The following is a 68,985-nucleotide window of genomic DNA, read 5'->3' as shown; positions in this document are numbered from 1 at the left end:
TCAGCAATAAATCAACCATATCGTACTGTACAAAGATCCACCACAGGGTTTCTCCCTGGCTGGCCATCTGTTGTGGAGGACATGGTTGGTTATTTCTGTTTCCCAGACAGACTGCTGGACTCCCTGTTCCACTCCACACATTAGGAGGAGGTCTATCTGGCCATTGTTCTCAGGGACCCAGGCCGTCCCTCCCCAGAGAGCGTCGGCTGAGCTCGGCTGTCCCAGCTCATTAGAGATCTCCACGTCTCTCTGCACTCAGCCGGCTAACCCCACCGCCCGGCCTTCTGCAGACAGGACAAGGCTCTCCAAAGGACCCTTCAACCAAGTTGGAAGCAGTTAAGTACCACTTGATAGTTCACAGAGAATTTCATAAGAGAGTTTGAGCGTTGGAAAGGTTATAGCTTATCAGCGACTGGCCAGTTTCACAACAGGTGTGTGAGTCAGTGATCAAGGTGTGACAAAGTTCTAGACTGTTCTCGCTGTGGATGTTGACAAAGGGGTTTTGGTCCTCGAAGAGTTGTCTGTTCCCAAAGTCTGGAACCAGATCCACTTGAATGCACACCTGTTTCATTTTAAAGTCTGCCTACTAAGAGGGCACGCAAAATGCAAATACTTGGCATGGACAGCCCACACACTGTCAACGGCAATTTGGGAGAGCAGATAACCTTCAGGAATGCATGAGTCATCTCTTGTTCACATGCTGGGATGGAGGGATTTCACACTGTGGTGGCAGTGTCTCAGTGAGGTCTGACTCCCCTTCAGGCCCTGTCAGAGCACTGTACCCAGCCTGCATATACAACCAATACTAACACACACACACACACACAGGAGCCCAGTTAAATTCTTCAAGTAAAATGAGACCAGTGCTTCGGACTGTCTCTCTTCCCAGGACAGTTAGAGAGCTCAACGTTAAGGTTTTAGAGGCTCCCTCACACATTGAGATTCACTCCACGTTTGTCTGTCTGACTCTCTCCTTCCCTCTCTCTCTCCCTCACCCAACCTCCTGCAGGAGGCAGGAGGCAGGAGGCAGGACACAGGAGGCAGGAGAAAGGAGACAGGAGACAGGAGACAGGAGACAGGAGACAGGAGACAGGAGACAGGAGGCAGGAGGCAGGAAGCAGGAGGCAGGAGACAGGAGGCAGGAGACAGGAGGCAGGGGACAGGAGGCAGGAGGCTGGAGGCTGGAGGCTGGAGGCTGGAGGCAGGAGGCTGGAGGCAGGAGGCAGGAGGCAGGAGGCAGGAGGCAGGAGGCAGGAGGCAGGAGGCAGGAAGCAGGAGACAGGAGACAGGAGGCAGGAGACAGGAGGCAGGGGACAGGAGGCAGGAGGCTGGAGGCTGGAGGCTGGAGGCTGGAGGCAGGAGGCTGGAGGCAGGAGGCAGGAGGCAGGAGGCAGGAGGCAGGAGGCAGGAGGCAGGAGGCAGGAGGCAGGAGGCAGGAGGCAGGAGACAGGAGGCAGGAGAAAGGAGACAGGAGACAGGAGACAGGAGGCAGGAGACAGGAGGCAGGAGGCAGGAAGCAGGAGACAGGAGGCAGGAGACAGGAGACAGGAGGCTGGAGGCTGGAGGCTGGAGGCTGGAGGCTGGAGGCTGGAGGCAGGAGGCTGGAGGCAGGAGGCAGGAGGCAGGAGGCAGGAGGCAGGAGGCAGGAGGCAGGATCAGGAGGCAGGAGGCAGGAGGCAGGAGGCAGGAGGCAGGAGGCAGGAGGCAGGAGGCAGGAGGCAGGAGGCAGGAGGCTGGAGGCAGGCTCTGGGATCTCTTACCAAACCTGTGTCCAAAACCTACCTCTGTTCCTCCTCATGTCCCTCACAAATTCTGTCTGTTCAGTCTTCTCAGAATGTGTTTGTGATCAGGGATCTCTTTGTATTTCCGTGTCGTTCAGCTACCCTCGCTGGTTAGGATAGAGAGACACTGAGATGGTTTACTGATTTCATGTTCATTCACTCTGAACAAAATTATGTTTCCCCACAATGTTTAAGCCATTAAATGGTATTGTTTTATATAAGATTCGATAAATGTTGACAACTACAAGAAAGAACAGTCTTTATGTAAGTGTACCTTGAGCCACCAGAAGGAGGTACTAACTAACTGTTTCAGCATTTAAGGACTGGTACGTGTCTTGATTGGATGCTGTTTAGTTTAGATACGGAACTGCTGTTCCAGAGTAGCCAATCGAATAGAGGCACTATTCTGTCTACCTTTTGATGCATGATCAATTATTTAATGTTTGTTGAAAAGGTCATCTATTATTAACCAAAGCTTCTTGTGACTAATGACTATTGGCAAAGTTGATGCAATTTTCTGTACTCTCAAAAACTGTGTTGTAATCGTTTTATTAGAAGATGTGCTTTCAAGTATTTTACGTATTATTTTTGCGTAAACATACAAATGTAGGTTTGTACATTATTGTGTTTATGGTGTCTTTTAATTGATGTTTTGACTATTTTATTATCTTTTGTGTAGTCATGACGACACAATAAAGACTAGACGAGGTGACTGCGAGATGTTATCCACCGTCCTCTCTAGATAAAAAGACCCTTTTCTCTCACTCTGTCTCTCTCTGACCCCCTGTCTCTACCCCTAGCTCTACCCCTTGCTGTCTCACACCCTCTTTTCTGCTCCTTCCCCCCCTCCTATGTTATATCTCTCTCCTTTTCCTCTTGTCTGCCACTCTCACTCCACTCTTTCTTTTCCTCTCTCTCTCTCTCTCTCTCTCTCTCTCTCTCTCTCTCTCTCTCTCTCTCTCTCTCTCTCTCTCTCTCTCTCTCTCTCTCTCTCTCTCTCTCTCTCTCACTTCCTCCCTCTCTTCTCTCTCTCTCTCTCTCTCTCTCTCTCTCTCTCTCTCTCTCTCTCTCTCTCTCACTTCCTCCCTCTCTCTCTCTCTCTCTCTCTCTCTCTCTCTCTCTCTCTCTCTCTCTCTCTCTCACTTCCTCCCTCTCTCTCTCTCTCTCTCTCTCTCTCTCTCTCTTTCTCTCTCTCTCTCTCTCTCTCTCTCTCTCTCTCTCTCTGTGTTATTTGCTTGACACAGAAACACACAGCACATAATCTGTTCAAACTCAAATGTTCAAACAGAGCACTGTAATGGCCATGACACCCTCCCGTTCTCTTTACCGGAGGAGAGGAAGAGTGAGCATCCCTTTCTCGTCCTCCTCGTCCACACCCACGTCCTCCCAGCCACAGTGGTACAACAGCAACATTCCTGTCCTATCTCCACCTGCTCTGCCATCCCGGAGCTCAAAACAAAACCCTTTCAATAACTACAACCAGGTTTCTTCAACACAGAATAACTAATGCAAATGTGTCATTACAAAAGTCAAACCAACTGATATCGACTTATAATAATTATTCCAAAGCAAAGTCAATCAAAACTAAATAAAAGAGGGTGAACCATGTTGTATTTGTTGGGCTGTTGTGTTATGATTGATTTGATGAAGGTTATTCATTTTGTGTTTTGCCTTTTTTGTTTGGATGTTCTGTAAAACTGTACAAGAGCTGTCGAGGAAAACTGTGCTGCAAGCTGTGAGATCACCTTAGACCTAGAACTTCTGAGTAACCAAAGGTGCTGCAATTCTTATTCTTATTTTTATATATTATTTTAAATTTAAACTGTTTTATTCTTAGATTGTTTAGTTCTTAGGAATAGTTTAATAGTAATTTAAGATTCGAATATGTTTAGTGTTTGCACCTCCCTGCCACAGTAAATTCTGTGTTTGTAAAACATACATGGCAAATAAACTGAATTCTGATTCTGATTCTGCAAGTGGGGGAGGTCACTCATGCTAACACTTAGCTAACAACACCCATGCTAACACTTAGCTAACAACACTCATGCTAACACTTAGCTAACAACACCCATGCTAACACTTAGCTAACACATCTCTCTCAGTGGGCAACTCGCTTACACGTAGCACGCTAAAGCTAATGGAACTTTTAAGTGGCGACTCCTACCTCCCGTAGTCACAACTACAGGAAGTGTTGGGAATCTAAGTGTTTTTCTTTGGATTTTTAGGGTAATACTTTCTTTGACCCGGAGCCAAATGTCCACACTGGAACAACAAAGATAGAGTTAAGGCTGTAGCTATCAGGATGCCCCTCAATGGTCTTCAAACCAACACGTTCTGTTCCCACAAACTTTCTTTCTGATAGTGGGAAAGAGAATCAGTTGCTGGAACAAGTGGATCTCCATGCATCTAAAACTACAGAGAGCCCACGAACAGTCATGGCAGTCATGGCAACCAGGATATGGCGGGGGATGGGAACTGTAGTTGTCTGAATGCTGACAAGGGCTTCTAGTGGTGAGAGGTCTGACTAATCAAACCTCAAATCTGGGACGGAGTTCATACTGATGAGTGTGCGAGGGTTAAAATATCAACATTCCTGGTCAGTGATCGAATAAAAAAGGAGCCTGGAAGGAAAAAGATTTCAACTGGCCACTTGCCAACAACCTTTCATTTTTAGTTCCAGATATCAAACTTGATTATAAAGACTCGTTGAATGACGTGATTGAGCTTTCATTGCTAAATTGCTGGGAACGCGCATCTTGTTTTTTAAACTGAACATGCTTTAGGTCATGGTGTAATTAATCTGAAAAAGACACCTTGTGTATCATGCCTGTGAAAACATAGAGGGACCGTTTATCTGGGGCTAAATGTATCCTTGGGGATCATTGAAATCTGCCTGCGCTTGCTGTGTCCTGTATAAAAGCTGCCATGCTATGTCTTTCCTTACGCAGATGTGGGCAGGGAGAGGAGGAGGGGGCTCATGATAGCTCACAGAAAGATCCTCATATTGACAGTTGAATGATCCTCATATTGACAGTTGAATGATCCTCATATTGACAGTTGAATAATCCTCATATTGACAGTTGAATGATCCTCATATTGACAGTTGAATGATCCTCATATTGACAGTTGAATGATCCTCATATTGACAGTTGAATGATCCTCATATTGACAGTTGAATGATCCTCATATTGACAGTAAAGGGGAAATGTTTGCTGATTTTGCAACTAAGCACCACTGAAGCGGAGAGAAATGCTGCTGGTGAAGTACACCATACCATGACTGAGGAATTGTCCTGCTTCTCTCTCGTTTATCTGGAGAAAGTTGAGGATATATCTCCTCTTGAGACCTTTTGTGGCAGTAATCCTCCACAGAGTGACCTGCTGTGCTTGATAAGCCCCTATTGCCCTCAGCCCTCTTTCCCAGTGATGAGGCAGACACTGGAAGCTCCACATGTCTTCTAGCAACTAACATCTGATATCTCAGTTTGTGTACACTACAGAGACAGAGGCACATACCAGGTGCAAACAACTGTAGACATATTAGTTACTCAAATCCGTGAGCCACAGATGTTTAGGATGGATCAGTGTTTGGTAGGTGGTGTGCATGTGACCGACAGTCCTACAGCAGCCTCACAGGTCAGTGTTGGGGTTGGGGTTGGGTCTTACTGCCGTCCCTGAGCCGGAGTCCTGCTGGAGTGTTGGAGCATTCATCACCGTGGCAACTCGCCTCTCGCAACTCTTGGTTAAATGAACATAAACACAGGCTAATGTGGTCGTTTGTTTCAAATCCTGCTAAGAGACAGTTATCACAATGAATATACAGTCTCATGGTTTCAACACGGTTGAAGTGTTTTCAGAGGATGACAAACACAAAGATAAACACAAATTGTTTCTATACATTTGAGAGGAAATGCAGTATGAGGGGCATGGGAATTTCACTTCACACTTCTGTGAACATGGCAAGTTGTCAGCGTTTGTTTTGCTTGACATGTCTTAGAACAACGGAAGACGCTTCTGCTGGGTACAGGAAATGTCTGAAATTTCGTTTGCAGTCATCAAGGCGGGCTCTCTTGATGGAACCCCGTTTCCTCAGCGTTAGCTGTGGCCGGCTTCACCCATGAGGAGAAGCTATTTTTAACAACAATAGCTAAAGCGGCAAAGCTGCGGGAGACAATAACAGCGGAAAGGAAGTGCACACCTTGGAACCGAACAGATATTTAGGTTTAAGGTTCTGGAAACGAAGGCTGGGGCCGGAGAGTGTGTTTCCACAGTGTCCCTCTGGTGTGCTCAGCACACAACGTCAGCATTTAGTGGATTATCTGTGATTAACTACATACTAGCATCTCTGTTTTCACACTGTTAGGTTAATTTAAAAAACAAAACATACAAAGATAAACTTAGGAAAATTGCAGGGGAAATAATACATGGGATTAGATTTACATTACTGTCACAACACTTCGTAAACCGAATTGTGATTTACCCACAGTAAATCTCACAGTGCCAGGACAACCCTACGAAACATCAAGTGAAAGCGTCCCTCTGCTCCAATAGGAGCCTGACGCTGCAGTGTGCCAAGATAACAAAGACACGCCCCCCCCCCCCCCCCCCAGAATTCCCTGTGTCATTGACCGGACCTGCCTATGAAAGAATGCAGAGGGGTCCGTAAGGTCCCCCTTCTCTCATTGTTGATCTAAAGGCACCCCCCCCCCCACACACACACACCCCCCTCTCACACACACACACCCCCCTCTCACACACACACACCCCCCTCTCACACACACACACCCCCCCCCCCACACACACACACCCCTCCCCACCCAAGAGTCATAAATGGAGGCAGTCCTTTGTGAGGGGGGAGAGAAGCAGATTTACTGCGACCGTCCCCTCCCCAAAGAGCCGTCACCCTGTCTCCACACAGTCCAATCAGGAGCTCTCTTTCACCCGGGGTAATATCCCACCATACTTCACACTGCCACACACACCCAAACTCGCTCTCGGACCCCGGACCTTCCGCAGAGGCTTTTACCTTGTAAAGTCCCTCATGGCGCCAGCTTTTGCACTGTGAGAGCGCGAGAAGGCTTTGTGATCGGCCAATGTTCTTTTTACGTCACAAACAGGATGTGGCTTATTGATTGGACGTCTACCTGTTTGGGGAATGCTATTGCAATGTTATAAAGCCACTGTTAGTGTCGCATAATTCCCAGTAAAATACCTCACAGAGACAACTAAGAGCTGCCGTACCCATGGTTTTAGACGGTGGTACTCGAAGCTTCACGGTGGATTTGTCTCAGGTGACAGGTTCTCTCTCCCTCTCCTTTTGCAGGCTGGATTCAGATTCAGACGTGTGAACGTTAGAATGATGAATCCCTCCATGCCTGGCTCTCCCATGACCGTCACAATGTGACCTGACCCGCAACAAACCCAGTCTATAAAACCTTGATGTAAACAGATCTTGCACGTGTGCACTGGAACCTGAGATCAGCTTTCATTCGCGCATAACGTGCCAAGCGAACCGTGCGGTTAACAGAGGATTTCACACAAAAGGATTTGTGTGAATAAGATTCATGTCGATTACAATTCAAAGCCCCTTTCGGATTTCCACTGAGGTCCCACTTCCTTCTGGAGACGTGGAGATACTGTACACCATTATGGACGCCACGAATGAACTTAGCAGATGGAGTGGTAATGACTATCAGCCCAGGCCTCTCAACAGCGTGCATCAGCAGCTGTCACTGCATTGCATTGCACTGACCAGCATGGTTGGATGTTGAGTGACAACAGCTGGTTAAAAGACCCTAATGGTGCTACAGAGCTGTGCCTGCTGTGTGGTCATGGCAGACCTCGCCCGCCCCCCTCTCTCTCTGGTGGCTTGCGGGATTGGGATCTCTCTCCCCCTGAGCTTAGGGTTGGATCCCGGGGAGGCCTTGTTGTGAGGGCAGAGTCCCAAAGAGAACCGCACTCTTTGTCTTTTTAAATCAGCTTCAATGTTCTTGTAACTCAAGATGGCGTCTTCATGAGAAGCATGACACAAGCAGCAGGGACATCGGAGTTGGTGGGTCTGCTCAACTTGACTGCTTTGCATTGGTTCAGCTCAGAGATGTGCAGTCTAGCAAGTCTAGCATAGAAACTGCATGAAATCTGCATCTAGATAGACAAACTAAATGACCATGTGGGCATTTGAATGACATGACCAATGACAACTGATTTAGCAGAAACAATGCAGCAATGTACAGAATAGAAGAGCTCAACTGGCACAATATGTTTGGATGTGGTGTGTGACAGAGTGCCCTGGCTGAACAAGACAAGAGTTTATACAAATAGTATCAGGCACGGTTGGCCTTCCTGTGAATAAAACAACATTGTCTTTGAGAGAAACTTACAGCATTGGCCACTTAGACATACCATTTTAATCTGGATTTCCATGATGATTCTATATCTGAAAAACACTGTTTTTCTAAACTTCAAATCAAAGGCTTTTCCTCCTTCGTTCATACAAAGGTTAGAACTAATCTCAGAAGAAAAGCTTGCTCACCTGTGGGGGCCACCTGCGCCCCTCTTCAATATTCACCTTACTCAGGTTTCCTCATCCCCATTGACCTGAGACAATGCCAGGCTAGGCAGCCTGACCTCCTCTGAGGACTCACGTTACCCAGCCACCCAGGGGCAATAGTGGACATGAAAGGCATAACTGTCCCCTCCATAGGTGTGGAGTCTGGCCCGCTGCGGTAATGAGAGGTCACACCTAGTGTGTCCACAGGCCCGGATCGGCATCTTGGTGTTTTATTTTCACTTCTACCTCTCGCGTCATTCTTTCTGTTATCTCACGCATTTCCCAGAGAGCAGCTAACGGGAGATACTTCTTTTAAATGTAGCAAACAGACTTTTTTTCTGACATGCACTGAAACCCACATTGAATTTCATCCTGATATTTGCCAAGCAGAAATGTTTATTATAACCTAGAAGATTCCATTGTCACTTTCATCTCTCAATCTAAAGCCAAGTACTCTTTTGGTGCAGGTACAAACCTAAAAGCATCAGGTCCAGATGTAGCACAGGAATCTCTGGGTCAAAAAAAACTAAAAAAGTAACGTAGACCTTTTAATGAGGTTAATGTCATGTAAACCTATTATGTGATTGTGAGCATTTGAGAGTTTAGCAGGAGGCAGCACATGGCTTGTTACACTGGGGCCCTTCAGAGCAGGGTCCGTCACCTCTGGTGAGAACAAGGTGCTACTCAGAAATACTCTTTTAGCATAATCCTCTTTTAGACAACAGCAGTCTAAATTTGTATTTAATCTTTTACAGTTGTAATAAAATCAATTCTCCAGAAATGCTTTATCCTGAATTGTAGGCTGAGAAATGTTAAATGTACACGTAAATCCTGTACAGCCGAGAATCTGTCCACTTGATGAGATAAGTGGATTACGTTGGTGAGAGTGTTGTCCCAAGGACCTTGCCTGTGGTCTTGTGATCTCCATAACTGAATCCCTTCGTTTTTGACACATGTTTGCACCCGGCTGGCACAGTGAACAGACATACCCAACACCACCCCTCTGTGGAAATTAACTATTTATATCTCTCTCCTTTTCCTCTTGTCTGCCACTCTCACTCCACTCTTTCTTTTCCTTGCTCTCTCTCTCTCTCTCTCTCTCTCTCTCTCTCTCACTTCCTCCCTCTCTCTCTCTCTCTCTCTCTCTCTCTCTCTCACTTCCTCCCTCTCTCTCTCTCTCTCTCTCTCTCTCTCTCAAAGTTTTGCTGTAATGTGGCAGATTTGAATTTGAGTTCTTGACAATGACCACATTGTATTGTATTTTGCCATTGAAATAAGGCACAGGTCAGTTCAAGCTTGAAAAAAGCCTTCAAATAATGATAAAAACTTTGCATCATGGTTCACTCCCAGAGGCCCGTTCACACCCAAATAACAGAGGGGCTAATGTGTATCCATCCATGTTCCATGCACTCTGTATTATCTTTGGAAAAGTAGTCCTGAGGGCTGAAGGACACTATCAAACATCTTTTCCCACAGGATATGCCGACAGACTGTGTTAACCCCTTTGTCCAGCAATGAGACAGACTATTGCTCACATTTTGACTCAGCAATCTCCTAACACTAGCTTTATTCACAGCCTTGCCCTGTAGTTCAAAAGGCAGGGCAGTAGGCATCCCGCCCTTTACAAAACGCTATCCTGATTATCATCTGTCCCACAGTGACTCATTCAATTGTTTTGTGTTTTTTTGACATGTTTTGGAGCAGAACAGGACTTATTTTGCACAAGGACTATGTTCCTCTGACAAAGAGGATCTGCCAAGGTGATTGAAAGTTTCCTTGTGGAAAGGATGACATTTCCCCACACAAATACAACACTGTCTGCCAGTAGGCTATAAAGTGGCATCCCAATCCTGTTGAGATTAATAATTGACAAACCGCTAACTGCACATTATTGCCAGGTGATAGTAATGAGTACATTCGTTAATATTTTAGAGGCTATTTATGTCTGGATCAGCAACTAGATGAATGGACTCGCCATGTATGATGTCCAGTGGTGAACACGCAATCATACCAGCCTGTCTGTCATATTCATAAGACCTGAGTAACATGAACATTATTAGACTTCAGGTGTTAGTCGACATTCCAGTACAGAGTTCCTCTATGGATAGAACAGTTCCATTCCTTGTGGCTTAGGAAATACAAAGAGATGAGAGCAGTATTCAGTCACAGCAGTGCAGGGGCAGTCCTGCCCATCTCTTTGTCTGCATGGATTTGTGAGGTTCATCCGTCCAGCTGATTAGCTTCACAGTTGACCTGCTGTCCATCTGGCTTCAACCAGTACTGATTGCTTAGCTTCAAAGGCTACTGCATTTGTCTTTTGTTAAACAACCTATAGCTACTTTTACATATCTGTCAAGAGTTATAAGGTAGACTATTGAGCTGTTATACAGGTCGGTGCACCGAATTTGTCAAAAATTAGACAATCAAATCACCTCAAATAAAGTCAGAAGGCAACAGCTTTAAAGAAGGTATGGGATATAGTTGAGAGCCTTGTAGTCAGTGATAGGGGCAAGCCATAGGGGCAGGCAGGTTTGGTGTCTGGTGCGCTCAGTTCAGCCCGTGCTGTGACGTAAAGGCTAGAGTTTGGAGAGGGTAAGAGGAGGGACTGCACTGCACGAACTTCTAATCCGTTACCCCGGGAAAACAACGGCAGTATTTAGCTGACAATCCCGAGCCAACTGGAACACCGGGGCTACCGGCACAACTTGGACCACGGGAATAACGATTAGGTCTATAACGCGATGAGGTTCTCTAGGGGACATTTATCAGTTTCTCTGGCGCTTCTGCACTTGCTAGAATGGAGTTGCATATTAGCTTTCAACCTGGATACCAATAACATTCTGAGGAAAGACGGAGAAGCAGGCAGTTTATTTGGATTTTCTCTTGCCATGCATCGGCAACTTAATCCCGACAAAAGAATGTAAGTAGTTTTTTTGCATTGTGTTGGTTCAGTAGCATGCTGAAAGACTAAGTGTCTGGCTAGACTTGCATCCGTTTGACGTCCCTTCTCATTCTGTACCGGGTTCACCAACACTTGACGCGCGGGAGCAGGTTCATTCACCAAATTCCAGGAGCCGGATTAATTTGTTGGAGTGGATAAGGACTTTTGCGCACTTTCCATTCTGCGATGAGATTTAAGCATATTGAGACAATATTCTGTATAGACAGTGACAATATAACAATGCCAGCATTTGAATGTGAATTGTCTGGAAGTTAATATGCTGCACTACATTGTGATATGCTCAAATAATGATTTAATTCAAGCACGATGTCAATGCATTTTACCTGATAACCCCCATACTAAATGTAATGTTTACATGGCCATGCTTGCGGTAGAGGGACATCGGCAACTCGTGATACTCGGTTGCGGCACAATGACGGATTGATATTCACTAGTGCGTGGGGGCCAGCCATTGTGCTGGGAATGCCCTTTGACAGGAAACTTGCTATAAGCTAACAATGCCGACACTGAGGTAACGAGCGCTGTCTTTCGGGACATCATGCATGTTAATTGAATTTGTTTGAAAAGAAAGTGATTCAATCCCCCCTGCGAGGGGTTAGACAGCGGGGCACCGTATACTATATGGACTGGAAAGAAAGCGAACTTTCTAACAGTAACACGAAGTCAGTAAACAAAGGAGATACTGTCATGCAAATGGAAGGAAAGCTTTTAAGGTATGTTATTGGACAGTTTAGCTCGTCACTGTATCAGTGAAATCACGCTGTATCCGGAGGCCACGCGGATGCAGTCGTCATGGATTTCAGGGCTCCAAGTCCCATCATCAAAACTGGTGTCTGACTACCAATTTACTACAAAGAATCACACTGAAGGAGTGTGACATGAGCAGAGGTGAATCACTGATTTATAGAGAGAGAGGGGGGGGGGGGGCAGAGAGAAAGAGAGGGAGACAGAGAGAGAGAGAGACAGATAGACAGAGAGAGTGAGGGAGAGACAGAGAGGGAGAGAGAAGTTAGGGCAGACAGATTGCACACATGCAGGCGTCTCCCTCTCACCCACCTGTCACACACAGTGAGCACAAACAATAAGGTGGTTCAAATTCTAAACAGTCAAGGACTCGCAATACAGAACAAATAAAATCGCTTAAGTACTGTATGTAAAACAGTAACCTCTCACATCTTTACCATGGAATGTTCAACATGCATAAACACTCCCAATGGCAATGACAAACTGGCAGTAATGGATAAGTTGTGGAGGAATCGGGGCCTCACAGGTGTGTTTCAGCCACCTGAGAGTGTGAATGGGGGGTGGGGGCAGGAGGAGGGGGGGCAGGAGGAGGGAGGGCAGGAGGAGGGGGGGCAGGATGAGGGGGGGCAGGAGGAGAGAGGGTGGGGGCAGGAGGAGGGGGGGCAGGAGGAGGGAGGGCAGGAGGAGGGGGGGCAGGAGGAGAGAGGGTGGGGGCAGGAGGAGGGGGGGCAGGAGGAGGGAGGGTGGGGGCAGGATGAGAGAGGGTGGGGGCAGGAGGAGGGGGGGCAGGAGGAGGGACGGTGGGGGCAGGAGGAGGGGGGGCAGGAGGAGGGGGGGCAGGAGTAGGGAGGGTGGGGGCAGGAGGAGGGGGGTGGGGGCAGGAGGAGGGAGGGTGGGAGCAAGAGGAGGGGGGGTGGGGGCAGGCGGAGAGGGGGCAGGAGGAGAGAGGGTGGGGGCAGGAGGGGGGGGGTGGGGGCAAGAGGAGGGGGGGTGGGGGCAGGAGGAGGGGGGGGTGAGGTGGGGGTGCTGCGTGTCGAAGCCTGTCAGATCCACAGTGCCTGCCATGGGGGGAGTTCCAACAGGCTAGCTCTTAGGCTAATTGCTAGGCGACCACGGGGCACTTGCGGCGTCAACCATGGGGAGGCCAAACTGCTGCCCATGAGCTAATAACAATCTAGATTTAGATTCCTTAGATCCCCTAGATTACTCTTCTCCAGGAATCTTATCTGGGTGTTTGTGGCCTCCATCCCTTGTTCTGCTCCCGCATGTAATGGGGTCATGAATGTAGACACTTTCGTGTACTGTATTGAATAGCAGTAGGCTGTGGCATGTTTATAGTTCAGCTGAAATGAGTTGATGACATGGGGGCTGGAGTAGAACTTTGAAAGCTGGCAGACAGCGTGATGTTTGAGGGGTAAACAGGAGCATGGAATGTCTCAGAGCAATGGCACTGGGCTGCCTTCCAGTCAAGCTGAAAGACTTAAAGATTCACTGCAGTGGCAAAAAAGAGGGGGGTAGGGGGGAGACATATAGAGAAAGAGTGAATGATATATAGAGAGAGAGCGAGAGAGAGCGAGAGAGAGAAAAAGAGAAAGAGAGAATGAGAGAGGAAGGGGGCGAGACTGATTTACTAAAAGTCATCCGCCCACCTGGCTCACACACAAACAAAGAAATAACCTATTGAATAACTTATTATTTTGAGGTAATTGACACCACTGCAGCAGGAAAACACAGTTGTTCCACCTGGCTAGGATCTCCCAGGGATCCTGTCATGTGACCCTGCTAAAACCAGTGGACCAAGTGGAGGTTCAGTTAAACACAGATAGTTAATGTGCAGCCCTGACTAACATGAAACTACTCAGCAGTTTAACAGTGAGTTGTAGTGTGACGCACAGGAAACCCAAATATCAACTTGTCAACCTACAGCCGACCTCTGCACTTCCCCAAAGTATCTGTCATGTTCCTTTAGCACTCTTTTATCCAAAGCTACAGAAGGGGAATTCGAACCTGCAACCCCCGGTGACTGATGGCAGTCAAATGCTCTGCACGAAGCTACCTTTCCCCATTGACCTGTCCGTCCCTCTGTCTACTGATCTGTCTACTTCATCAGTTGATAAGGGACGGTGAGGGCTCCCCTGGACTGGAGCTCCTGTACGTGACAGAACTCAGATCTGATCGTCTGATCTGATAGTCTGATCTAATGAGCGGCCCTGCTGCTAATAGTTGCAGGAATTGGTGCTCTATTAAGGGCTGATTTTTACTCACTCCTTTTTAAAGCTCAACCTTCTTGACTTGTGTTATACCTTCCGTGTTGTCACGGTTACAAGTAGACCCTGTGGTTCGTGTTGCCACGGTTACAGGTAGACCCTGTGGTTCGTGTTGCCACGGTTACAGGTAGACCTTGTGGTTCGTGTAGCCACGGCTACAGGTAGTCCCTGTGGTTCGTGTTGCCACGGTTCCAGGTAGATCCTGTGGTTCGTGTAGCCACGGCTACAGGTAGACCCTGTGGTTTGTGTAGCCACGGCTACAGGTAGACCCTGTGGTTCGTGTTGCCACGGCTACAGGTAGACCCTGTGGTTCGTGTTGCCACGGCTACAGGTAGACCCTGTGGTTCATGTAGCCACGGCTACAGGTAGACCTTGACAGTGCCGTGCCTCAGGGCTTTGCTGCATTTCTGTCTGTAAAAAAAGAAATAATCATCAAATCTGCGTTGTTGAGAGACTTTTTATCTAATGAGAATGAAGTGAACAATGGCTGTGTAACTGTATCCTTCAGGCTCCCTGATGGCTGTTTGAGAGATCAACCTCATTCTGAGCGAGAGCTGCTGCTACTATGAGGCACACAGACCCTCCTTCCTTCCTTCTATTCATATGGATTCCTGTGGAGCGGAGGGGGTGAAGCAGAGATTCACCTCTTCCATTCGCAATATTTAATGCACCCTCTCGAAAACAATGAATTAGATACTTCCTCTGTGAATAGCTCTGGGGGAGGGGTCGATGATGTGGTCAGGATATATTCCCTCTGAAACCAGAGAGAAAAGCCCTTCTGACCGACCACACTAGGCCATCTGTGAACATGTAACATGATAGAATCTGGAATCCAGAATCAACATGCCTTTCTTTCTCCAATCAGCCCCAACACAGTCTCTCTCTTAACAGGCGATAGCAGCTCGGCCGTACGTAACACATCTCACAAGCCTGGCTGTTGACTCGCGCTACAGTAGCCCCGGAGCAGGATCTAACGTCCACGCGCGGCTGCTTCCCGCGTTGGCGCTGCCTGCTGTGTACCCAGCCAACCTCTGTCAGACGCCAAGTGGTGTGAGAGGGGACACGGACACCGTTGGACCAGCTGCCGGGGGGGGGGGGGGGGCTGTTTGGGCTCTGAGTGCACAGCTGGGAGGGAAACACAGCACATCTGGGAACAAAGGCCTGTGGGGTCATGCCCTCACTCCACTTGGACGCTGTTCATTTACAGATCGACTCTTAACCACAGACCAACTGCTGTACAGTCAGCCCTGGTTCTTGTCATCGGAAACCCTGATTCTCAGAAGGAGCTTGGAAATGAAGAGCCGTGCCAGGTTTTGATTGTTCGGTTGTTTCACGACTGGCCGAGTCGATCTGGAGGGGAGAAGTCAGAGGATTGGGTCTTTTTCCTTCCCTCGTGATTGAACATCTTGTTTTTGTGTGTCCTCCAGAACTTGGATGCAAAGCCCAGAGTTTTGCGTGTAAATGTCAATGTTACCCTTCAGCTACTTGCCAAATTCTACAACCATCACTGAGACACCACAATGTGAAGTCAGGAGATACCGGCCCCTTTATCTCTGTGTTACAAGCTCTGCACATATGTGCTGTTTCCCTTTGCAAGCCCTCCCTTGTGCTTCTGGGCTGCTGGCATTCACAAGTGCAAAGCACAAACGAGTGGAAGTGGAATCAACCAAAGTCCGCCGTTCTTTTAGTTGCGCTCGAATTGGGGCGCGACAGATGTGCTCCGAAAGTAACGTGAAAATCTTTGTATTGACTGTGCTGCTGTTTGCATGTCAGTGGATGTTGATTGAGGGGAGGAGACTGGAGCAGGGAAGCTGCCCTCTGACTTCAGACCTCCTCTAGGGAGCTCTCGCATGCTAAATGAAAGGCCGGGACACTAACCAAGCAATCGATAGCTGGTTTTACAGAGCAGACTACAGAGGGATCATGCAGGGCAGAGGAAGTGGTAACAAGGACCCTTCCTGTTTGAGGAAATGCTGTTTACTTTAGCACCGAACGGTCCTTGTGTTACATACAATGTGTGAGGCAAATGCAACTGCCAGCATGTTACTGTCTCTGGTCTACTGTCTCTGGTCTACTGTCTCTGGTCTACTGGATCTGGTCTACTGTCTCTGGTCTACTGGATCTGGTGTACTGTCTCTGGTCTACTGGATCTGGTGTACTGGATCTGGTCTTCTACTGTCTCTGGTCTACTGGATCTGGTCTACTGTCTCTGGTGTACTGTCTCTGGTGTACTGGATCTAGTCTACTGTCTCTGGTCTTCTGGATCTAGTCTACTGTCGCTGGTGTACTGGATCTGGTCTACTGTCTCTGGTCTACTGGATCTGGTCTATTGGATCTGGTCTACTGGATCTGGTCTACTGGATCTGGTCTACCGTCTCTGGTCTACTGGATCTGGTCTACTGGATCTGGTCTACTGTCTCTGGTCTACTGGATCTGGTCTACTGGATCTGGTCTACTGGATCTGGTCTACTGGATCTGGTCACAGAGCACAAACCACACTACCACTCAGGACTAAAAGGGGCTAAGACTGTGACTGGGGAAATGTAGGTTAAGGACCTTATGGCAGTTGTAGTGTTGTTTTACAGCAACATGTCTTCTCTCACAGTGGTAGTCCATTGGTGAGCTGCCTGTTTGTTGGCCTGCTTATACAATAGATTATACTATATACTAAAGACTAACGCGAGGCATTTTTCTTTCATTTACTCAAGTGGCACTAAGCACGTCCGACTCGTAAAAGCCTTTCCAGTATATCACTCGGAATGCTTCATCGAAATAACAGTCATAAGCAACATGAAATATGGTGGCATACATTAAACCAGAGTGGTGGTGAACATCGGTCAGCCCTGGAAGACGTTGGTGCAGCTCTCGTTAGGACCCTTCATCAGGATGAGGAGGGGGGGGGGTTTGAATACGCTGTGGTCAGTGAGATAATGTTGTACGGAACAATCCCATTATTGAGCGCGCTCCACATGAGCCTGTGCGCTCCTGTGCTCCCCCCAGACAGAGCACAGTGGCCCACTGTCCCGCCAGAGAGACGAGCCACCGCAAGAGCTCCCCAGCCTCTGATCACTATCGCCTGGCTTCGGAGGGCTTCTCTGCCGCTGCCAGATCAAAAGACCAAACCCAGTCTGTAATTACAGGAAGTCTTCCAAGGCCCCGCAAACGCTCTGCCCTCCTCTGCTGGGCGTCTGCGCGCTGGCTTCTCTTTCACGGCTCACTGTCGTGCGTGCAGTGAGATAGCGTGTGTAGGCCTCAGTGTGCGCTAGAGGAAGCGTCTTTGTGGCTGATACGTTCTGGCTAGGAGCATATGGCATGAATACATATCGTTATGCTTTCCTCTCTTGGCATCTTAGCATGATGCGTCCTATAAATCTTCATATAAGTATGAATTATTGAGTATGACAGCTGCAGTGTTGAGTATCCAGGCATATCAAACATCTGCTGATGTCACTCATGTTTTAAAAGACGTTTTGCAGTGAGTGATCTGCCCTGCCACACTACATCGTGCTCTGTCTATGAGATCTGGCATTCCAACGCATGTGTTTTGTTTCTAGATTATTGATTGGTGCTCCCCGAGCTAAAGGTCTAGCCTACCAGAAGTCTAACAGAACAGGAGGCCTGTACAGCTGCGACATCACCGACCAATCCGACGACTGCGAGCGCATTGACTTCGACAACGAAGGTGAGACCCTTTTTTCATACCAACACGTTATCTCAGTGGTCACGGCGCGACGTGTGACAGCAGTGTGACCTCTCCCGTGTGGCCGTGTCCCCACAGAGGACAGTGTGACGGAGAACAAGGAGGACCAGTGGATGGGAGTGACTGTCCAGAGCCAGGGACCTGGGGGGAAGGTCGTGGTGAGTCACAGGGGTCACCATAGTGCATTCACACTTTGTAACTTTTCTTTCGTTGACCCGCTACTTTTTTCCAAAGCGACGCTGCACAAATAGGGCCTTCTTGAAGTACTGCAGAACATTAAGGATCAGCAGTGTAGTGCTGTCAGTATAGTCCTGACAGGATCTTAGTGGTCAACAGTGTATAGTCCTGACAGTATCTTAGTGGTCAACAGTGTATAGTCCTGGCAGTCTCTTAGTGGTCAACAGTGTATAGTCCTGACAGTATCTTAGTGGTCAACAGTGTATAGTCCTGACAGTATTTTAGTGGTCAACAGTGTATAGTCCTGACAGTATTTTAGTGGTCAGCATCAAGGAATGGTCTGTATTCCCTAGCCACATCACAGTAGTCTCAGTGCTCACTCTCCTGAAAGGGTGAACATGACCGTGCCCCCCCCCCTCTCCCCTCTCCCTCTTGTCATTGCAGACGTGCGCCCATCGCTACCAGAGACGTCTGTTCGTCAACACCCCCCAGGAGTCCCGTGACATCACTGGCCGCTGCTACGTCCTGAGCCAGGACCTCACGGTCGACACCTCGTCAGACGAGGACGGAGGGAACTGGAAGTTCTGTGAGGGCCGCGCCCGAGGCCACGAGAGGTTTGGCTCCTGCCAGCAGGGGTTGGCAGCCACCTTCACCAGGGACTACCACTACCTGGTGTTCGGAGCCCCAGGGGCCTACAACTGGAAAGGTACGCGCTTGTTTGGACCAAATACTGAATCGCAGGAGCTCGTGACGGGATGGACTGATGAGGAGTCGGCTGTGAGGTGTTGATGAGGCTGCAGGCCACATGCTTAGTTCAACTAAACATCTAGTTCTTCTTATGCGTCGGCACTCCAAAGAATTATTTAGCTTTCCTGAGGCAAGGAAAATTATAGCAGCACACTCAGTTACCTTCGTGAAATGCTTATACTTATGTATTTTCTGTTGCCTGTCAAGTGCTGTTTTCATTTCTCGTTGCTGTCATATCATGTTTGGTCTTCATGTCTAGGTATAGTATGTTGTTTTGTTAGACTCCATGATTATATTCATCAATCTTCTCAAGGACCATTCCATAAACATCTCCCGCACCCTTCACTCCCCCCCCCCCGACCAGGCATCGTACGCGTAGAGCAAAAAAACAACACTTTATTGGAAATGGGATTTTATGATGACGGCCCCTTCGAAGTTGGAGATGAGAACCTGCTGGACCCTGATCTGGTGCCTGTGCCTGCTAACAGCTACTTAGGTGGGTGTTGGAGTGTGGAGCACTTGATCCCCCTCTGTCAGCTGGGCTTTGTGTGTTTAGGTGTCGTGTTCATGAGCAGCTTGTCCTCCGCGTATCCTGATCAGTTTTTATACAAGTCGCTCCCGCTGCAGGTCACCATTGAGGGAACCGCCGATGTCACGGCCGATAGTTACTTAGGTTTGTGATCCTACAGGTCCACCGTGACACTCTAACTTCTCCATGTCCATGTGGCTAACACTTCCATTTGTGTGAAGATATATATATATATTTTGCATGTCATTGCTTGCCTGAATGCTTGAAATGAAGGGGAGTTATTATATTTTAGAGTGATTGTTACACTGCTATGTTGCCTGGAACTGCAGCCAAGACTTGCCCCCACTGTTGCACTTGTGTATGTGGTTGAAGGACAATAAAGGGATTTGATTTGACATGTATGGAAACACAACTAAGACATATTTTTGTCTCAGATCCACTTTCAGTTATTCATTGAAGTCAAATTCACCATGTCATACTCAGTATTACACAGTGTGTGCACTCCGTTTTACCGGAAAAACAAACTTTCCTGTGCTCTTCCCTACTTTAGGGTTCTCCCTTGACTCTGGTCACAGCATCACTAAGGGGCGTGGCCTAACTGTGGTGGCCGGGGCCCCGAGAGCCAATCACTGTGGGGCTGTGGTCCTGCTGAGGAAGGAGAACGAGGCGTCGACACGGCTGTCCCCGGAGCACATTCTGGAAGGCCCGGGGCTGGCGTCCTCGTTTGGATATGATGTGGCTGTGGTGGACCTGAACGGAGATGGGTAGGAAGACACCGAGCGCACGACTCTCCACCTCACACTGATCTGAGCAGCTACGTGACCCACCGTCACGTTTCCATCGTTCCTGTGACCAACGGGTTGTTCCATGTGTGACACCAGGTGGCAGGATATCGTGGTGGGAGCCCCTCAGTTCTTCATGAAGGAAGGGGATGTCGGAGGGGCCGTCTATGTGTACATCAACCAGGCTGGGCGGTGGAACAACGTCACCCCGGTCCGCCTCAACGGAACCAAAGACTCCATGTTTGGACTGGCCGTGGAAAACATCGGCGACATCAATCAAGACTCCTATGAAGGTCGGCGACCAGACCAGCGTGTGCGGCTGTTCCTCTGTGTGTCTGTTCTCTGTCACTCGGTTCTCACTGCGTTTCTGTGTATATTGCTGACATAATTTTCCTGTCGCAGACATTGCTGTTGGCGCTCCGTATGATGACGGGGGGGCAGGGAAGGTTTACATCTACCATGGTTCTGCTCAAGGAATCCACACGAAGCCCTCACAGGTGGGTCCTCCGCGGGGGGATGAGCGCTGCACACGTGCAGCTCTGTCACATATCACAGGCTGAGGGAACGTTTGCTGTGGCTCTGAACTCCTGTCACGTTTCCTGGTGTGTTTCCGTTTGATGACAGATCCTCCAGGGGAAACGCCACAGCGTCAGAATGTTTGGATACTCTCTGGCCGGGAACGTGGACTTGGATCAGAACTCCTACCCGGACCTGGCTGTTGGGTCTCTCTCTGACACGGCGCTCATTTACAGGTGCAGTAGCTCACGCTAACTTGTCCTACTGTGCATTGCAACTCAGTCTTAACCTCACACAGTTACTTCAAAACATCTATTAATAAAAGAAACATGGTCATCTTAGGTCAAGGCCCGTTATTAGCATCAAGTTGGAGGTGAAAATTACTCCTAAAGAAATTGACCTCACCAAGAAGACATGTGGAAACAATATCTGGTAAGTGGGCAGAGAGATTTAACAATGGTACATATTCAGTATGTAGATACAAAGAACGCTGTGTTCCATTGCTATGCGTGACATTGTTCATCTGCTGTCTTTAGCTTGAATGTGGAGGCGTGCTTCACCTACAAATGCAACCCAGCTTCCTACAGCCCCAAACTGAGTGAGTCAAGAACTTCATGCTCTCTCTGTCCGTCATTGAAATAAATCATATTCCTTTCTTTCAAAATGTGTTTTGTTCCATTATCTGCCACACAGCAATCAGCTACGCCTTTGAGGCGGAGGCCGATCGGAGGAAGCAGGGGCTTCTCTCGAGGGTGGTGTTCCTGAACAAGTCCGGTTCAGACCAGGACCACCAGTCCACTGGAACCCTGGACCTCCGTGGACAGAACAAGAGAGCGTGCGTTAAGACCAAAGTCAAACTTCAGGTATCCCATACTCTGGCAAACATTTTCCGACATCAGAAATCAGTGGAGAAGTTCAGCTTTGAGACTTTCTTTCTTGCGTTCCTTCTGTTTGTAGGAGAACATCAGAGATAAGCTGCACTCTATTCCAATCGAGGTATCTGTGGCCATTCAGGGTGCCAAGCGCCACAAAAGACAGGACAATCTACCCCCCCTGGTGCCTATTCTGGACTCCTCTCAGTCCAACAAGGTCCTTTCTGAGGTAACCATGCTGTTCTACAACCCAATACGTCAATATAAATCACATACCTAATGTCGTGCTCGTGTAGACGTAATGTCCTCCTGTCTGATGAACAAAGTTGCACGGTAGACTTATTCATGTGCTGTTGTTGCAGGTCAACTTTTTGAAGGAGGGATGTGGGAAGGATAATATCTGCCAGAGTAACTTACAGTTGCAGTACAGATTCTGCTACAGAGAGACCAACCAAGATGTGTTCCCTCCATTGCCTGAGTGAGTGTTCAGTACCTACAGCATAACAGGGTACATCACTGACAGGGTCCTACATGGTAGTGTAGTCGGGTAATTACGCTTTCGACAAGCGGTTGACTGTTGCGTCTGTGCAGGGAGAATGGCCTGCCGGTGGTCTCTCTGAGCGACCAGAAGGACATCGCTCTGGAGGTGACCGTTCAAAACAGGCACGGGGACGACGCCCACGAGGCCAAGCTGATTGGCCGCTTCCCCAACGCCCTGTCCTACTCCGGCCTGCGAGCGCAGAAAAACACCGTAAGGGGGAGCGGCGGCGCGGTCTGCCTTCGTCTCCTTCACACTCACCCTAATTCCTCACGTCAACCTGTTTCGTGACGCTAAAATGGCCGCTTTTCCTTTCAGAGGGAAAAGCCGCTGATCTGTTTCGCCAATCAGAACGGCTCCCAAGCCGAGTGCGACTTGGGGAACCCCTTTAAAAGAGACTCGGAGGTACGTGCCCGTATTCTGAAAAGATATCGTTGTCTAGTCCTGTGTGTCTGTAAGGGTGGATGTTAAAAGGAGAAATGATTTGTTCTAGGTTACATTCTACATCATCTTAAGCACTGCAGGAATCTCCCTTAACACCACAGAGATTGAGATCGACTTGCAGCTTCAGACGTGAGTAGCTCTGCCCATTTTAGTTCAGACTGACTGGCCAGAATGAAACACCCCAAATACCCCTGCTTTTGTAGCATCTGATAACCATCTGATAACCATCTGATAACCATCTGATAACCATCTGATAACCATCTGATAACCATCTCTTATTTGTCTTTCAGGACCAGCACACAGGAAAATATGGTGACAGTAAAAGCCAAAGCAAAAGTGGTGATTGAGTTGTTACTCTCAGTGGCAGGGTAAGTTGTCTATGAACATGTTCATACCTATTTTGGGCATATATATATGTGAAATATATAGCATATATATATATATACGGGAGTCAGATGGCTGAGCGGTGAGGGAGTCGGGCTAGTAATTAGAAGGTTGCCGGATCGATTCCCCGCCGTGCCAAAATGACGTTGTGTCCTTGGGCAAGGCACTTCACCCTACTTGCCTCGGGGGGAATGTCCCTGTACTTACTGTAAGTCGCTCTGGATAAGAGCGTCTGCTAAATGACTAAATGTAAATGTAAATATATCTGATGTGAAATGATATTTACACATAGCCATGAAATGTAAATGTGAGATGATTGCTTTGCTTCACCAGGGTGGCTAAACCCTCACAAGTGTATTTCGGGGGTGAAGTGAAAGGAGAGAGTGCTATCAAGACAGAGGACGAGATAGGAAGCTTGATAGACTACGAATTCAGGGTAAGTATGATAATTGTTTGTCTGAATTCCTTGCACTGAGTGTTTTTCCGTTTATACAAGTCTGGGAGTCAGGTGGGTCTGGGAGTCAGGTGGCTGAATGCTTAGGGAATCGGTAATAATAATCGGTAGTAATCTGAAGGTTGCCAGATCGATTCCCGGCCGTGCCAAATGACGTTGTGTCCTTGGGCAAGGCACTTCACCCTACTTGCCTCAAGGGGAATGTCTCTGTACTTACTGTAAGTGGCTATGACTAAATGTAAATATGAACGGCAACCCTTCTCTGCGCCTTCAGATCATCAACCTGGGGAAGCCGCTGAAGTCGTTTGGCACGGCGTCGCTCAACATCCAGTGGCCCAAAGAGAACGTGGACGGGAAATGGCTCCTGTACCTGGTGAAGATAAGCAGCAGCGGGCTGGAGGAGATCCACTGCTCCCCCGAGAGGGAGATCAACTCTGTCAAACACATTCAGGTAGCAGATTCTTTCACATAACAAAAAACAGCAATAAGTACATTTAACATTTCTTATGATGATGACAATATGAGGATGTCATTTCAGGAGTCAAACTCATCCAGGCAAAAGCGTGATGCTGGGGGAAGAAAAACATCTGGGGGCAACATGTCTTTATTGACCGACAAAAGGAAACACAAAATATTGGTGAGTTTATCTGTAGGTTGACATTGAATTTCAGTAGCAGATAGGATGCCTGTTTCAACAAAACGCTCAACTCTCCTCCCTCAGATGTGTGGCAATGGCTATGATGCCAAATGTGTGGTGATCAAGTGCCCCCTACAGGGCTTGGACACTACTGCAGTGATCGCTTTAAGGTCTCGTCTGTGGAATTCCACATTCATTGAGGTCAGAGGAGACACTTGAACATGCATACACACATGCACAGACTTCTACACACGCAAACACACACACACAAATACCCACTCCCCCTGTGTGTGTTTGCAGTGATCAATTGTTTTTTTTTTTACAGAATTATGCATACTACAACTACCTCGACATCATCGTGAAAGCGTCACTCAGCCTGGACGCTCCTGTAAACAACATGGTACTCAAGAACGCAGAGACGCAGGTGAGGAACGTGTCCGCCACTCTGACGCCCTCCGCCTTGACGCCAGGTGGTTCGTAACACGGGGAAAGAATAGAGAGACAGGGAGCATCCGACATTCTGTGCTCCTTCCTGTCAGGTGAGAGTGACCGTGTTCCCAGAGAAGACTGTGGCCCTGTACGGAGGGGTTCCCTGGTGGATCATCGTGGTGGCGGTTCTGGCTGGCATCCTGATGTTGGCACTGCTGGTGTTCCTGCTCTGGAAGGTAGGTCCACAACGTGTACCCGTCTGGAAGAAGAAAAAAAAAAGCATCTGTAATTACATTTAATACATAATCGATGTCTACTTTCCCAATCTATGGTTAGACACAGGAGCACATTTCTCTGCAGGTGGATATCCTAATGTCCACCAGTGTTTCAGATGATGACATGATGAATTAAGAACACTTCTGTACGGTGTTGTGGTCTCTGTTGGAGCACAGCTCCTAGTTATTCACCCCCACCCTGCTCCCCCTCAGTGTGGCTTCTTCAAGAGAGCCCCCAAAGACCAGTACGATGCTGCGTATCAAAAGGCTGAGGTCCACGTGCAGCCTTCTGACAAAGAGAAACTCACTACTGAGGCTTGAGAGCCCGAGCAGCTGCCAGAGCTGGGGTAAAGCAGCCATGTCTGCATGGAGTATGGGATTAACCAAGACTAACTCACCTTTGACCTCAAAGGAAACGCTGACATGGCAAATCTGCTGCTGCTGTGGTCAACAAACTGATTTAAAGCAATGCATCCCATAATGTACACGTGCTTATCGTGACGCTGGACAGGCATGATATTTGTCTTTTTTCCACTTTTCTAATCAGTGTTTTTTGTTCTTTAAAACAATTGCTCTATCCTGTTCAAACCTGTCAAATGTTTTTGTAACACGACTGTGTGCTGTGAATGTGCCCTGTTTTTCTAGGCAAATGCTTTCCTGGCTTGGTTGTGCTGAAATGTATTCTGGAATAGTACCTACATTTGAAGCTTGCTTTCGCTCAAACATGCAATGTTTTGCTATATTTTTAAGTGAGCCAGGCTTGATTGATACCTCATTTGTAATAATGCAGTTTTGCCTTTTTCAGTGTGGATTTTTCAAACGCTCCAAACATGGCGACAGTGTTCCAAGATACAACGCTGTACGGATTCGAAAAGAGGCACGCCATTTTAAAGATGGAAAAGTCAAGTTGAATTCTTTTGAGAGGAAACCATGGATGACAACCTGGAGTGAAAATGAGAGCTATTCCTGATGAGAACCTCATGACTTTTGGGGACACACACTCCTTATTTTTGTATATATTTAGTCAGGTCTGTTCCTTTTTTTAATTTTTTTTACACACTCATAACTTCACATACCTCTGGACTACTTTTAAGACATAAATTACGCTTCTAGAGTTCTCATCAAACTCAGTGGCTGAGAAACATTTGTTGAAATACTATTCTTAAAAAAAAGAAATCCATTCATATTTTTGCTCTTTTTTTCGGCAGAGATAGCTAGATAATAAACAGGAGATGTAGGTGAGCGGGGAAGACATGTAGGAACAGCACAAGCTGGAATTGAACCCAGGCTGCTGTGTTAAGGCCATAAGCCCATATGGAGCTGTAGCTACCTGAAGAGCTACTCCGCTTGGTGAGGAAGTTAACTTACCTTCTTGTCAAGGTCAGGAACTTGAACATGTTATTCATACAGAGAATACACTGAAATACTTCTCGTCTTTCAATCATTTATTTACATAAATCTTTTATTTTGCCCAATTGATGTCTAGTTTGTCTCATTACTACAATTACAATAGGCTGTTGACTGGAATGTTTTGTATATATGAAAATAATGTAGCACACTGTATATTTATTTGTTTATCAGTACATGTTAAATAGTCAATAATCAATGTATTTGGCCAAAGATTTTTTTTCTGCTGTTTAAGTAGCAGTAGAATGACTCACTGCCGGTTGTTCTCTCTCGGTTTGCAATTTTAAGAAAGCGTTTGACTCAAACATGACCTAATCCATATGTCCATGTAAAAGATTTTCTTCTGGTAAATACTGTGATATATATTTTTGATTAAAGCAATGCCATGGCTACGGAGCAGATGATTTTATTGCTGCTTTTATTTCCGAAACATCGGATTAGAACATGCTTGACATCCCAATTGACTGTATTCTGTGTTTAACGTTTATATTCATTCAAGACTTGTCTATTAAAACTCCACTCAACAATCATAAAGAAATGTTGTTACACAGAATGCGTTGACTACTGTAATATGCATTGTAATAAAAATGTGATGGATGCTGATAGAAAATCTTTATTTTTGACTTCAGGTACAATTTTGTTTACATTTTCTAAGGCTTTTCATGTGTTTGTGGTAACTGCATCGGTCAAACTGTCGCCCTATATCGTCTAACAACACTGAGGCCAATCATTCTAAAAGGGAAAATCTGTACAAAGACTAAGGTGATGTTGATCTGAAGAAAATTTCCAACACGAATGTACATCTGGACAGATGTAACTGGTGAAAATGCAATAAAGAGTACACATTCTAAATGACTTTGTATTTCGTTATTTCCATATAAGTAACATCACCTTCTCTTAATGCATGGTCTTTGATTTGGCTATTGCAACTGATATTAATTCCAAACAACTTTTATTCAGAATGATTTTACTATAATGAATGAATGTTGAATTTACGAAAGTATCATCCATCGAAGGTGAGCCAATTGTTACAATTATGTTACAAAATAAAAAAAGATTTACAGTCTTTGAAGACGGCACTCTAACCTAGTGACAAAACTTAGAAGCAAATGTTTAAAATACACAAGAATAGTCATATTTGGGGCAAAGGGAAGGATAGGTAGATAGATGAAATTATAGTTTAAAAAAAGGAAAAAAAGGGGGTTATTCTGGCCTAGGTAAACTGTGGCTGTGTGCTACCAAGAGCTGAAGTCTCCCAAGCCAGTTTTGCCTTTGGGTTTCTTAGCGGTCACTCCGCTGGTAGATGGTCCACTGTTGTTGGCTGGAGCTGAGCGCTTGGTTGCTGCTGCAGGGTTGATGTACTTCCCCACGCCGGGCTTGAAGGTCTGGGGGGCCTGCTCTGCTTTGGGCTTCTTCAGAGAGGCGTCCGTCTGCCGACGCTCATCCTCCTGCTTCTGGAGCTCCTGCTCGCGCTCCGCCGCGATCTGGGCGTCGGCCTCTTCGTAGGGGTTGACGAACACGGTGGCGGTGATGATCTTGATCTCCGAGTGGGGCTTGTCCGTCTTGGGGTCGCTCTCCACCCTCTCGATGGCCGTGAGAGCCTCGAAGCCGCCCACGACCCTCCCGAACACCGTGTGCTTTCTGTCGAGGTAGGCGCACGACCGGAAGGTGATGAAGAACTGGGACTTGTTGGTGTTGGGCCCCGAGTTGGCCATGCTGAGCACCCCTCGACCCGTGTGGGAGAGGTTGGGCTTGAACTCATCTCTGAAGGGCCTCCCCCAATACGACTCCCCCCCCGTCCCCGTGCCAGTGGGGTCGCCACCTTGAATCATGAAGTTCCTGATGGACCGGTGGAACACCGTTCCGTCGTAGTAGCCCTTCTTGCACAGGCGGATGAAGTTCTCCCCCGCTTTAGGGACCTTGTCGCAGTGCAGCTCGAGGTTCAGGTCGCCCTTGTTGGTGTGCAGGCGGACGTAGCCTTTCTTCTTCACGTACTGGTAGCGCACGGTGTCCTCGGTGATGGCGTCAGCTTCGTGGACGGTGGCGGGGGCCATGGCTGTGGACGTGAAGGAGGCCGACACTCTGCCGGTGGAGTAGTGAGCCGCGTTCAGCTTGTCCGTCTTCTTGGCTGCGGGCTCTTTCATGGTGGACGCCAGAAGTTTGTCTCCCTTGTACTCTTTGTAGAGCTCTGCCAGTGTCTCTTGGGTCTCCAGATTGGTTGTTTTAAGGTGATAGGCAGGGTCCAGCTTGGCTTTCTCTTCATCCGGGTCGAGAACTTTCAAGTTGTTTTTGACGTGGAAAAAGTCAGACACGTTGAACTTGTCCAGGTTTGTGGGGTCTTGCAGAGTGATAAGGTCCTGGCGGGTGAAGGGCTCATCCGTTAAGAGATCTCTGTAACTCTTGGTTTTGATGTTCAGCTGCTCCACCGCCTCATTGGAGAAAACATTGCCGGTGACCTTGTTGGTAACAATATGGGAATTGTTGGTGAAGACAGTGTACAGGACTGGGCAATGATATTTCCCATCGTTGTTTTTGCTGAAATGAAGCTTGATTAAGGACTTTGCTTCCAATTTCTCGCCAGAGATAGGATTTGTACCATACTTTTTAATCCAAGGAACGATGCTCAGTAAGTCAAAGACAATTCCCTCTGGCGTGCACATTGGGTATTCAAACGGCTGAAGGGACAAGCTACAGTGGTCAAATGGTAGACGCCTGAAGTTTCCCTGCGGTATATCTGGTCTTTTCCCACCATAGAAATGGGTATACTCCGCACATGTTATGTACATCTTATCTTTCTGGTGTTGTCGCTTCCCCATTTTGCCTGATGTGTAAACAAATAAACGTAAATTGACTGAACTGGCCGTCTAGCGAGCCCAACTTGCCGTAAATCACGCTGGAGTTCAGCTGGTAGTTCCAGGTATTATTATTTTATCTTGGCTGTTTTGCTTGTTCTTCTTGTTCTTCTGCTTTTTGGTTTTTATCGACGTTAGCAAAGAAAAAAAGCTACGAGCTACTGGCTAATACGAAGCAATCACATCCGGTTAGAACATGTACATGCGTGAGAAGTCAAGCATCGTTCACCCATTCCTATCCTAGAAATGGGATTTGTAGTCCAAACGATCACGTACGCGCTCTCTTGAACCCAACAATTCTAACGTTCTCAAGTAATTTAATCAAGTATATAACCACGCCACGAATGTAAGTTTTATAATCGTTGTGTTTTTTACACGGAATTGTGATATTTACTAAAACAATAAAATAAAAACATTTGATTTTGCTTCCGGGGCCAGGAGGCGGAAAAGGCGGCACCAAACACATTTACTACAAGTGACGCATGTGAAAAACTAAGGGCCTTGGGCCAATGAGGTCAAAGATAGACTGTCAATGATCAGTGTTTTGACTCTGGCAAGACTTGGGGACACCTCTGAAATTGTTGACCCCAATAAAACAGGTTGCGTTCCTGAAAAATTAGCTGGCCAGCTAATGTTAATGACCATGGTAAGATTTCGCTTTGCATTCTTGTAGCTTGTTAACTAGCTATGGTCAGCCGGCAGCTCGTCTGTGGACTCTTATTAGTTTAATCTACAATTAAATTCTAGCTAGCCAGCTATCAACAAACCGGACAAACACAAGCCCAAGATCAGTCAAAATGAGACTTTTAAGGACACTGATGAGCAACGTCTCCATCGCAAAACACATCGATTATTACTCCAGATTCTCCCCATCACCCCTCTCAATGAAACAGTTCTTGGATTTCGGTAAGTGTAACAATGGGCACTTTAGCAAGCGACTCTGTTAGGCTAGGGGTTTTCAAATTGTTTAATCTGCGTACCCCATTTTAAATAATATAGTCCACCACGTACCCCCATCTGATATAGTCTTATTAAGAAATTCTATAATAGAATAGGCTAGCCTACATATATGTGTGGTACAATATCAGCACGCAATTGAAACATCAACGCATCCGAAGTTTATAGAAAAAAAAAAAAAACATTAAATCGCCAAATTATAATGAATACAATGCATTGTGCGCCATTACGGATTTTTTTCTCGCGTACCCCCGACGAGTTTGCGTACCCCGTTTTTAAAACCGATAGTCTATCAGGGGTGTCAAATCCTGATCCTCAGGGACCACTGTCCTGTATGTTTTAGATGTTTCCCTGCTCCAACACACCTGATTCCTCATGAATGGATCGTGACCAAGCTCAGCAGAAGCCTGAAAACGACCATTCATTTGGAGCAGGTGTGTTGGAGCAGGGAAACATCTAAAACATGCAGGACAGGGGGTCCAGAGGACCAGGGTTGGGAACTACTGGTCTAGATGGTTGTTCCTTCTGAAGAAACAGTGACTTACATTAAGCAAATTTGTGTCTGTTTCTAGGTTCTGAAAATGCATGTGAGAAAACGTCATTCGTGTTTCTCAGACAAGAGTTGCCTGTGAGGCTGGCCAACATAATGAAGGAAATTAGCTTGTTGCCTGACAATTTGTTGAGGACCCCATCGGTCAAGTTGGTCCAGAGTTGGTGAGTACACAAGCGAGCGCCCGCCTTTAACTCTCTTGAGGGATTTAAGTGTCATGTTTGTAAAAAGCGAAACAACCCCCTCTTTAGCTTTCTGTTCTTTCTTTTTTGGGGGGTTTTAGGTATCTGCAAAGTCTTGAGGAAATTATCGAGTTCAAGGACAGAAACATAAATGACGAGAAAGTCACATATGAGTAAGTTGATTAACGGGCTCTGTAAAATATCGGTGATGTTTTGATGACCACCCATTTCTGCATACGCGGCTCACTGGGTCTCAATTGCAGCTTCACTGATGCTGTGATAAGGATTCGGAACCGACACAATGACGTCATACCCACCATGGCCCAAGGGGTGGTGGAATACAAGGAAGCTTATGGAACCGACCCCATCGTGAGCCAGAACGTCCAGTATTTCCTGGATCGATTCTACATGAGCAGAATATCCATCAGGATGCTTCTTAACCAGCACAGTGAGCATAATGCCACATCTGTTAAAGCTCTCACTTATTGTCAAGGGCCAAGATGTGGCTCAGCTGTTAGCCTAGATTAAAGTAGACATGGGAGCATTGTAACTTAAACCATATGCTAACATTACAACTCCTAATGTTGTCAGTCATCTTCTATCATTTCAACGTGTGTGTGTACCTGTCTTTGTAGCCCTGCTCTTTGGAGGGAATGTAAAGGTGAACCCAGCTCATCCTAAACAGATTGGGAGCATTGACCCTCACTGCTGTGTCACTGAAGTGGTGAAGGGTGAGTGACATCAGTTCCTGCTTATCATGCACTGCTGTGTTACCTTGGCATGGCACCAATGGGTCCTTCAAATCCTTGAAAGTTTGTGAATTTGAGAAAAGAAAAAACAAAACATGGCCTTTCATAGTTTTGGGAAACGAACATATAAACATGCGTTACAGAAAGTGCTTGAATTGATATATTTTGTGCAGTAATAGAAATTGAAGTGCTGTGCTGCAAGTTTGGACAGAGACCAGAGTCTGTCATCACTGTGACCCGACACAATGAAGAAGTGTTCACACATTCAAGCCTCTCTCTCTCTCTCGCTCTCGCTCTCTGTTTTTAACCTTTGCCAAACTATGCTGTGTTGGGTTCTTGAATTTGAGGGACTTGGGTCTGTGAATTGAATTTGATGTTTCAGAGGGTGTGAGAACCTTGCTGTGATTACTGCAGTGTTACTGGCTCTAACATCGAGACCTTTCCCTCTCTTCCATAGACGCTTACCAGAACGCGAGAAACCTATGTGACCGCTATTACATGAACTCCCCAGAGTTAATGCTGGAGGAATTTAATGGTGACATTTAGATTTCATCACCCATACTTTCAGAAATAAAATATAAATTATAATATGACGAAGTGGTTGTAGATTTTCTGACGGTCTTTCTGATTTGGTTCTGCCAGTGAAAGACGATGGCAAGCCTGTGACTGTGGTGTACGTGCCCTCTCATCTCTACCACATGGTGTTCGAACTCTTCAAGGTACATGCGCTTGACATCTCTTTCACTATTACCAACGGTTGGAGGCTTTACATAAACTGTCCACTGAGGTTAGTTACCCAGTCAATTGCTGCATAGAGTAAAGGGAATAGGAAAAGATTACTCTTTCTTCTTCTGTAGAACGCCATGAGAGCCACTATGGAGATGTATGGAGATGCCATGGAGTATCCTCCTGTCCATGCTCAGGTCGCCCTGGGGTCTGAAGACCTGACCGTCAAGGTAGAGCTCCCCACCCCCCCCACCCTCAGGGTCAAAGGTCAGCTGTCTGTTGTCCTCCCCCCCACCCTCAGGGTCAAAGGTCAGCTGTCTGTTGTCCTTCCCCCCACCCTCAGGGTCAAAGGTCAGCTGTCTGTTGTCCTCCCCCCACCCTCAGGGTCAAAGGTCAGCTGTCTGTTGTCCTCCCCCAGGTCAGCGATCGAGGAGGAGGCGTCCCACTGCGGAAGATCGACCGGCTGTTCACCTACACCTACTCCACAGCTCCCCGGCCCAGCATGGAAGCTTCCAGAGCCACCCCTCTGGTAGGTCTTCCTGTCACTGCCCACACACACAAACACCACCCAGAACACCTGTCACTGCCCACACACACACACCACCCAGAACCCCTGTCACTGCCCACACACACACACCACCCAGAACCCTTGTCACTGCACATCCCACAGCCTTAAGATCTTCAGCCTCCTCGTCTTTATCTTCATGGGCTGAATGTGCTGCGGTCCTCAGGCTGGTTTTGGTTACGGCCTGCCCATCTCCCGGCTGTATGCCAGGTACTTCCAGGGAGACCTGAAGCTGTACTCACTGGAGGGCTACGGCACGGATGCCATCATCTATATCCGGGTGAGATATTCAAATAGATAAACAAGAACATTAGTAATAATTAATATATATTTGAATAGTATTACAGTACATATATTTTATTACATTGTAATTTTTTTCAAAAGTTTTTTTTGTGGTGTTACCTGATAATATTGACCAGGCATTATCCACGGAGTCCATCGAGAGGCTTCCTGTTTACAACAAGTCAGCGTGGAAGCACTACAAAACCCTCCAGGAGGCTGACGACTGGTGTGTGCCCAGCAAGGAGCCTAAAGACATGACCACCTTCAGGAGCTTATAGACCTGGAGGGCTGTTTTACACAAGTACCACATGTCATGAATGGTTTGGGCTTTCTGTTTGGATTGGATTTTGTGTGGATGATGTTATAGGCACTCAGGCGTTCTGTCAAACCTTTGCCACTCGTAGAAACAGTGTTTGAACTTTCAGCTCCAGGTTGTAGTGCCAAGCTAAATAATGTGAATAATAAACTTAGCTGAATTGAAGAATATCATTCTTTAACAGCTAGAGTATGCACTTTTTGGATATATCAAAGTATTATAATATGTATTAAAGCCAAGAAGGAATATTTGTTTCCTGGTAGTTGTATGATAGGCAAGGACTGCTTGGTTTCAACTGTTGCTAAAGAAGTTTGTTTATTCAGTACAAACGGAAAACACGACTAGAATTAATTGTTGTGGTTATAAACACTGTTGCCATGATCATACCTGGTGTATTTTATTTAGCAGAAAACAAGACAATAACGTGTTACGGGTAATGTGACACAGTTTTTGAACAATAAAGTGATTGTTACAGGTTGAAATGTTTACTTTAGACACCTGTTGAGGTGGTGTATGAATCCTGAGGCGTTGTTCAGTCTCTGTCTGGTTTATGGGATTCCTTATTTAAATAAATGAAATAAGAACATGGACCTCTGGGGATAGTTGCTGTGTTTAGCTGAGTAATACATTTCTAATCTTGTTTTTCCCTTAGGTGAGTTGTGTCAGTGTAAGTCAGTGCTACTTACATTAGAACCATAACAAGCACCACAAACACCTAATTTGTTTTTGTTTATTTACGCTGCATTGTCAGTGTACCAAGAATAGGAAGATTAAAGCCGTGCACTTTCTGATTGAACACATGGAAGAATTCTAACAAGTTTGTTCTTACCTGCAGTTTTAATCAATGAGACATTGAATCATGCAAGGATCAAGAAAAATCCTACTTAAGACAGGAAGCTTAGCATGCATCCTGACAAAAACACAAGATTAAGTCAACAGTTGAACAGGTTCATTTGTCATAGGCACATCTCATTCCCCATGAACCCAGACACCCCACCATGTGGGGAATGCATGCTGCGTAGAATAACAGTCAACATCTTGGTACCATTCAGCAGTGCATGAAAATTGTTGGTTCAATTGGACCACAGAGCAGTAAATCATCCATTCTCAAAGCACAGGCACAGTTGGAGACAAGATCAGCAGCATTCTCCTCGTCATTACTTGATTCGTTTTGCCTTTCATTTAGCAAAAATGTTCTCATCCTAGAGGCTATTCTACTTAGTAGAAAAAGTATAAAGTATTAAATGATGGACTTTAATTCCATTTTAAAAAGTTATGCAGTTAATAGGCATACTGTATGTATAAAACTGTATTTATACATGTAAAACCTTGTCACCCTTTGAAGCTTAAAAGACGATAATAGTGCTTTTATCTTAATAACTGTACAATGTTCCTGCAAGAAAATATCTGTACATGGCCACAGGTAAGTTACCCAAGCAAAGAATAGTATAAAACACGTAAAATGCAGTACTGAAGTCATTCCACTTGTGCACCTATCTTCCACCTACATACTACTTGGTAACTTAAAGACAAAAAGCATTGCTTCGGCAGCTTGATAGTGGTAAAAATATGGTCGGTTCTGGTTTTGGTCACATGCCTAATATGCCATCATAAACGTTATGTCAACTGTAGTGTCAAAAGGGTTGCTGCAATAGTGGAAAACATATTAAACTATGTAAAAGCAAGTACAGTATAATTCATATAAACAAGATTGATTTGCTGAGTTGTTATTTAGTTAGAGAAAGACAATTCAGTGGTCTGCATCACACCTTGAATCAACACAAGAACAAGCTCCACTATGTCTGTGGCTGTAGCAGACACGCCCCTCGTGAATGACGGGTTTGTGCGCACGTACTGACTTGTGGAAAGTGGATGGCATGTATGCACTGTGTGAAACAGGAGCTGGCCCGGGCTAGAGAAGCGCTGTCTGGGGCGACGCAGGGTGCAAGGCTGGGACCAGGGTCTGAGCAGAGAGAGGCTGTGGTGGGGACCAGGGTCTGTGGTGGGGACCAGGGTCTGAGCAGAGAGAGGCTGTGGTGGGACCAGGGTCTGAGCAGAGAGAGGCTGTGGTGGGACCAGGGTCTGAGCAGAGAGAGGCTGTGGTGGGACCAGGGTCTGTGGTGGGGACCAGGGTCTGAGCAGAGAGAGGCTGTGGTGGGACCAGGGTCTGAGCAGAGAGAGGCTGTGGTGGGACCAGGGTCTGTGGTGGGGACCAGGGTCTGAGCAGAGAGAGGCTGTGGTGGGGACCAGGGTCTGAGCAGAGAGAGGCTGTGGTGGGACCAGGGTCTGAGCAGAGAGAGGCTGTGGTGGGACCAGGGTCTGTGGTGGGGACCAGGGTCTGAGCAGAGAGAGGCTGTGGTGGGACCAGGGTCTGAGCAGAGAGAGGCTGTGGTGGGACCAGGGTCTGTGGTGGGGACCAGGGTCTGAGCAGAGAGAGGCTGTGGTGGGACCAGGGTCTGTGGTGGGGACCAGGGTCTGAGCAGAGAGAGGCTGTGGTGGGGACCAGGGTCTGTGGTGGGGACCAGGGTCTGAGCAGAGAGAGGCTGTGGTGGGGGACCAGGGTCTGAGCAGAGAGAGGCTGTGGTGGGGACCAGGGTCTGAGCAGAGAGAGGCTGTGGTGGGGACCAGGGTCTGAGCAGAGAGAGGCTGTGGTGGGGACCAGGGTCTGAGCAGAGAGAGGCTGTGGTGGGGGACCAGGGTCTGAGCAGAGAGAGGCTGTGGTGGGGACCAGGGTCTGAGCAGAGAGAGGCTGTGGTGGGGACCAGGGTCTGAGCAGAGAGAGGCTGTGGTGGGGACCAGGGTCTGAGCAGAGAGAGGCTGTGGTGGGGACCAGGGTCTGAGCAGAGAGAGGCTGTGGTGGGGACCAGGGTCTGAGCAGAGAGAGGCTGTGGTGGGGACCAGGGTCTGTGGTGGGGACCAGGGTCTCAGCAGACAGAGTCCGTGGTGGGGGGCAGCCGTCCACTGCGCCTCGCCTCCCTCTCTCTCTTCTCCTTCTGTTTCTCCAGCTTGTCCTGGGCCTTGCGCATGTCCTTCAACTTCTTCTTGATGGTGGAGCGATCGCTCTGACTGGACACACCCAGGGCCTGGGGGGGACAGGGGAATCACACCAGGAGGTTGGTCGTCACGCCACTCTGAATGCCCCTCCATGTCCACTTTTTCACTTGGTATTTTATCAATGACTGACATATGACATATCCCTAACAAGAGTTGTTTTAAAGTAGATTGAGTTTGTTTGAAAGCACGTCTGTAGAGACTAACTGCCAGCCTGGTTCAGATCATGCTTGGCTTATTCTACTGTAAACAACCCTTTGTGGCCATTTCGGCAGTTCACTATGAATTCCACCTTTACCTTTAACTTGTCACTGTCCAGGTGCATGAGCTGTTGGCCATCCACCCCCTTGGCAGTGAATTCAGGAGTGTATTGGTCCATGTTCATGCCCATCAGCCAGTGACAGACTTGCTGATTGGTCCAATCAGAGACCGGGCGGTTCTGCCATTGGTACTCTTTCCCTGTGGGGGCGGGCTCGTCGTCCAAGGTCTTCAGAGCATGAAGAGAAAGATGCCGTCAGACCAGATGCCGTCAGACCAGATAAACAAACAAAAACATTCCATAAGAGCAATGGGAGTTGAATGGCTATCCAAACAGGGGTCCTCTGGATCAAATATAGAAGGTTAACTTAATCAGAGCATCTTAACATCATATTGCAGGATGTAGCGATAAAACATTTGAACGTGCCATAATCCTAATAAAAGGCCCAAATAAAGAACTTCCAAAGCCATGCACACTAGTCTAGTGTTCCCTAACAGCCATTCAGGTCAAATCTAGAACATGCAGAGGTAGCATGTCCATGTATCTGTAGTTACGAGCAAACACTTAACATCCGTTCGACCTGACGAAAATACATGTATCAACACCGATACATAAACCACAAGTGGATAAAGCCAAAACATTCACCATTCATCATAGGCACCAGTGCAGCCACGGTTCCACTGACTAGACCAGCACAATGGCCTGCCGCGACAAAAGCCCTAAGTGCTCTTCACAAGACCCCACAGCCCAAGACCAGAGTGCTACACTACCCCCACGGAGGACAGCCCGTCATGCGTGCAACCACATTCTCAGCTTGACCATTCTTGACCGCATCCATTCATGGCCACCAGGGGGCTCTCTCATCAACAGAGCATGCTTGAGGACGTCCCCCCTTGGGCCCAGCATCCCACACACCCCTTAGTGACGCTGGAACAGAGAGAGCACTCACCTCGTTGGAAGAGAAGATTAAAGTGTGTGAGCGCCCAGACAGATTGGGCTCAGCCACTAACCCTGAGATGTCTGAACTGGGACTGCCAGGGCTAGAATCATCTATGACTGACAAGCTCTGGAACAGGTAGAGACATTGGACGCATTAACTACATCAACAGTCGTTCATCATGTGGGACACGTTTGGGGACCACGGGATCCACTTCCTGAATGTGATTCACGACAGTGCAGATTGTTATCTACAGTGTCAAGAGATTACGCCATGAATCCAGATTGATCTTGATTAGTCCCAATTATCACAACGGGGAGGGCATATACGGGATTTCACGTCGTGTCACTAGACATTCTTAAAATTCATGGGGACATAAAGAACTTTTCAAAACACAAGAACATCAAACACAGGACAAAGCTACTTCTACGACTCTCAGGAATTCAAAGACCACACCAAGAACTAATTCTACTAAAGAAACACTAACTCAGGATTGCCATAATGATGTGGTAATGCATTAAGATAACACTTTTTAAATGCAGGGTAAATACATGTGTATGAAGTCAATTCGATTGGATGTCAACCATAATTAATACAATATATTGTGAACATTGTTGAAATGTGAGCTCTTAACCCACTACCACACACCAACTTCACTAAAACACCAAATTAATAGTTTCTTATTAGTATGTAAAGGGAGACAGGGACCAATCAAACTAGACGTGTTAGTAATCTACAGACTGCTCTACGATTGGGGGGGGGAGAAGAAATCATACTGTACCAAATCTAAGGAGCGGCTGAACAAAGAGGACCAGGAGAGATTTGTCTGTTTGAGAGAAGGACTGTCAGTGAGGAACCCTCCGCGTGCCTCCTCGCACAACACGAGACACACAGAGACCAACACACAGTCCTGACAGCCACAGAAAACAACTGTCAACACAACTCTTGTAGCTCCTACTGTTGGTTGGTTGGCCCTGTCTGTCTGTCTGTCTGTCTGTCTGTCTGTCAGCTCATACGATCTACCACAGCCTCAGTCAGCTAAATAGACCTCCAACCACACATTCATTTGATTTAATCTAGATATGATTTGGTTTGCTAAGCCACTGAATCCTGGATTCACTGGATCGTCCCCGTCGTTCTCGGACTAAAGACACGATTCATCTGTGTTCTTAAAGCTGAGGTAACTGGAGTCGTTGGAGGGTAACAGCCAAATCTCTGCAGGGAACATGGGACACCAGCCCGCTGTTATCCTTCATTTACGGCTCTTAGCTTTCCCATAAATACCTAAACCATCTTGACGAGTGGATAATAATCATTAATGGGGAATAAATGTCAAAACGAGACAAATACGGTCTTGTCGCTGGCCGGCTCATTATCAAGTCGTCTAGCAGTGAGGAAGAGGGGTCAGGTCAGGGAATTTCATCCAGCTCTGTAGTGCAGACCTCAGAGAACAGAATGAAACTCTGCCAGGACAAACTGTTTGAACTTTTGTCCGTTGAATTTGTAAAAGCCAGCTGTTCTTGTTCCTCTTTAAGGTAAATTCTGAAGACACTAAACATCTGTCCTTACTGGAGAAGACATCGAAATGGAGGTGCCATCAAAGCCCCTTCCTCAATCTCACACACTGTGGCGTGAGAGTGTGTGTGCGCGCGTGTGAGTGTGTGTCCTCACCTTGTTCCTGCGGTCCTGGCTCTGCTCACTGCTGGTCTCAGTGGCTGTGTATGGCAGACTGCTGCTGGAGGACGAGGGGTCCTTGTCCCTGTCCTTGTCCCTGTCCTTGTCCCCGAACCAGGAGAAGGGCATGCAGGTGGGGATGGAGCTCATGGAGTCGGAGGGGGACAAGTTCCCCCCGGACTCCTCCAGAAGTTCTGCAGACCCTCGGGACCCCCTGGGGCCGAGGGGAGGAAGATGGAGAGGAGCCAAGACAACGGGTTACATGGTACACCAACACACACATACACACCCGTACATTCATACACACACGACACAGAAACACAAGCATGCAAACGCACACACCGATACAAAGGCAGGGATGCGAACACACATGCACACACACACGCCAAAATAAAACACACGCAAGCGGACGCAGAAGGTGCACACACACACACACACACACACACACACACACACACACACACACACACACACACACACACACACACACACACACACACACACACACGTCATCTCAGGACTAGATGATGTGTAAGCAGGTGAGGCACTGACACCTCAGTGTCACAGTACCTGCTGTCCAGGGACGATCTCAGGGCCTCCTTGTCGTGTTTCTTCCCTTTGCCCCCAGACTTCCTGAGGCCCCTGTGTGTTTTGAAACACTCGCGTCACACAAGAGCAAATGAGCAAACTGGCCCGGCGATGGAGAAGAATCTGTCCTCACCCAAAATCAGGGAATCGTCGTTTTGGCTTCCCCGCAGACGCGCTCTCGTTGCCGTCATCTGGAACAGAGGCATTTATACACACCATGACACGACGGACAGAGAAATCAACTGGCACCATCACAGAGAACCAGCAGGGGGCTCTGCGGGACATCGTCTGCATTTCCTGTGTCTGCACAATGTCAACATTTGAGCTGTGTGCACAGTCTGCACAGAGGGTGGAGCTGTGTTAGTGGTGGACGGACTGGGCGGGCGGGCGGGCCTTCAGCACCTTTGAGCTCCTTGCCTTTGCCCTTGGACTCCCTCTTCTTGACGTTCCTCAGGAAGCCCGACTGAGGCGAGGACGCGTCTGTGGGGGGGGACAGGGAGGGACTCGTCCCCCCGCTGCCCCCGCTGTGGCGCTGGGACGGCGGCAGGGAGGGGCTTCCGGAGAGCTCCGCCCTGCTCCTGGATCTCTCCTCGGCCAACGGAGGCTCCTCCCTCGGGCCGTTGCCACGGTAGCAGGTCGGGACGGGCAGGGAGAGGCTCTCCTGGATGGACCTCCTCCTCCTGGGAGACTCCTGCTCCTCCTCCACCTCCTCCTGCTCCACATCCTCATCCTCCTCCTCCACCTTGGGATCCTGGGAGACACAGGCGGAGGGTTAAACGCGGGTCAGAAGACCAAGCAGGGAGGGTGGAGAGAGGTGTGTGGGGAAGTGTGTGCGCAGGTCTGTGGAGAAGCGCATGGTGAAGGCGGGAGGGTGGTCGTGGGCTCACCTGCGGCCGGCAGGGGGACTCGCCCAGGTTCTCCTTCAGCTTGTTCCGGGATGGCCGCTGGCGCCGGGACATCTGGGCCAGCTGTGCCCGGGCCCTGTGGGCGCTGGTGTCCAGACGCTCCGTCTCCGGGACCACCTCGCTCCAGTCGGCCTCTGGGGGGGGGGGGGACCCAGGACGCCACCGGCACAGAGGTCAGAGAGAGACTTACGGTCATAACTGTCATCACTCGGCTAACACAGGTCCTTCTGGGCAATGGGATTGTTATGACAAGGCAAGGCAACAGTCACGTAATGTAAAAAATGTACAAAAGCAAGTGTTCAATTAAAATGTTGGTCAAAAGTTTAATTGGCAAAGCTAAACTAGCATCAACACACCACGCATGGAGACACTGGGCTAAATAAACACCATCTAATCATGTTTTCTAGTCTGGCAACATTTCCACTGTAGTTCCCTGGCAGACGCTCCTCATCAAGCCACAAACAACAGATTGGTGTGGGAGAAATTGGAAGGATTTACTGGCATAGGTTAATCCTTCCAATTTCACATTTGACGAGAGTGTGTTACCTGGTGTGTCAGGAGTCTGTGCTGGGTCTTCGCTGCCCTGGCTGCCCCTCCTCCCGCCCTCTGCAGCCCCCGGGTCGGACTCCCCGGCTCCGCCCCCAGCCTCCAGCCCCTGGGACTCCAAACGAGCCAGCTGTGGACGAGGCACAACAACAGCCGTCAGACCCCTCCCTCCTGCCGTCAGGCCCCTCCCTCTTGCCGTCAGGCCCCTCCCTCCTGCCGTCAGGCCCCTCCCTCCTGCCGTCAGGCCCCTCCCTCTTGCCGTCAGGCCCCTCCCTCCTGCCGTCAGGCCCCTCCCTCCTGCCGTCAGGCCCCTCCCTCCTGCCGTCAGGCCCCTCCCTCGTGCCGTCAGGCCCCTCCCTCCTGCCGTCAGGCCCCTCCCTCCTGCCGTCAGGCCCCTCACTCCTGCGCCCCAGTCCAATCCAGTGTCCTCAAACCTTACCCTCTGCTGCAGTGCGTCAAGCTGGTCCTTGTACCCCTTGTCCTTCTCTTCCAGAACTTTCTTCAGCTCCTCCTCCTTCTTCACAAAGTCAATCTCCCTGGAGAGTAAAACCACAGATAATCAGCATCTAAATCTGGGGAGGGAATAGATCAGAGGTTAGCGTATTTGACAGTAGGTTTCAGGTTCAAATCCTAGCTTCGGAGAAGCAAAAAATACATGACATTAAGGTCGACAGGTGTAGCAACTTCAGGCACCATAACCGTGCAACGCAGTCCTACGACATGAATGTGCGACTTCATGCAGCATTACGCAGCAGCTTGGAGGAAAGTGCCTGGAGCCGACGCCAACTCAAACACGCGACACCTAAGATACCAGGCATGGAAACAACGCAGAGTCGGCAGGCAGTGCGGACGTAGCACCTCCGGGGCCGGACCCCGGGTGAACTCACTTCTGCTGGTAGTCCTTGAGGAGCTTCTTGGCCTTGTTGTACTTCTTATCCAGCGCCTCGTGCTGGCTCTGGGCCTCGCTCAGCTGCTCGTGGAGGCTCTTGCACAGGGCCTGGGCCTCCAGCCAGTACTTCTCCAGGGTGGCCGCCTTCTCCCCGTTCTCCTCAGCCCTCCTCTCCAGCTCCGTCTCCCTGGCGCCCCGGGAGGCCTGGTCCTCCTCCGTGGCGGTCAGCTGTGGAGGGGGCGGCGCTCACGGTCACGGCGGCGCCACGCGGGTCATATCCTCGCACGTCTCAACATCGCGTCACATCTTATCCCGTCAGCTCATGCCAACGGCTTTGAAATGCATCTTTTGACTAACACCTCCACAACACCTCCCTTCCTTTGTTCTCCAAGTCACTGCCGATCGTTTTACGACCTACATACCTTCTCCTTCAGCTGGCTGATCTCAGAAGCCGCCATGTTGTTTTTGTGCTGGAGCTGTGGAGAAGCAGGTTAGCATGAGTCATGTGACACACCACACCAAGAAGGACAACAGAAGGACTGACATCATCTCCAGTACCTCTTTAAACTTGAAGGCCATCTGTGAGGAGTCCATGTTGGTGGGCATGAACAAGGCCTCCGATTCTGGCAGGTCCAGCACCTCTACAGACCTCCCGACGTCACCAAAACTGGATCCAAGTATCCCTTCTTCCTCCTCCTGGAGAACGGGAACGCACACAAACACACACACACACACACAAAGGATGACATCCCTCAGCCAATCACCTGCCTACACCCATGCCGTGCCTTGGGTGTGTCAGAGGGGACACGTACAGCTCAGATCTACGAGGGGGGAGTTCTAATCTGTTCATCATATCTGTTGCTGGGCTGGCCTGCAGAGCCAACAGGAGCGAGACTAGTCATCACGACTCGTCACCACACACACAAACACACACAAACACACTCCTGTTGCTCATGCTTTGCATACCCACACAGCAACCGCCAAATATGTCACCTCTTCTGCACACCAACACCAGCTCTTTGTTTACAGGTAGATGAAAGTCCCGTCAAACATTTCCTCGTGAAAAAGTCACACGGGCAGGCTGGATATTTTGGAACGTTAATACCTGTAAACTAGGTGCCAAAAAGCAGACCAACCATGCTCATACCAAGAACTGAAATAAAGGCCCGTAGTTGCTTGTGCTTTAGAAAAATAAACATTGCACAATCCCAGCAGCCAGACATGCAGGCAGAGAGACAGATAGGCAGGCATACAGGCACACAAGCAGGCAGAGAGACAGTCACACAAGCAGCCAGACATACAGGCAGGCAGAGAGACAGTCACACAGGCAGTCAGTCACACAGGCAGTCAGACATACAGGCAGGCAGAGAGACAGTCACACAGGCAGTCAGTCACACAGGCAGTCAGACATACAGGCAGGTAGAGAGACAGTCACACAGGCAGTCAGACATACAGGCAGGCAGAGAGACAGTCAGGCAGAGAGACAGTCAGGCAGAGAGACAGTCAGGCAGAGAGACAGTCAGGCAGAGAGACAGTCAGTCAGACATACAGTCAGGCAGAGAGACAGTCAGGCAGAGAGACAGTCAGGCAGAGAGACAGTCAGGCAGAGAGACAGTCAGGCAGAGAGACAGAGTGTGACGCCCAGCTCTCCCACGCAGCTGCCAGCTGACAGCGGGCTTACTCACTGCTAACTGCTCTCTTCCCAGCTCAGCTCAGCTGACCACCAAGCGAGGGAGGGCCCAGGGACGGCCTCCCTCAGGGCCCGCTAAGCAGCCAGAGCCGAGCCGTTAGGCGTGGGGCTGGGTGTAGGGGGGTTAGGAGAGGAGCAGGGGGGCTGGGGTGGGTGTAAGGGGGTTAGGAGAGGAGCAGGGGGGCTGGGGGTGGGTGTAGGGGGGTTAGAAGAGGAGCAGGGGGGCTGGGGGTGGGTGTAGGGGGGTTAGAAGAGGAGCAGGGGGGCTGGGGGTGGGTGTAGGGGGGTTAGAAGAGGAGCAGGGGGGCTGGGGGTGGGTGTAGGGGGGTTAGGAGAGGAGCAGGGGGGCTGGGGGTGGGTGTAGGGGGGTTAGGAGAGGAGCAGGGGGCTCCAGGGGACTCACCTCCTCCGTGGACTGTTCGTAGGGGTCCTCCAGCTGCTGCTGCTGGATCTTCTCCTGCTCCAGCGTCTCACTGATGAGGCGAGCGACCTCGCTCTGCGTCCCCGGCCTCTCGCGGCCAATCAGGAAGCTGTGTGGAGTGGGAGCACAGCAGGTCACAGAAGGGCGGCAGACGCCTTCCTTCACGAGGACGTTGAACGTTTCCTTCGCGCGTCACCTCGGAATGCTGCACCGTGGCTCCACTCGCGTCTGATTCACGGCGCTGCGATGCGCTTGCAGCAGCTGTTCGGATGTTGCCTAAGTTTGTTGAACGTTTCCTTGTGTGGGCGCTATTTGAACTGTGAGAGTACTTTGCTGTGTGTGTTTGTGTGTGACTCATTTGCTTATGGTAAATCATTGACGTCCACCCCTGCTCCCTGTCGACTGCCCTCTACCGAGAAAAAAACACTAAACAACAACAGTGAAAATAAGACTTTACTAATATGCAGCTCTGCTCTGTCTCTGAAGGAGCCGACCATATCTCGGCCCCTTGGTTGTTCTACAGTCTTATCTTATCTCCTGAGGAGAGTTGTGAGGTTTCCTGTCACACCCAGGCTGGCTGAAGCTGTGGGCTGGGGGAGAGAAGGACTCTGAACTCACCTGACCGTGCCTTTGGTGTTCTTCAGGACTGTGGCAGCAAACAGCTGGGTCACACCGACCAGGCTGATCCCGTCCACCTCCACGATCTGGTCATTCACCTGGATCCTGGGGAGGAGAGGACACGCCAGCGCGCTAGGAATGAGTGCTTGGGTGTGAACGTCCCGACTCATATTCAGTCTTCTCAAGGGCAACGTCAGGAGATCCAAGTGCATGTTTTTTTTTTTTTCTCTCCAGCTGGCAGCTCAACAGAGATGTATTCCATGGGAAACGGAAATAGATATTTTCTTTTCGCTGCCTCAGAAGGTTATAAATACAGCCGGTTGTTTGGAAATTGTGTCCCGGGACTCTGGGGAGATGAACCAGTTGTGTCCTTTGACATCAGACAGGGCTGCAGCAGGGATGGAGCGCACGGCACTGGCAGTTTGACTCGCATTAAACCCTATTTGTAAAGGGTCAGCGCTCATCGACGCGCCCCCGGTCGGAAAGCCTCACCTTCCGTCTCTCTCAGCTGCTCCCCCCTCGGTGATGGTCTTCACGAAGATGCCCAGTTTCTCCAGCCCCTGGTCAGCCCCTACCCCCATCCCGATGATGCTGATGCCCAGGCCGTTGTCTCCTGGTGGGGGAAGGAGGTAGTCAGAACGGTGACCTTACCAGTGGACAGACGGCGCGCTCTGGGACGGGTTTCCACAGAGGCCGCGAGGGAACCCTCACCCTTCTGGATCTCCACAGGGAACACGTCCATCTTCTCCACCCTCTTCTCCAGCTCGTACTCGGCCGATGCGGCCACGGGGTCCACCTCATCGTTGCGGCGGTCATAGTCCTCGTTGGAGAAGGTGCTGAACACCTGCGGCAGGGAGAAAGGACGTCAGCGGTCTCTCAGAGCCGGCCGCTTGGGACCCGGAAGTCTGCCGATCACCGCGTTGATGCGGGGAAGGGCACCGTTTAAAGCTGCTCACGCACACCAAATGTCTCTTCATTTGATATTAACAGAGCGAAGGGTCAGTGACAGTAACAGCTTTGACGTTTCTGCTTGATGGTTATTAGAAAGAACAACAACGAGAGTGGCGAGCGAGGGTCGATTCAGAGACGTCTCCTCAGAGAAGGAGGCCTCTGTGCTGGCTGAGGACAGGGAGGGTCCCCAGTCCCTCCCAGGTTTACAGCAAACACACTCACAGAGGCTCCAAGATGCAGGCGCGCACAAAGACCTTCTGTGGGAGACAGTTTCATTACGGCTTTACAAGAGCTGAGGATTTCTGCGGGGAGGAGGAGAAAACCGGATCTGTCCCGGAGTCCGTCTCAGAGCGCAAACAGAGACGGAACGCGCACGGGCGGAAAGTAGGGCACAGCTGGGAACCACAGAGACACAGGGGAGTGAGTGGGACATAGACCATGCTCAGGAGAGACAGGGAGTGAGTGGGACATAGACCATGATCAGGAGACACAGGGAGTGAGTGGGACATAGACCATGATCAGGAGACACAGGGGAGTGAGTGGGACATAGACCATGCTCAGGAGAGACAGGTGGTCGTGCTAAGTGCTATTATCAGTGGATAACCACAACACACACACCGAAACCCCTCATTGGATTCCCAACCTTTTACCCTCGTTCATATTAAATTGCAGGTGGGGCCGTTTCTGTGATTAAATAAGGCAGCACACACCAATGTATTTACACCGCATACCACAGATATTACTAGGCCAACATGGCCGGGTTCCATAATCCAATCTGTGAAACACTCGCGGGGTCAAGTTAAGGTGAGTTTCCAGAACCACTCTTTGCACTCTGCAGATAAGCATCTGGTGGGTCTCCAGCCAGGATACAGAGATTGTATACATCCCCGATTCATTCCCAGGCCTGTATACACACAGTCTTCACTCGGATGTCCTGTGACAGCCCCTTGTGGCCCGGCTGGGATGTACCGATCGGAAATCGTCTCTGCTCTACAGCGCTCGCCAGTCAGATTCAGCCTCCGCCAATCAGAGTCAACGTGACAGCGTAGCAGGAGGGAAGCATCAGCCGTTCAGCTCCACGTCTCCCCTCCCGCGCGTGTGCGCGTGAGTCAAAGTGGGACTAATTCACACACAAAAGTGTCGGAGCGACGACAGAATGTTGATCCTCTGCTACTCTGCCAGAGAGGTGAGCTCCAGACTGACACTCACTCTGCTCCCGAGAGCCATAAGGTCTGACTGAAGTGTGACTGAAACATCCTTCCCCTCCTTACATGGACTGGGCTGGTTCCCTGGCGTGCCCAGCCCCCAGTGCCTTGGCCCTGACCCAGTGCCCTCGCGGGGCCCTTCAGCCCAAATGAGGCTCTGAACAAAGAGGGCGGCCCTGCTGTGGCACAGCACTTTAATCTGGCAGAAAACACCTTGAACACAAAACACACAGACTGGTTTACCCATCCTCTTGGGGACGAAAGGTGACCGAATGTAGTGCTCACATCAAACAGGCAGACTAATCTCCCTCCCTGAGGAAGCTCATCAGATCTTCCAAGTGCTCTTCAGATGTCGCGACGCGGCCCTCCTAGAAGCAGCCATAAGTGGCTCTTCGCTGAGGGGAAACAGAGAGAAAGCAACTCTATAGGATTAGAGGACTTGTTTTGAAGCTTGGAGCGAGCTTGAGATGATGTAAGTCTGCAAACATTTCCACTCTGGGCAGCAGAGTGAGTCTGAGGTCTGGATCCTGTAGTGTGTCAGAACCACCAGCCTCTTGACTCCCACTCCCTCCGTCTCCCTGTCTCACGTGTAATCTTTGGTCTCCATCCAACTAACTGACGAAGAGCTTCAAAAGAGGATCTGGATTGGGACAAACGCCAAATGCAGAACCCTGCAAATGCCGTACGAATTCAGAACCCTGAATATCTGTTTGTTTTTTTGTCGCTATTCTTAGTGCATGATTGTGTTCAGCCTATGGACTGTGACTCTGCATCAACAGCTGTCTCTGGGGAAGGGGGTTCCCCACTGAATTGCTCCTCCCAATGTTTCTTCTATTTTTTCCTCTGAGTTTAGGAGTTGCTGCTTGTCGTTGGGGAGTTTGATGTGGGTTTTAGGTGTCTATAGGCATGTGTGAAGCCATTTGTGACGTTACTTGTGTGTGTGTGTGTGTGTGTGTGTGTTTCATATATATATTTTATATATTATATTATATATATATATATATATATATATATACACTTGTTTAAAACAAGGCTTCACAGCACATATAATGTATAGTATATGTGCTGTGGAGCCTTTTTTTAAACAAGTATATATATATATATATATATATAAAATATAATATATAAAATATAGAGAGAGAAACACACATAGGCGGTTATTTGATTAGATTTCTGGTTCCGCTTCAGGAGAACCCTGTTCTTATTTGAGTACTATTATTCCACGCTGTAAATCTGCGATCCATTCACATGACCCGTTACAAGAATATGCCTGCTTTGTTGCGGTACTCTAGACCCACAGTATGCAATTGATGAACGTGGGAGGGGTTAATACATCTCTGTCTCCCGTGTCCATGAACCCAGATTACAGACTGCAGGATTACGCAGCACTGTGGTAGAGGATAGAATGATTCGGACACAGCCTCCACTCCTCCCATCAACCGCATTCATCCTCCTTTTCCAGAGATCAGGATCCAGCCTCTAGCGGTGCATCTACTCCCAGCTCTACACCTGCACAGGCCCGGGCCTCCAGCCTCTCCTGGCTGGGGTCTGGGGGCCAGACAGACTAGGCCTCAGCTCACAGGCCACAAGGCAGAGCCATCTCATGAGGAGGCCAGATTACAGTGGATTTGCCAATTAATCCAACTACAGGAAGCACAAAATACCTTCTGCTGTTTCCCATGAAAACAGTTCAGCCTAAGATGATCAGGCTGGGCTGGATTATCTTTAACACAGAGTTAATAGATCGGCACAAAATAGAAAAAATAAATCGAGCCATAAAAGGAATAGACCGTTTACACGAACCACAAAAGCAGATCAACTTGCAGCTTAATAGCCAGTTAAAATCCAAATGAATCCATAAAGTTAGAGCAGACATATTTAATTAAGGCTGAAACCATGGAGGCTATGGTAAATAAGAGCAGAGAATGTAGAAGCAGAGAATGTAGAAGCAGAGTACAGGGGGAACTGAAGTCTCCCAGGCCTGAGCAGGAGCCGCAATCGTAAAGTGGTTCGTCTCGTCTTCTCCCCTCACCCCCTCCCCCCATCCCCGTTTGGCTTCCCTGTTGCCATGGAATACTCCAGCTATTCTGAACAATGTCCCTTTCTTTGCAGAAACCTTATCACCCAAGCACTGTCTTCATCAGACTAAAGAGAACCAGAAATCGATCTCTTTATTAGCCCACCGAAACACACAGTTTGCTGTGGTTATCGCCGTCTCCGGTTACCAGGAGAAACACTTGTTTGCCTTTATCTTTGAGTACAGGCCTGGTTCAGCAGGTAAGTGGCTCAATTCTGGACGCAAACCTGTCAGTCAACAGGTGCAAAAACAAGGACATCCTGTGCTTCTGACCAACCACCGCTTTCTCTTCAACACTTGACTGAGAGCTTGGCAATTAACGCATTCTTTTTATGTAATTTTCTTCCTCTACATTTTTTATGGGGTGACAGAAGTTATGATGTGGCTAGGGAGACCGTTGTACCATCTGCTACATGTTTTCATTTTCTCCATGGCTTGTGAAACTCCAGCTCCCAGCAGCATGCCTGGCTTGTCAATTACTTTTCATCCACCTTAAACCACCACAAAGGGCTGCCTGCTGTACGTACACACACACACACACACACACACGCAGACCCACCCACAACATAAACTTGTTCCCCCTTTCCGTGCTCCCTTCCCCCTGAAAAAATACCAGTGTGGGAAATGAGTCAGCAGAGAAGAGAGAAGCTGCCCAGAGGAGAGAACTCACACTGCACCAGGGCACCAAAGCGAGCCCAGAGGAGAGAACTCACACTGCACCAGGGCACCAAAGCGAGCCCAGAGGAGAGAACTCACACTGCACCAGGGCACCAAAGCGAGCCCAGAGAAGAGAACTCACACTGCACCAGGGCACCAAAGCGAGCGCCGAGCACCAGATTGGGGGAGCCTGTAATGTAAGCAGCTCCACAAAGCCAGCAAATGAAAACATGCTGAGAGAGGGAGTCCTGGGGCAGGCTAGTGGCAGGGGCTTGGAGCACATCATCCAGTAATTAGGAAAGAAAGGGTGCAGCCAAGTCCTAAATAAACAAAGCGCAGAATGATATTTCGCCTGAATAATATTTTCATCTCATGGATTCGATGAGAACGACAGTGAGAATCCTCGAAGACCCACAGCAGTCTGTTTCCCCACATCTAATGACGCCATATTATATTACATATGGTGAGATGGAGTCTGAGAGGAGTGGAATATCATGGCTTCCATTTTGGAAGCAGAAGCACTGTAGACAGGCGGGGCAAGTCTGTGTTCTAACAGTACCCAGCCTCACATCACCACACACTGGTGGGTCTCGTTGGTGCAGCTGGTGCCTGTCTGCGTACATGTGTCTGTCTGTCTGTGTCTGTCTGTCTGCCTGTCTGTCTGTCTGTCTGTGTCTGTCTGTCTGTCTGTCTGTCTGTCTGTGTCTGTCTGCCTGTCTGTCTGTGTCTGTCTGTCTGTCTGTCTGCCTGTGTCTGTCTGTCTGCCTGTGTCTGTCTGTCTGTCTGTCTGTCTGTCTGTCTGTGTCTGTCTGTCTGCAACAGTACCCAGCCTCACACTGTTGGGTCTCGTTGGTGCAGCTGGTGAACTTTCCAACACAGTCTCGTCTTCAGTAAAACCGCAAAGAAAAGCAGAGAGAAGTGTTGATTCATGTTTGTATTTGTGATGCCATAATGAAACTCAGTACGATGCTGTGATAAAGGAGCCCTAGTCTTGATCCAAGCTGATCCATTAATGGCTGCCATTGAGCTGGGCGTGTTAGTATGCAGCCTGGCCCGATCCTGCCACCCAGAGCTGGCCAGGTGTCTGGAAGGAGCCCAGATCCTGGCTGGGGTCTGTCTGTTCATCGGTCTGTCTGCTTTCCTGTCTGTCTGCCTGTGTCTGTCTGCCTGCATGTGTCTGTCTGCCTGCATGTGTCTGTCTGCCTGCATGTGTCTGTCTGCCTGTCTGTCTGCCTGTGTCTGTCTGTCTGTCTGCCTGTGTCTGTCTGTCTGTCTGTGTCTGCCTGTGTCTGTCTGTCTGTCTGCATGTGTCTGTCTGCCTGTGTCTGTCTGTCTGTCTGTCTGTCTGCCTGTGTCTGTCTGTCTTTCTGCCTGTGTCTGTCTGTCTGTCTGCATGTGTCTGTCTGTCTGTCTGTCTGTCTGCATGTGTCTGTCTGCCTGTGTGTCTGTCTGCCTGTGTGTCTGTCTGCCTGCGTGTCTGTCTGCCTGCGTGTCTGCCTGCGTGTCTGCCTGTGTGTCTGCCTGCATGTGTCTGTCTGCCTGCATGTGTCTGTCTGTCTGCATGTGTCTGTCTGCCTGCATGTGTCTGTCTGCCTGCATGTGTCTGTCTGCCTGCATGTGTCTGTCTGTCTGCATGTGTCTGTCTGTCTGCATGTGTCTGTCTGCCTGCATGTGTCTGTCTGTCTGCATGTGTCTGTCTGCCTGCGTGTCTGCCTGCGTGTCTGCCTGCATGTGTCTGTCTGTCTGCATGTGTCTGTCTGCCTGCATGTGTCTGTCTGTCTGCATGTGTCTGTCTGCCTGCATGTGTCTGTCTGCCTGCATGTGTCTGTCTGTCTGTCTGCATGTGTCTCTCTCTCTGTCTGCCTGCATGTGTCTGTCTGTCTGCATGTGTCTGTCTGCCTGCATGTGTCTGTCTGTCTGTCTGCATGTGTCTGTCTGCCTGCATGTGTCTGTCTGCCTGCATGTGTCTGTCTGTCTGTCTGCATGTGTCTGTCTGCCTGCATGTGTCTGTCTGTCTGTCTGCATGTGTCTCTCTCTCTGTCTGTCTGCTAGGCAGGATGGAGGGTGGAGTGTGTCAGTCACATTCCTGGGCACCAGAACACCAAACACAGATAGGAAATGGAAAGAATAACACACACTGGGAGGGACAGGTATAATCAGGATCGAGTCCAGTCCAGCTGCAGCCCTGAATAAGCAGGTTTGGGTGCACACACAGACATGACCTGTCTGGTGAAGGAACTGCAGCGGGGCTGAGTGTTCCCTCTGCTCTCTCAGTGTGGATGTTGTTGGGAGCTGTCGACAGCAGGCTTCAGAGGAGAGAGAGAGAGACACAGAGAGAGAAAGAGAGAGAGACACAGAAAGACACAGAGAGAGACAGAGACACAGAGACAGAGAGAGAAAGACAGAGAGACAGACAGAGAGAGACAGAGAGAGAGAAAGAGAGAGAGACACAGAAAGACACAGAGAGAGAGGGAGACACAGAGACAGAGAGAAAGACAGAGAGAGACAGAGAGAGAGACAACACACAGAGCACAGCTCTCTCTACCCTCCAGGACACACAGGAAACAGAGCGAGGAGAGGCAGGGGAGAGGTAGGGGAGAGGCAGGGGAGAGGTAGGGGAGAGGCAGGGGAGAGGCAGGGGAGAGGCAGGGGAGAGGCAGGGACTGACTGGGAACAATGGATTCATCTCAGATTGTACAACATACATCAGTAATCACACAGCCGCTGCTTCGGGGCTTTCATGTTCAGGCCTTCTGGGTTCGAACAAATGGGGGCAGGGGCTCAGAAGGGGGACGGAGAATGGTCACTTTAGACACGCTGTGCTCTCCTCTGCAGCACTGCCGACTGCACACATGGCTGGGCTGGCAGTCAACCTTTCCACAGAGCGAGGCCAGCACACAGTTATGTCCTAATGACAGAGCGAGATCCAACTCAATAGAAAGTGGACTATTCATACAAAAGAACAACCTCCCCCTCCATTAACTTCTCTGCATTCCCTTCCCCTGCACTCATCAATGGTGAAAGCACAGGTGCAAACAAAAGTCAAAGTCTTAGAAAGTCCCAACCCATTCTTTGGGTTTACAAAAGGCTCTTGGCCACAGCGAGAGGGAAGGGACTGTGGCAGTGTTTGCTTGACCCAGAGCAGTCGGTTGGACTTCCTGTGACAGCCTGAGGGGGGGAGGAGCCTAGCGGCAGGTGCAGATCCTGGTTCCTGCCATGTCGTATTCTGTGATGATTAACTCCTTCTCTGCTCCACTCCGGTGCCAAATGTCCTCTCTGACTCAGAGACAAACACACGGGCTGACAAGATTTCACAACCTTCTAGACAGATCTGGCATTGGACAATGCGTTGACATCTCAACCTGTGTGCTAAAGTACAACCTGCTGCTTGAAGCAGGATAATAACAGGCCTCCAGGCAACAGGCGTGCTGCTCAGTCACCCTCGCCTGTAACCCTCGGGCTGGTCGTCATACCAAAGATCTAAAGGTGAACATGAATTCCAGCAGGCATAGATTGCTGGCTGCACCAGCACCCTGTGGTTAAAGTTTAAACAGATTTAAGGAGTCAAGCCACCTGAGAATCTCTCTCGATTAGGACACGCCTAGGAAAACCATTCAGACTTCACCACCGATGAGTTAACCCTTTCCTCGTCACGCGTCACGGAATTGCGTGTGAGGTAGAACAGGATAAAATAACGAAGAGGCTGTCATGTAGCATGTATATTAGACACTTTCAGGGTTAGAGTCTTACATCTATGAAAACATGAACCCTGTGTGGAACGGCAACCAGGGAATTCTCCGGAACACCTCAGTACTACTGACACAGCAGCAATGAGAGTGCAGCATTTCAATGCCCCACAAAAAGTGCTACAGCAGCTGAATGGGGTTAACCAAAATTTGTTTTTTTTTAATTGTCCCTTTCACAAATAATTTATATAATTCCATAGACTGAGGACCCAGTGCAGTATATTTAGACTGCACGGTAAATCAACTAGTTGCAGCAGCCTGTCCTACATTTGCAGACAGGAAAAAGGCTCTTGACGCAACACAGGCACACGTGTAAACAAGACAATGAACAGAAGAGAAGACTAGTCTAGACAGGGAATAAAGAAGTCAAGTCAAACACTATGATAAACTAGATTTTAAGATGACTCTGGTGTGACCAAGGTCATGGTTAAAGGGAAGTCTAGATTTGTCATGTTCATTCACTTTTTTTACTTTGTTTTTACATTTTACACTGTAATGTAAATTGCCAGTGCTCCACTGACAAAGCAACACAGAACCCACTGAAAACCTTGCATTCCCTGTGTCTGATTACTCTAAAGCTGAGCAACACAGAGTCCTCTCCACATGAACCCTGTTTTCCGGGATGACCATCTTCAGCATCTCACAAAGAGGATCTTTCTTCCTGCCCGGGACACCTCCTCCTCTGGCCCGTGTCAGGTTACCCAGGACCCAGATCCTGGAGGAGGCTCCAGTACAAAGGCCTTCCTCTCTGATAGCAGGCCAAGACTCCGGAGCGCCCAGCCCAGACCAGCAGGCTGAACAGGAGGGGCCCGGATCAGTGGGGGGGCCTTTAGTCAACACCAGATCATGGCCAAGCGCTACCGGGGAAGAGGACCGGGAGAGGCAAAGCTGTTTCACCGTGTTCCGATCATGCCCGAGGCTCAGGCGAAGATGAGCGAACCGTTAAAATGCAAATGTCACTGCTCAGATAATCTCTCACACACACGCACACACAAACATACCAGTAAGCACTGGTATTCCACTGGCAAGAGCCAGCCTGTCAATGACCCCTTGTTGCAACACTTTATTTAACCTTTATTTAACATGGGAGGTGTGGTGGTGGAAAAGAGGGAGGGAGGGGAAAAATACATGAGGTAACCGAACATGCCTACGCTACCACTGTGGACCAACCTGATAAGCACTGTAAGAGACACCAATCTGTTGTGATCTCACCGTACAACTTTCCTGTAGTGGATGGGTGAGAAGGACCTTTCCAACTGGTGTCAGGAAATGGAAGGAGAAGGTGCTAGAATGAGCTCTCTCTCGTTTTTAGAGATGGCCCTGTCTCAAGGTGGAGTCTTCCCCAAGAGGTCGCCTCACAGCCGTGTACAGCAGCTCACTTTCAGTTCAATATCAAGACCTTAGATTGAATGAAATAGGGCCACCCACCATATGGGGACCAGAAGGAGGACATGCACTTAGTTTTGAATAGAAGACAGTAATCGAAACCAGCGGATACACACTGAGAGAAATGTGTAGTGACACGTCGTCGTCCTGCCCCAGTGTGGGTTAACTCCACACAACAAGTAGAGGCACATGCCAGGGCAGGACTGAGGAGGTTTCCAAGCATGCTATACAGCAACACAAGCTGAGACCAACAGTGAACTCATTCAACAATGGTGCCACACTCTGGAAGAGAGTGTGACCACTTCCAGGGCCAATGGTCATCATGGGAATGTCTAAACTATCTCTGGTGGTGGCCATCTATTTCTCACTGTTGTTTGTGTCAACAAGTGGACGGACGACAGCCCATCTATCACTTTTATTTCTTGTTGTGAACTGTGAATCATGCCTAATGTCTAGTCTGCTACTAGTTAAACCAGGGGTAGGCAACCCTGGTCCTCGAGGGCCGCTGTCCTGCATGTTCTAGATGTTTCCCTGCTCCAGCACACCCGATTCAAATGAATGGATTGTTATCAAGCTCTGTGGAAGCCGGGTAATGACCATTCATTTGAATCAGGTGTGCTGGAGCAGGGAAACATCTAGAACATGCAGGACAGCGGCCCTCGAGAACCAGGGTTGCCTACCCCTGACTTAAACTTAGGCACTACAAACACTGCATATGTATGTGTCCACCTCCAGGTCAGCTACTGGTCACCTCTCCCAGGACCCCCTGCTACGACAACTGGGGGATCCACACCCTGAGATAACAACACACACATTTCAGGCTCTGCGTAAACACCCAGCCGTTCACAAGCACTGGAATGCACTGGACTGGAGTGATTTGTTTTCCCCTGTTCAGCCGAAAATGGTGATTAGATCTGACGATAGCAGGAGATACAAGCCAACATCCTTCTTCCTTCATGGTGTTTACAAGATCAGAGCCTGTGGCAGAAATAAATTCCTCCCAAAACGACTTCATTACGTTTTTGGAATGGCAGACACGGACAAAGAAAAGCAGTCCTGTAGTTTCTGGTTTCTAAATCCCTCAACAGCCATTTTGACCTGACTGATAATGAACAGAAGATGTAAGGAGATCCTGCAACGGTGGAATGTGTTGATCTCACCTAGGATTTACGTCCCGCTTGTAAAGTTAGAGATGGAGTGATAAAACCCAGAATTCCCCTGACAAACTAAATGACTAAGGCCCAGCCCGAAACTGAGATCGCGAGGGTGAACGAGAGCCTACGCTCCTTATGACCAAAACAACCAAGGCGTCTTTACATGTTCAAAGCTGTGCATGGCTGAACATCAAAAGAACAAGAAGATGAAGAATTCTGGAAGAGCACAATCAACCGGCAACTTATCTCCGACTGTAGTAGCAGCCATGACATTGTTTACTGTAGTACAGAACAGTTCCACAGGACCCTCCAGTTGTCTACCGGCTGTCCTCATAATGCCTGGGCTCTCACAAAGCTCTTATGTAACGTCAACAATATTCCTCAAAATACCCCCTGGAGCATTCCCAACTAACACCCACAAATCTTCCGTCTCCTTGCCTGTTCTACTGCATCCTTGACATGCTAAAGATGTGCTCCCTCAAAAACATCTCTGGGCACTAAGTGCCTCAGTTTGACGGTAGCTTAAACAACCCCATCGGTTTTGGGTTTCCAATCCATGAAACAGCTCTTATAATGATACAGGAGCACAGAAAACACATTAACGGAGCACGCAAAAGCCACTAAATGTGTGCCTTGCCAACTGTATAACCTGGCTGTCAAGTCAGGAACATTTATATGGAACCAAGTGTGACTGTGTCATAGACGTTACCATCTGGACATTTAACATGAACTGTTTAAAGTAGGTTCCTCATATTTTCAGAAGGTTTTACTGACGTGTTACCACTTACCCGTATGGGTGCTGTTGAGAACTTGATCTTCCTCCGTGGCGCGAGCTCCTCTTCGTCAGAAAGCCCGGGTGCCTCCTCATAGTCTTCCTCATACTCTTCACAAGGCTCCTCCTCTTCCTGTGGCCCTTGTCCCTCCTCTTCCTCCCCCTCCTCCTCTTCCTCACAGAGGGCCTGGTGTATGTCCCTGTCGTCCACAAACGCTGCGTTCTCAATCCCGTAGACCGCTGGAGAGTCTTTCAGACTCTGCTCGGCGGGTCTCTCCTGCTCGGCGGGTCTCTCCTGCTCGCCCTCCTCCTCTGCGACCTCCTCTTCGCCCTCTTCCTCTCGAGTCTCCCCAGACTGAGCTGCGGGTCGTGGCTCCTCACTCCCTTCCTCCTTCCAGCCGGGCTGGCGCTCCTCCTGAAGTCTACTTGCATCTCCCTTCACTGGGACTTTCGCCTCGCCCTGGTCCCTCCGTGCGAGGTGGCGAGCGGCCTGGCCATTCAGCCTCTCCGGGGGGAAGTCCTGGGGCCCGGCTCTCGTCTCCGCCGCCCTCTGCACTTCGGGTTCCTCGAAAACGTCATCTTCCGCGTTCTCCTCCTCGTTCTCCTCGCTCTCCGACGACTCGTTCTGGACCACCACCAGCTCTGCCCGCACTATGCCCACCCCTCGGGGCTCCGGGGACGCCTGGCTTGGTGGCTGGTCCTTGGTGGGACTCTGCAACGCGTTCCTGTCACTATTGGTACTGTCGGACGTTTTGGCCCTGCTGGAGCTGTAAACGCTATTGGCTAAAGTAGAAGGCTGTTTTTGATCTCTTGGGTTTGGACTGGTCGGTTTGATTTCCTCGGAGCCCACTGACTGTCTACTGTCCCCAGTTGAGGAAGAGCGCTTGTAGGAACCGTGGCTGCCTGGGGCGGCTTGATCTGGTGACACAGGTTTAGGAGTGGCATCTGTCACTGGGGACAATGGCGCGTGTGAGGCACTGGAAACTGGGGAGGTTGATTTGAGAGTGATGGTGGTGACTGGTGAAGTTGGTTTGTTGACGGCACTTCCAGTGGGGGATGTGGCTTTGGTCGTGGCCTCGTTAGAAGGAGATGTGGGTTTGGAAAAGCTCTCCCTTGCTGGAGAAGTGGGTAGTGAGCGATCGGTGGAAGTGCATGATCTGGCCTCTCTGCCTGTAGCGTTGGTTTTGTTTATCTCCTCGTTGTCACCATCCACTTTGTAGCTATCCAGCCTCCTTGAGATGGGCCCTGCATTAAGAGACTGCCTGGACACAGGCTTTACATCCTCCGCATCACTCTTCTCATCTGGACTCTTCAATGAAGTAACAGTCCCCTCTGTTTTTATGTTGCTCTCTGTGGACGCAGACACTCTCCTAGCGCTCTTGCCCTCATCCGACACACTGCCCAGGGACACACGGCTGACTACTCTAACTGTAGACTGCTTCTCAGCGGTGGGCTGCTCTTTCAAACCCCTTTCAAAGAGTTTCCTGGTCACAGAAAATTTCTCTGCCAAAGCTACTTTGTCAATTTCGACGTCTTCACCTTTGGGAGTTTTATCTAAACTAAGCGGCTCCGGGCTAGTGGCATTGCCTAAGCTAGTTTTGGGTGTGCTGACTGCAAACTGAGGCTTTGGCGGGGAAACCGGGGCTGCGTCTGATTTTACAACGGTCTTTACCTCCTGACTTTCTTGTTGCTGCCCGTCCATCTGTAAGAAAATGTTCTTTATCTTGTTTACCCGATTTCCAAAAGGCCTCCCCCTTGCATCTTCCCGGGTGTCGCTCGAGCCATTTGCATATGACTTCGCAGCAACGTCTGATTTTGTCCCATCAAAGGAGCACTTAATGGCGTGGAAATCCGACTTGTAGGCATTTCTATGAGGGGAAGCACTCCTCAGAGTCCTTTCTCCTTTACCCTCGGCTTTAATCATTATGATTATTATTTATAAACCAGTAGTAATCATGAGAAAACGAGTTTGAAGAAGTTTAGCGTTAACTGAAGAGTATTTCCTTGTTTGTCGTCCCACTTGTAGGCTATTGTCCTCTCCTGACTACTCGACTAGAGCCATTGGTTCCCCGCTGAGATTCTCCGGTGGTTTTCTTCAACTACGCTCGCATGTTGTGGTTATCTACAAGGAAAAGAACGCAAAATCTTAACAAAACAAATCTAATTAAAACATGTTGAATAGAGTTTTCAAAACAAGGGCCCGTTTTTTATTGTTTGGGCATACAACGCGTTTGTCTACCTGGGCTGTATTCTCCAAACCAACTTCCCTAATAAAATAGTCAATTTCACCTATTCAGTGGTTGACTATTAAATGCAGCCTATTTCTCTATTATCCGGCATAACTACGTCGAAATAGAAATCAGGCTAGCAAATAGCGCCAATAGATTCTACATCGGTTGACCAAAGGAGGTATTGTTTAAACATGGATTGTATACTGTGTCCCTTAAATGAAATCCTTAACCGACAACAGACAAATCTACATCCCACTAGACAGCAGTGACTTCAGTGAAACAAAGTTGCAGTTAAGTTTCTCTATGACTGTAGTGTCTGAGAGAATAGTCATACAATCACAGTGTAGCAATTCAAGTAGCCCAACACAAAGTGAGAGAAACATTTCAAAGCTTTATCACACGTCGCCATCGACTTTATATCTCACCTCCTACTCGTTCCATTGTACCGGGCGCTGGTAAATCCTCTGTAGCCTATTCGGTTCAGTTTACTTTCAAACTTGTCATTTGTTCACCGCCATCGTCCCCCCTATCCAGCGCTTTCCTGCCTCCTTGTACTCCAGACCCGTCGCGCACCCGCGAACACTCCTGGCTCGCTACCAGATCAGACAAGATCGGGAGCGCGCACACGAAAACATTCCACGACTGAACCCCCACCCCCTTCTAGGGAGCACGGCCGCGCAGACATGATAGTTTGGGGGAATGGCGTGGGAAAGAGCCAATCTACTGTATTCTATAGAGAAGCAGTTCACCTGCTGCTGCTGCTGCAGGGGAGATACAAGCACATTTTTTTTACGTGCACAAGAAAGCTAGAAGTGGTATAACTTCTGAAATGCGTTTTTATAAGAAAATGATTTTATTGCTACGTCGCTGACTCTTAATTGGGTCACCAACTGTGTATATTCAGAGTGCTCGCCATGTCCAGCAACTTTGCAATTGAAGTGCATGAAACGCTATTGACAATCACACTTGACCTGTTCATTAGACCTGAATGAAAAGGAGAAAAAAAAAACTCAGGAAATGCAACCAGGTACCTGACTGTGCTCTTTGTGTAACAGAGTTATCTAACCTGTGTGGAGATATTCAGTCTTCCTGACAATGCAAGTAGGCCACGAGCAAAGAGGCTTAAACATAACCGCTAGCAGACAAGGCTACCAAAACAAAACAGGTTTTTATGTTACATTCACTTGTACTGTAGCTGTGGCTTGATCAGAGTTAAACATTCTGAATCCAAAACTAGGATATGCAGCATCACAGCTCTGCACACACAAAACCAGAATACTTCCGCAGCAGTGTGTTCCTTCATCAGAGACAGGAACGCACGTCACCATGCTGCAGGTGACGGCTATTCCATGGCTGTCTGTACACATTCCAAAGGAACGCCACTGTTTGCAGTTATCAAGAAGCATACAAATATTTGACTGTCAATTGGAATATGAAAATGCTATGCAATCCACAATGCGTTTAGCCGATGTCCTTGAGATCAGTCATTAACTCACTGAATGAGAATTCTGTGATATTTCCCAGTTGGCCAAGGACCTAGATTTCAAAAATACCGACCAATGAGACAGAGAGCAGGATGTAGAAGTAAAACCAGTTTGAGAAAAATGGTGTTCTGAACTCCACCTTCTGTTATACACATGCCATTTGATAGGCTGCATTTCTAAGTAGGTGTCCAATTCATAAAACAGCAGATTGTAACACAATGTTGTCAAATTCCAAGCATGATAATTCAATGTTTAATTCAATGATGTAGAGTTGCATTGTTTCTTGTCAGTGGACACAGTCAATGAGGATGGTTACTGTTCTAATGGAGAAACTTTTTAATGTCTTGGAAAGGAAAAGTGCCTGTTTGAATTCAAATAAATGTGGGTGTTGCCCAAATTAATTATGGCAGCAACAGACACAAACAAACAAACAAACACAGGGTGACTCATCTAAAGCAAACAAATACTTCTGATGAAACATGAAACAGACTTGGCAGAAAATGCCTGCACAGATGGTGATCTAATTAGCAGGCCCTTTCTCAGGGCATGTCTCTTCTCTAAATTGATCCAAGAGTTGTCCCATCTATACATTATTCATTTAGTAAAACATGAAAAATGTATGTTTAGTGACACCAAACAGAGATGCAGACAACAAAATATAACAATCCACCATGAGCCCTTTTCTTTAACAGCTCTTTGGAGAAGAAAACTGTAGCTACATTTCGATTGATAATCTGTGAAGCCATACTAACGTGGTCTGCTTCGCAGGCATGTCCTTGGAAAAGATCTGCTCTCACATTCCGTTCGAGACATGATTATCTGATATGAGAAGTTTAGCTGCTCTGCGTTACATACACTTTGTTGGTTTAATGATGACTTATTTACTAATGTACTTAATTATGTGTAATTTGTCCGATGTTGGGGAAATGTATTCGGAATTGCAGTGAAGGCTCAACATGATTTGAATTAGAAACTGCCAAAACAACTTAAACTTACTCTTTTAAAATATGGCACTAGCACTAATCATTTACACAGGCGAAGGCTCATGTTCAACTCTGCAAACAACATTTGTTTTCACACTTCATTGTCTACAAGTGTTTCTGAAGACTAGAACAGAACTCAAAGTTTAGGCAGTAAAATACGTTTTTTTAAACCCAAACTTGGACAGAATTCTACATACCAACTGCGTAAAAAGCTGACAAACAGCTTCCTGTCTGAGTATGTCAGCATTTAAACTGAGTAGCGTGTAAACATGAGGTCTGCATGTGTGTGTCTGCTATCATGGGCTCCGTGGATTATCACCTAGCAACTGTGGTGACTGAAAGGCCTTAAGGCAGTCAGAGGGCCGGCTCTTCCTCAGGGGTAGTCCATCGTCAAGCTAACAATCCCCATGACAACACCGCAAAGAATGTCTAATGAACAAGTGGTATCTTTCAATCAAGGAGAGTTAGGAACAAGTCCTACTTGCAATGGCTTCAAGCTCACGTTGTACTGTACAAAAGGCAGCAATGTGACTCACAGCTGACACATTTCAGTACAACACATGCACAACAGTTTAGTTTTTTTCTCTGCCAGATCTATAAAATACTGACATAAATAAAAAAAAAAAAGGTTGAACGTGTTTCCTCCACACAACACAAAAGGCTATGCGGTGAATCTCATGAATTCCTAGAATCACATTCCAACGGTTTTTAAAAAGGGGAGCGATGATTCTTCCCTGAAAAGGTATGCATGAAAGCTTTGATGGGACAACCAGTTGATCCAGAACTCTTCTAATCAAAGGTTATCATACATGTTTAACAAGATACCAGTTAGCTGTCTGCAGCAGGTGAGTGTCCACATGAACCAACTAATGTCACTATCCTCACAAACATATTTGACATATCTGTAACCCCCCCCGCTTCATCAGCTCCTGAAGAGCCCTGGTCAGAAGGCAGGACTTGGGGAGGTGCGGTGCGAGGGTAGCTTCCATGTCATGGTGGTACTGTGGGCCAGCCTGCAGCAGTGGCCCGTTGGTGGTATGGAGTCCCAGAGGAATGCGTGTGCTGTTCATCCCCTGCATGCCCCAGCCTGAGCGGCCTGGCCTCCTCTGACTGCTGACGAACCCCAACGCATAGACGAGGCGGGAGTGGGGCCCCGCGCCGCGTCACCATGGTAACGGATCAAAAACAAAATACGCGAAAATGATTACCCAGTAGCCTGTGACATGCGATCATTTGTCGGACATCAACATAGGCTGCCACAATCCGTGAGAATTGATTTCGTAGTGATAAGCTAGGGAAGTCGTGGCGTGATCTGAATGCAACAGTTGGCTAGAACTGAGGTGCTGGATCTCTGCCAAGTTCCCTCTCTCTGCCAACTGTGTTAGGCACTGTGTTTCCTCTCCTCCTTCCTCTTCAGCGCTTCCTCGTCAACAAGCCCTTACTGGAGCTTCATAGGCATATTTACGTGTTTAAATTCATGTTTGTATGAGTTGTTCAATCCACATTTCTTGTCAACCTCTAGTTAGAAAGAGGGAACGCTGCCATCTTCTGACTCAAAACGATATAGCCGGGAATCAGAGAGGTTAGGCCTACATGAACACCGTTTTTAAAAGCCTCTGAAATTGGTGATGATAAAAGCTCAAAAGATCACAAACTGATTCCTAAGTAATTGTGTTTGATACAAAGACAAGACTAAGTAATAGTTTATCAGTACCAAAAACATTTTTGATCTCATAGCCTCTGGTTGTTTCCAAGGCAACTGAAGAAAAAGTATTTTCCTTTAGGAATATGACATGATTAATAATAAGGCCTTTAATGAGACATTTAACACTTATTATTAATAATGAGATTGTGTTTAGAGCAGAGCACTTTTCACTTTGAAAATGTTTGGCATGGCTTTGTCATGACAAAATGGGATGTTTTACATAAAAGCCCATAACAGTGACAGAGGTTTGATTCTGAAATCCCGCCCCCCCCCCTCCCACCACCCTGTTTGACCACACCACATCCTGTACAGGACTCCAAGTTCCACAACCACGCCGGCCTGCCCGCCTACATGCTTGTCTGTCTGCCTGTCTGTCTGTCTGCCTGTCTGTCTGTATGGCAAGGCTTGCTAATATCCTACAGGGCGTTATGAATTCCCCTGGTCTGCTGACTGCCCATGTTAATCATACCTTCTGGCACATCCAACTGCAGCTGCCACTTGGGCCCTGAGCATCTCCCTCACATCGCCTGCAGCCTTTATGTCCATCTGCAGGAGAGCACATGCTACATCTCCCCAAGTTCCTGCCGAGGCGTAAAACCGATTATTGCAGAAAACTCTGCTGTTCATGAAAGTATACCACAAGCAGAGCATTCAGAGCCTTGCCTTTACAATCTAACCATGCCGTTCCCTGAGTCACTTGACAGTGGAAATAATGATCTGGTTTCGTTATATTCCTCCCACTCACTCTTTTACAACTCTGTCACCGTGGTGACTGTTAATCCCATCTACTCCATTGCTTGGTCACCCTAGCATGACGATGTCACTCTTCTTGCTTGTTCATGTAATGTTCCTTTAGGATAGGCCTTGAGCTGCAAAGTACATTACCTACAATAGGCCAGGAAATGTAACATTTAAACAAACAACACACATTTTTTTACAGCATTAGCACCTTTGGATGTTTTCCAGCAATACCTGTCACTGCACCCTGGTCGAAATCACCTCATGGCATCAAGTTCCACGTGTGTCAGGCAACACATTTTCCCAAATATGAGGATTTGATTTTGTATGGACAGTCAATTGGACAAATATCATGTGTTTAAGCTAATTCGTATTTTTGCTGAAGCTTTTGTGGTCACGGTAATCATCAAAATAGAGCCAGAGCTTGTTTTTGATTAGATTCCCGTGAAAGTTCTCTCCATCTCATGCCCCATCAGCTCGTTAAAAAGTGGAGGGGCTGCCAGCTGAAATTGAGGATGGTCACTTTAAATTATGCTTTGAAAGAACAGGAGTGAAATGAACAACACACCAACATTATCTAGAACTGCCAGTGTAGATCTCCTCACCGTCACCCAGGTCGATAATCTCGCGAAGATGGTAGCGGCGCACACTTCTACCCATTCCCCTGCATCTGCAGAATGGATTATCTGTCTTGATAAGAGGTAATTCAAAATATTTTAATAAGCATTAATGAATTTCTACTTATATTGTGGTAATGCTAATGTGCCAGCGTATTCTTAGGCTACCACTGAACGGTATGAGTTTACACCGCAGAAATACGTATTCTCCACAATGCAATAGAAATGTGGTCGTAGATTTGGGGACTTATTAAAATGTGTGTCCTGAATGAATTGTTACTTCCCAAAACCACAATACTATTAATTGATCTTATCTTTCCTCATTAAGTAACGGGTTGCAATAATGTAACGATGTGGAAGGTTGGTCTTGTTAACTGAAAAACTAAAACGATTAAAACACACGATTATAGTATCATTTATTTATTTTATACATTTTTGACTTACATTGTCTGTGAACAAGTGGTTGAGACAACTAATGAAAAATACGCATGGGAGAGGGATTTCTACCAAGAAGTTAACTAAGAATCTAAGTTTGAATAGACTAATTTAGGCTACTTACACTTCAGGTGCAGTAGCCAAATGGCAGTTTGTTGAACTGTTAGAAATGACTGTATTCGTTTGTAGTCGATGAAAGATAACATTAAACCATGAAATAAATACATGAGATTAGTTTTGGTCAAAGTGCTTCCGTGGAAAATGTCAGGTACAGCATGAAGGTTTATCATTCACACATCATGTTTCCTCTTATATGCGGTTTACACATGAGGTGTCTTTTGTGCTTTGAAGGCACGATCAGAAAGAATGAGAAATACCTGCTTAAATCACTGCTTCTTTACTGAAGCAGGTGGGAGCTCGTGACTGAGTTCATGATACATAGCCTGATAGAGAGAGAGAGAGAGAGAGCTGTGGATGATGGAGAATGAGGACAGAGTTTATTCCGGTGTTTTCCAATCCCTCTGGTGGGTGCAATGATTACTGAGCTGTAGATAAGACCAAAGGGCCGGAGAGATGAAGAACAGGGGAGGGGAGGGAGGTGGAGGGGAGGAGAGAGGGACAAAAGGGAAGAGAGGAGAGGGCAGAAGAAGAGAACTGAGGAGAGGGGAAGGGAGGAGCAGGAACGGCCAGGCAGCGCTGCGGCCCCTGTCCTTCAGCCCCTCGTCCTCCATGGGGGACGACAGGATCGCAGAGAGGAGAGGAGGAGAGGGAGTGGAGGGGGGAGGAGATGAGAGGGCAGGTTCAAAGTGCACAAACACCAGCCCCACTCTTCCATGACGCAGTCGGCCAGATGTGTTTACACAGTAAATGTCCTTTTGTCACTGCCGCTGGTGGCTGTCTGCAGAGCTCAAATATCGTAGCTCTGGTGTCGGCTGCAGAAACACATGGTGACTCAGCTCATCATTCCCAAGTTAGACATTTTCTGTGGCTGTACTGATTTGCATGACTTTGAGTTAGAAATCTCCATTCGGCCTTCTGTCTAAACGTGTATGATATTTGAGACTGCTCATGATTTAAACACAGCATGTAAAATGTCCTATAGGCTGCCTAGACAGCAGGTTATCTCTCAAATATTCATAAAGCACAGTTCGCCAGAGTGAGTACACAACAAGCTTCTGTACTGTTTTGTAAGACAATATTTAACTCACGTGGCCAACTGATGCTATTTGCAGCTTGTGCGTTGTGGTGTGATCTTTTGAAAACACGACTTATTCTGCCCATTTCATCCGATTTAGATTTAGATTTTTTTTTAAACAGGGCAGCATAGCCCTGGCAATGTTATTGTTCTCGAAACAGGGCTAGTCGTCCGACCGTGGGGCTGAATGTGTTCAGGGACCAGATGTTGGGGCTCTTCTCAAACTCTCAGCTCAGATTCTAGAGACAGACTGAAAGCACCGATACTTTCAGAATTGGACTTTTTAAAAACAAGGATGTGTCTAACAATGGCACGTTTTAATACCTAGAGCCACTGAGTGTTCCATTTGAAAGTGATCTTGCAGTGGGAATAAAACCTGGAATGACCTGGTTCCCGCTGCCCCTCCAGGCCTGCTGAGCGCTCTGGTGAGGACGTGGACATCATCCTGGCTCGGCTGAAGAAGGTGAAGGCCTTTGAGCGGTTCCAGCCCAGCCTCCTACAACAGATCTGCCTGTGTGGATTCTACGACTGTCTGGCGAAGGGCATCACCTGTATGTCCCAGGTTCAATATTGGTCATGGTTATCAGAAATGAGTTTCTAAATCAGTGCATCCCGGTTGGTGATATTATGGTGAAACATAGCATGCTGTGTACATATGTAAGGTATATCTAGGCATGTTGTTTTCCAGTGTATCGTCAAGGAGACATTGGGACGAGCTGGTATGCTGTGCTCTCTGGCTCTCTGGATGTCAAAGTGTCTGAGACAGCCAATCACCAGGTGAGCTGGAACGCCTGCAGGATGACATCACTGTAGCCAGGAAACGATCTACTCTATCAAGTCGGTTTCATTGAAAATGAATGATATTGCAGATTGAAATGGACCCCCCCTCCCCCCTCTTGTGTACGTACCCTTCTGTGGCATGTCAATCACATGGTCCAATCAATGCTGCTTGGTCGACACAAAATATATGACTCACTTATTACATTGCATCCATCTTTCAGATTCAGTCCTTACAACAACAAAAACGATATTTCTTATTCCTGATTTATGTGTATTAATATGTATTATGTATTCATATTTATTATTATATATAACAATATATTATATCATTTATAATAGAGTTGTTTAAAGAGAGCCTATGGGGTTCATCTGGTAGAGTGTGAGCTACATGGGTTCAGGCCCCACTGCAGGGCGCTGGGTTCAGGCCCCACTGCAGGGCGCTGGGTTCAGGCCCCACTGCAGGGCGCTGGGTTCAGGCCCCACTGCAGGGCGCTGGGTTCAGGCCCCACTGCAGGGCGCTGGGTTCAGGCCCCACTGCAGGGCGCTGGGTTTAGGCCCCACTGCAGGGCCCTGGGTTCGACTCCAGCCTGGGGCCGTCTCCTGTGTTTCATCCTCTCCCTGCTCTTCCTGTCTCAGCCTAACTGTCACAAAAAGAAACAAGGTGCAAAAAAAAGTATCTTCATGTTTAAAATTAAATCACTCATAGAGACCCTACACGGTGCTGGTTGTGCCCGTGTGGAGGGTAGACTGAAGGGCTCTCTACTCCCGGGGGAAATGTTCCTGAGATTGGTAACCTTGGTGACATTGAGGGCGGTGAACTCCCATAAACTGTCCCCACCATTAGCTGTAGCGCGGGGCCGCGTCCCTCCAGACTGCGTTCCCGTCTTTGCTCTGATTGGAGTGATTTGCCGAGACTCTCTCTCTAATACGAGTGCGCAGAGCCCTCAGATTGCGCCCCACCTTTGGAGACGATCAGTGCGTGGCGCAGCACTTGCGAAGCGCCTCTTGCTGTGGCACATTTTTTAAAGAATAAACACATTTGATTAGCAGAGCACACCGCCCACACACCCCTCCTTCCCTCGTCACCACCTCATCTTAAAAACAGAGAGGAACCATCCAGGCTGAGATGTGTGTGTGTGTGTGTCTGTCTGTCTGTCTGTGTGTGTGTGCGCTTCCTGTAGGACGCCGTCACCATCTGCACCCTGGGGATCGGGACGGCGTTTGGGGAGTCTATCCTGGACAACACCCCACGCCACGCCACCATCGTCACAAGGGAGGTTAGCGAGCTCCTACGCATCGACCAGAGGGACTTCAGGTCGCTGTGGGAGGTGAGCGCCTCTCGGGGTCCTCTCTCGCTGTTCCCATTAGCGGCGTGAAGGCTTTTAACGCGCACAGCTCATGACTCACCTCAGACAGAGGTGTGCTGTGTGGGATGGTGGGCACCTGTGTCCTTGCACCCATGAACATACTTGAAAATGAGAACAGTCGTGTTTTCTAAGTGCTGCATCGACCTTTTCTCTTTGTAAACTGCCATCCGGGTGCGGATTGGTCTGTTGGTTGGTTGGTTTTCGGTTAAGTTCTTTTAGAAGTGTGTCTAAATCAGTAGTCTGGAACATCACATGAGGATATCACATGTATGGATAAGTATGGGTCATAGCAGGCTCATGTCAACAACCAGATATGGGTCTTCTGTGATTGAGCTCTAACCATTTTTCTTTAGAAACTTATAATAGTGTTTTTGCTATGAAACAGTTTTTTTATGTAAGTGTTTCCTTAAGCTAAATGATCATGTCTTCCCTGTCACCAATAGAGGGGGGTGTTGTGTTTCAAACAATCAGTTTAGACGTGTATCTAAGTCAAAGATGACCTTAGCCATCTGAATATTTGAGTATATTCAGATCAATAATGCTAATATACA

General features: G+C 48.3%; 5 protein-coding genes across 12 annotated transcripts; 3 read left to right on the top strand and 2 right to left on the bottom strand.

The window, feature by feature from the left end:
- Positions 1 to 10,905: 10,905 nt before the first annotated feature.
- On the top strand, positions 10,906 to 26,640 carry itga6a (integrin, alpha 6a). Of its 2 annotated transcripts, XM_084688963.1 has the most exons (26): positions 10,906 to 11,250; positions 17,858 to 17,985; positions 18,082 to 18,161; positions 18,625 to 18,886; positions 19,292 to 19,423; positions 20,007 to 20,220; positions 20,338 to 20,531; positions 20,641 to 20,735; positions 20,863 to 20,990; positions 21,097 to 21,186; positions 21,291 to 21,352; positions 21,448 to 21,617; positions 21,712 to 21,855; positions 21,989 to 22,104; positions 22,218 to 22,377; positions 22,483 to 22,569; positions 22,658 to 22,737; positions 22,899 to 22,976; positions 23,326 to 23,428; positions 23,721 to 23,897; positions 23,985 to 24,083; positions 24,168 to 24,284; positions 24,409 to 24,507; positions 24,623 to 24,748; positions 25,001 to 25,134; positions 25,593 to 25,730. In XM_084688963.1, the coding sequence occupies exons 1-25, from the start codon at positions 11,072 to 11,074 to the stop codon at positions 25,106 to 25,108; spliced, it is 3,228 nt and encodes a 1,075-aa protein (XP_084545089.1). In that variant the 5' UTR covers positions 10,906 to 11,071; the 3' UTR covers positions 25,109 to 25,134; positions 25,593 to 25,730. The 2 variants fall into 2 exon arrangements, with proteins under 2 accessions (XP_084545089.1, XP_084545088.1); XM_084688962.1 differs by lacking the exon at positions 25,001 to 25,134 and having other exon boundaries at positions 25,593 to 26,640.
- A 151-nt stretch (positions 26,641 to 26,791) lies between these two features.
- Positions 26,792 to 29,268, bottom strand: ppil2 (peptidylprolyl isomerase (cyclophilin)-like 2). Its single transcript, XM_084688964.1, has one exon. The coding sequence runs from the start codon at positions 29,008 to 29,010 to the stop codon at positions 27,430 to 27,432; it is 1,581 nt and encodes a 526-aa protein (XP_084545090.1). The 5' UTR covers positions 29,011 to 29,268; the 3' UTR covers positions 26,792 to 27,429.
- A 256-nt stretch (positions 29,269 to 29,524) lies between these two features.
- pdk1 (pyruvate dehydrogenase kinase, isozyme 1) lies at positions 29,525 to 33,963 on the top strand. Of its 2 annotated transcripts, none has more exons than XM_084688965.1 (11): positions 29,525 to 29,952; positions 30,576 to 30,717; positions 30,837 to 30,908; positions 30,999 to 31,183; positions 31,371 to 31,466; positions 31,942 to 32,019; positions 32,127 to 32,203; positions 32,342 to 32,440; positions 32,629 to 32,739; positions 32,942 to 33,055; positions 33,195 to 33,963. In XM_084688965.1, exons 1-11 carry the CDS (start codon positions 29,844 to 29,846, stop codon positions 33,333 to 33,335), a joined length of 1,224 nt encoding a protein of 407 aa, XP_084545091.1. In that variant the 5' UTR covers positions 29,525 to 29,843; the 3' UTR covers positions 33,336 to 33,963. The 2 variants fall into 2 exon arrangements, with proteins under 2 accessions (XP_084545091.1, XP_084545092.1); XM_084688966.1 differs by having other exon boundaries at positions 29,543 to 29,692.
- A 126-nt stretch (positions 33,964 to 34,089) lies between these two features.
- On the bottom strand, positions 34,090 to 59,692 carry ppp1r9ala (protein phosphatase 1 regulatory subunit 9A-like A). 6 transcript variants are annotated; one of them, XM_084688956.1, is made up of 20 exons: positions 59,556 to 59,692; positions 56,916 to 59,021; positions 45,663 to 45,795; positions 45,444 to 45,564; positions 44,952 to 45,056; positions 44,316 to 44,442; positions 42,781 to 42,918; positions 42,645 to 42,698; positions 42,221 to 42,450; positions 41,773 to 41,869; positions 41,334 to 41,463; positions 40,770 to 40,921; positions 40,285 to 40,633; positions 40,016 to 40,073; positions 39,865 to 39,936; positions 39,292 to 39,508; positions 38,402 to 38,530; positions 37,633 to 37,749; positions 36,723 to 36,911; positions 34,090 to 36,456 (listed from the first exon to the last, which is right to left on the bottom strand). In XM_084688956.1, exons 2-20 carry the CDS (start codon positions 58,821 to 58,823, stop codon positions 36,298 to 36,300), a joined length of 4,485 nt encoding a protein of 1,494 aa, XP_084545082.1. In that variant the 5' UTR covers positions 58,824 to 59,021; positions 59,556 to 59,692; the 3' UTR covers positions 34,090 to 36,297. The 6 variants fall into 6 exon arrangements, with proteins under 6 accessions (XP_084545082.1, XP_084545084.1, XP_084545083.1 ...); XM_084688958.1 differs by having other exon boundaries at positions 38,402 to 38,446; XM_084688957.1 differs by having other exon boundaries at positions 40,300 to 40,633.
- A 4,948-nt stretch (positions 59,693 to 64,640) lies between these two features.
- LOC146235069 (rap guanine nucleotide exchange factor 4-like) lies at positions 64,641 to 68,443 on the top strand. The gene is made up of 4 exons (XM_084689366.1): positions 64,641 to 64,741; positions 66,696 to 66,838; positions 66,976 to 67,064; positions 68,249 to 68,443. Exons 1-4 carry the CDS (start codon positions 64,674 to 64,676, stop codon positions 68,441 to 68,443), a joined length of 495 nt encoding a protein of 164 aa, XP_084545492.1. The 5' UTR covers positions 64,641 to 64,673.
- The last annotated feature ends 542 nt before the right edge of the window (positions 68,444 to 68,985 follow it).

Source organism: Hypomesus nipponensis, chromosome 23 (assembly GCF_054491055.1).
Source record: "Hypomesus nipponensis isolate SF chromosome 23, ASM5449105v1, whole genome shotgun sequence".
NCBI classification, from domain to species: domain Eukaryota; kingdom Metazoa; phylum Chordata; class Actinopteri; order Osmeriformes; family Osmeridae; genus Hypomesus; species Hypomesus nipponensis.
This window is presented reverse-complemented; position numbering and strand designations above follow the sequence as displayed.

Coding starts and splice junctions, on each gene's coding strand:
- pdk1 (XM_084688965.1), top strand. CDS start 29,844: ATGAGACTTTTAAGGACACTGATGAGCAACGTCTCCATCGCAAAACAC. Junction 29,953..30,575: donor GAAACAGTTCTTGGATTTCG/GTAAGTGTAACA, acceptor GTCTGTTTCTAG/GTTCTGAAAATGCATGTGAG. Junction 32,020..32,126: donor AATGCTGGAGGAATTTAATG/GTGACATTTAGA, acceptor TGGTTCTGCCAG/TGAAAGACGATGGCAAGCCT.
- ppp1r9ala (XM_084688956.1), bottom strand. CDS start 58,823: ATGATTAAAGCCGAGGGTAAAGGAGAAAGGACTCTGAGGAGTGCTTCC. Junction 45,796..56,915: donor TCTCAACAGCACCCATACGG/GTAAGTGGTAAC, acceptor TCCCTGCCGCAG/GTGTTCAGCACCTTCTCCAA. Junction 39,937..40,015: donor CGACGATTCCCTGATTTTGG/GTGAGGACAGAT, acceptor CAAAACACACAG/GGGCCTCAGGAAGTCTGGGG.
- LOC146235069 (XM_084689366.1), top strand. CDS start 64,674: ATGGTAGCGGCGCACACTTCTACCCATTCCCCTGCATCTGCAGAATGG. Junction 64,742..66,695: donor ATTATCTGTCTTGATAAGAG/GTAATTCAAAAT, acceptor CTGCCCCTCCAG/GCCTGCTGAGCGCTCTGGTG. Junction 67,065..68,248: donor CTGAGACAGCCAATCACCAG/GTGAGCTGGAAC, acceptor CGCTTCCTGTAG/GACGCCGTCACCATCTGCAC.
- itga6a (XM_084688962.1), top strand. CDS start 11,072: ATGAGGTTCTCTAGGGGACATTTATCAGTTTCTCTGGCGCTTCTGCAC. Junction 19,424..20,006: donor GCCTGCTAACAGCTACTTAG/GTGGGTGTTGGA, acceptor TCCCTACTTTAG/GGTTCTCCCTTGACTCTGGT. Junction 24,749..25,592: donor TGGTGTTCCTGCTCTGGAAG/GTAGGTCCACAA, acceptor TGCCTTTTTCAG/TGTGGATTTTTCAAACGCTC.
- ppil2 (XM_084688964.1), bottom strand. CDS start 29,010: ATGGGGAAGCGACAACACCAGAAAGATAAGATGTACATAACATGTGCG.